Source organism: Python bivittatus, unplaced genomic scaffold, assembly GCF_059951505.1.
Source record: "Python bivittatus isolate LINGU-HERP-01145 unplaced genomic scaffold, Pbiv_v1 ctg000840_np1212, whole genome shotgun sequence".
Lineage (NCBI taxonomy): Eukaryota > Metazoa > Chordata > Lepidosauria > Squamata > Pythonidae > Python > Python bivittatus.
Window position 1 is genome coordinate 8,140,490 of NW_028277113.1, and position 72,089 is coordinate 8,212,578.

Here is a 72,089-nt window from a genome sequence, read left to right on the forward strand (position 1 = left end):
GCTTCAATTTGTCATACCCTGCCTCAGAAGACACATGGGCTAAGAGGCAGTATATAAATACCTTAATAAAGACAAATCAAATGCATGAACATTTGTAGGGAGGTCTATAAAAGGGGGAGTCTCAACAGTGTCAAAATGGCAGGCACAACTGGATAATTAAAGACCTGCCTCTTTTTACATGTATACAATGCATGTAAATGCACATTAAAAAGGGGTCTGGTCATGCCTGTCATTTTAACACTGTTAATCCCCCTCTGTGGATGCCCCGGCATTAAATCACTGAACTTCTCTCTTGATATCATTTAGAGTAACCACTAAAGCATTCCAACAAAAGGGAATATATGTAGCTCAGGGTTGAACTGGGGAATTCTTGGTGCTCTCTGAGCTTGGTTGTTTGCTTGCAGACATTTCATTACCCAGCTAGGTAACATCATCAGTGTGAGATGACTCAAATTGATGATGTTACTTATTTGAGGAATGAAATGTCTGCAAGCAAACAACCAAGCTCAGAGAGTACCAAGGACTCCACAGCTAAAACATTATTTCCATTATTTTGACAGCAGATAAGATGGGAGAAGAAGAGTAAGGGAAGGGAGGTTAGTGTTCATGTGTTTGAGAGAGAAAAGAAATTAGGATAAGAAATGATGGATAAATGAGGTCTATGTACATGTGTGTGTTAGTGGATGATGAAAAATTTATGAAATACAAAATAAATGAATCACTGATAGATGAATGGGTTGAATGTGTGTGAATGAACTGGAATATGTATTTGTGTGTATGACAGAATGAAGACAGCTGGTGAGCCAAATAGTATTGTGATCATCCACTGGCTGAAGAGAGAAGGAAGATGCTGCTTGAGAACAATGGGAGCCAGGAAAAGACATTGGAGTTGATGAAGCTGAGGATCAGAGCAGCATCTGAAGAGCCACTGGACTGCTGTTATAGCCTAGAGATACTGTTATTAGCTCTGGACATCAGGTGGACTGGTGAGTATTGGTCTCTGATTGCTTTGTGCTGAGAGGTATGGGACGTGGAGCATGAATTTCCCCCCACAACCCAGGCCTCTAAAGAGAGAAGGGCTTCTGAGGAGGAAGTAATTGCATGGGTTAAGTTTTAAGAAGGGGTAGATTGTCATGGAAAAAATCTATGTGGTCACTAAGAGTCAACAACAACTTGATGGCACATAATCAATTAATCAAAGATATGGTGGTGGATAGGGTTTGTGGTGCAAATGTGGCAGAGGGAGGAGGGAGGGAGGGAGGGAGGGAGAGAGCAGGGTGGAATTTGGCAAATTTTAGGAGTTTCCCCAAGCAGAATAATGTGGTGAGCATGGAGGCCTCAGGGAGCGTACTTCCACAATGACAAGTTTAAAAAGGTATGATGGGCCAGTCCAGAGTCAAGAGGACTTGCTGCCTCACTCCTTCAACCTGATGGCAGATTTGCTGGATAACACGGCTTCAAAACTATTGTTGGTGAATTCCAGATAACATCTACAATAAGATCACATTTCTTTGTTATATAAGTGTGCATATCTGTCATGAAAACCCAGTTGGGGGAAGACATAGATGTTGTCCTGTCCAACATCTGCCCACCAGATAGGGCTGTTGCTGCTATACTGCCATTGCCTGGCAACATCCCTTCCTGAATTTCAGGATCTCATAGCAGGATTGATATTGAAGTCCTCTAGACTGTTGCTTCTGGAGAACTTCAATCTTTTTAGAAGTTCATGGCCTCCATAATAGCCATGGGCCTTTCTCATAACATCTTCAGTTCCACTCCTATAGGCAGTCACATGGATTTGGCCTTTATCTTGGAGTAGATGTGATGTGATCTGAAGGTAAAAGACATTGTCATCACTCCTTTACTATGGACAAATCACTTCCTGGTTCATATGTACATTATTGACATCCTTGACCTCCATAGGGGTGGAGAAATGCTTAAAAGGACACTTGGGGAGATCATGCAGGCATTTCTGCCACTTGTTTTGCTGATCTCTAGAACGTAGACGTTGCAAGGGTATTGAATGAGATGGTTCCCAATCAAATGCCTTTGCAGATCCCACCTGACTCCTTGGTTTACTGAGGACACCAAGACTGAATGTAATTGATCACAGTTGTGTACCCATGTTCAGGAGTATGCCAGTATGACAATAAAAGCAATGAAGCATAAATATTTCTCTGCATTTGTTTCATCTGTAGATTTATGTCCAGCAGTTGTCTTCAATGTTACCAGCTCCATTTAGAGGAAAGTTAGGGGTGAAGATCCTTCCACATATGTTATATCTTAATAAGCTTCTTCACAGCCAAAATTGTTCACATTTGGTTGAAGTCTATATCACTTGGGCTGGATCTAGGGAGATAACTAAGATGATGTTTTGTGAAACCCCATGAGATTCTTTTGAACTTATGGAGACCAAATATGATACTCAGTTATACATTGCTACCTCAGGTTGGGCTAAATAATCTTGACCTGCTATGTGGAGGGCCTGGATGGGTCAAAGTAAGCTCAAATTAAATCTCTGCTATTTATGATGATCAAACTGGCTCTAGATAGGGTTACCCTCCCATGAAGAAGCAGGTCCATGATTAGGGCATCATCTTGGACTCACTTCCCCTGCTAGAGCAGCAGATGGAAGCTGTAGCTAGGGTGGTATTTTGTGATGGGATGCATCTACGAAGAGGAGGGTGATGTGGGGGATAGAAGCAGAGAGCAAGGCTATCAGGAAGGAGGGGGTGCATTCCAGGGAGACAACACCGTCTGCAGGAGGAGCGTGGGAAGCAAAAGAAGTTTGGGATAGTTACTCTCTAGAATCTCCCAGGCTATATCCACTAGCTGCAGTAGTATAGATTTAGTCTGGCAAGATTCTGTCTATATGGTGTAAGCAAATAAAGGAACTTAACTCAACTGGACTGTTTCACAGTTGTTCTTGGGCTGGGCTTGACACATTTGTAGCTTTGTCTGAGATGCCAGCTGTGATTCTTTTCTACAAAAGAAAAGGGCCCTGAAGACAGTGACTCAGGCTATTATTATCTTGCAATTAGACTATTGCAATCATGGGGCTGCATTTAAAGGTAACTCAGAAATTACAATTAATTCAAAATACCACATTCCATCTGCTAACTGAAGTTAGCAAATTTAGCAGTGTAAAACAATGTTCAGGTCACTGCACTGGCTGTCCTAGGTCAAATTCAAAGTGCTGATTATCAACTACAAATGGTTCACCTCCAAGATGCTAGCAGGACCATCTTTCCCAGGAAGTTTTGACTCATCCTGCGTGTCTTTTCAAGGAAGGGATATGGAGGGTTATCACACATACATACATTGTGGCACATTATTATAACCTACCTTTGGGTTATGTTTGATCCTCAGTCATGTGAAATTTAACCCAGGACATCATCTGTTACTCCTTCATAGAGCATACTTCGTGAACAGCATTCCTGCAAAGGGCTTTTTCCATCATAAAGAGCTCACCCACATTCTGCCATCCCAGCATTGGGGAGGAAGGAGAATTCATAGTGGGACAGGCTTCAATAACAGAGATAGGACCAACAAGTGCAAGTAGTCTGTGAGGAAGAATGTCTGAATACTTTCAATTTTCACATTCCAGTAGGTGAAAATAAATGTTTATTAAAAATAAAACCTCCCTCTTCTTGAAACGTGAATGGCATTCTTCATCTCTCTGTTCATTATTTTCTGTGTGAGGACACAAAGGCAGCAGAGAGATCTTTCACAATTTGGGCAGCTAAATAAAAACCGTTGACCTTCCAGTGCCTGCAGAATTGGTATAGAAGAATTTCCTTGCCTATATTATTAAAAGGTAAATTCTGATGCCCTGCCCAACACTCATCAGCAGAGATTGAGATATTTGTAAACAAAAATGAAAAATAAAGTCTGGTGGGTGTTGCAACCTGATTGAAATTGAGAGAGAGGAATAAAGTTACTTAAGCTACAAGAGGTTAAAGTTGCAGTTCAAGTTAATTTTTTTGTACTTTTCTTGGGAGGGAGGAATACAAATTTGTTGATTTTGATCGCTGAAAATGCAAATGGTCTGCAAACTCTCATAATGAAAATCAAAGAGCACAGTGAAAAAACAGGACTAAGATTAAGTATAAAGATGACCAAACTAATGATAACAGGCACAGCAACCAGACTTAGAATTGACAATGAAGATACTAAAGTAGTTCATACCCTCTGCCTTTTAGGATAGACTATCAACAGTAAAGACACCAGCAATCAAGAAAGATTGATTGGTAGATTAGCAATCAAGGCTGGAAAAGATATTCAGATGCCATATAGTGTCTATACCTACAAAAATCAGAATGATGCAAGCAATGGTTTTCCTTGTGACACTCTATGGAAGTTAACGCTGGACTTTGAAGAAGCAAGACAGAAAGAGTACTGACACTTTTGAACTTTGGCATTGGAGAAGACTCCTGAAAAGACCATGGATAGCAAAGAAAACAAACAAATGGATCATAGAACAAATCAGAGTTCTCACTCAAGGCATGAATGACCAAGTGCAAATTATTATATTTCCTAGCTCTCTTGAGAAGTCTATAATGCTGGAAACAGTAGAAGCAAAGAGAAAAAGAGGATGAGCAGCAGCAAGATGGATTGACTTAATTACAGCAGTGGAGAGTGCATCATTGCTTCCAATCCAAGGACCAGGTGGAGGAAAGATCATCCTGGAGAAGGTCTACATGGACACTAAGTGTCAGGTCTGACTTGATGGCACATGGTCACTTTCCATTATAATATATATACTCTCTTTCTCTTTCATCCTCACTAGATGTATCTCCTATATTAGGCACACTATCTTTTCCATGTGGGATAACCTTGTAATAAGCCACTGTTATTTTTGTACACGTTGTTCAATTGTGAAAATACAACCATAAAAACCACCCAAAGCCACAAGGGAAGACAAAGTATGTAAAATTATGCTTACTGTTCTTCTTTATTCTCCTCCCCCTCTCTTTAAGAGATTGACTAGTTTTGGACCTGACAACAACCTTTTAAGTATATTGCATCACCTGGGATATTATTTGCCTAAGGTCTCAGTTGCTCTAGAAGATGTTGCAATGTGACACCATAACATCTCCCTTTGGAATGCTAATGGCTTCCTTCCAACCGTTTCAGGAACATCTGCTACTTGCAACATATACAGAGTAGCACCAAGAGGACAGCCCTTCTTATTACCTTCTGCTTGAGGTTCAGTCTCCCTCCAGGGCAAAGATGGTTCATTTTCTGGGCCCTGGAGGAATTAAATGCCTATGTTTTAAGTAGCAGGAAAATGTACAGTATGCCTAAGAAACAGTGTGGTGACATATGCCACAGAGTAGATGATCTTTGCAGCAGTGAGGAAAAGGAAGATATAGTTTGATTTATGTAGATTAATACAATGAAGACAAATGGAATTATGCAGTATTATCATGCTGTAAAAGGCCAGATTAATAAAAATACAACTAATCCTAGCAGCTTTGTAAGAATCAAATTCAAGATCTATTCAAGCCAATGAGAAATTAAGGTTTTTCAGACTTTGGCCGCAACTCAAAAGAAATCAAGTGTCTACTGAATAGCAAAATAACTGTTGGAATCACATAATGAGATATGTACATAGGATACTACCTACAATTGTGGCAATCCAAATGAGACTTCCCAGTTTATAATTACAATAATTTAAACTGTTTCATTTTATGCCATGCGACCAAGGCAGTTTATGGTACAATAACCTTTCCTCAATCTTGTCACATCCCATTTGTTTGTTAAGCAGTTCTCCAGGGATTCCTTCCAGTCTTTGGACAATTTCAACACACAGACAAAAACACTGAAAGCAAATTGATAGTCAATCTTAATGTCCAATGTCTTTCAGAGCTAATCCATTCCAGCTGCTGTTTGCAAATGACCATCTTCCAATAGCATTTCCTAAAAACTGAGACAGCAAAGAAAACCAAAACTTATCAGCAACCATACGTCTAAACTTTGACATGGCAATACCTAGCTGATGGTAATGTTATGTTTGTTTAACTGCCTCTCCCAACATCAACCAGTGAAGCAGAGCAGAGGTGCAAAAAGTAAATATGTGATCTAATAAGGCATCCAGTTGCCTATATCCCTTCTTAAGGTGTGTAATTGGAATTTGGGTCAGCCAAATCTAATTTTGTGAAAAAGAATTCAGTTTATAAATGTATCTCAGTGTCCATGATATGTGGAGATTTGATGTTATCATTTTTATGACATTCTAATATTGCTATTTTAAAATGTACTTTAGTTTCATATATCTTCATTTTCTACTGCAACCATTCAATATTTAAGAAAGCTTTATCCACTTAGCTTTTGGGCATGTAATAAACAGCCAAAGAAAACAGTCCAAATGCTAAAAGCAACCGAGAATTAATATCAAAAATGTATTTCTTTGTAGAGATTAGTTATATAGGGAATTAGATGTTACAGATATCTTTTACAGGTGACTCCTCATTTACTTTTACAGCTTTTTATATATAACAGAAGGAAAAAAGGGTGCAAAATTAAATGATAATCTAAAAAGCTAAACAAAATAAACCAAAAATAAACAGAAAAGAAAAAAAAGGAAAAGCAAGATTCTTTGGCTAAGATCAAGTATAGAAAAATACAATGTTCAAGAACAAAAGTATATGCAACAGAACACAAATTAAGTGTTGGCCATGTGAAATTGTATTGATCAGACTTCTCACTATGTCAATAACAGATCAATTTGAATATAGAAAGTCTTCCATCCAGGGTATGAAAAGCTCTTTTCAGCTACTCCACAATGCCATAAATCCAATTGTTTTATGTCTGAATACATTCAAAATTTTCCAAATACAATTTAGCATCACATTCACATATTTGACTCTTATTTATTTTCCCAACACCCCATTTTTCTTTAAGGAAGCAACAATTTCTTTAATCCAAGTCCTTCTTAAAACTCTGCATAATTTCTATGTAACTAGGTTATGTATAGAAATTATAATTAAATTCAGATCTCAATCTGAAAGTTCTCCTTTGATCAGAAAACTATAGAATTGTTATATTTGTTCTTTTAAATGTTAGGAGCTCATCTTCATGTCCCACTAACTGCTGCACGAAGATGCCTTGCTTACTTTTTTTAAAGGACATAACCTCAGAATGTTGTCTTCATCTCACACCACCCACCTATTGTGGACATAGCCTAAATTTGTCTTTAGTTGTTTTGAAGTACTCTTTTCCTTCTTCTCTTGACTCAAGCTGTATCTATACATGTGATCTGCAAGGCCTTGCTGATGTGGGTGATGATGCAATCAGGGGCTGAGATCAGCCAGCTCCTCTTAGCCATTTTTCTTCAGGCATGTCCACTCCCAGCCAATCATTAGGTACTGTTCTCCATGCCCATTTTGTCTTGGGGTGCAAGAGAAACTGGACTTCTGCTTCCTGCAGTTACATCTGTCTGTATAATGCCTAACTAGGGTTCAATTCAAGGTGCTGGTGATTACCTAAAAAGGTCTCCATGGCATGGGCCCAGGTTATTTGCAGAACCATCTCTCCCCAGTCAAGTCCACCTGTCTCATCAGATCTAGGAGGGGCATTTTATGGGTCCCATCCATTAAAGAGTGCCACCTGGCAGGATGCAGAAAGAAAGCTTCATCCCCCCAGAGATCAGATTGGCCCAGACACTGCTGGCCTTTCTGATGGTCCTGAAGACATTGCTATGTTCCTGGGTTTGGGGAGGCAGAGTGTCTGCTGGAGCCTGTGAATTAGTTTTATTGAAATATTTGTATTTTATTGCTATTGATGCTTGATGTTTTGTTGTTGTTTTTATCCTGGCTGCTTGCTTGTTTTGCTGTTTTATTGTTCTTAGCTGCCCAGAGTCACTGGTTTGAGATTATGTTTGCTTTAGGATTTTCTCACAATTTTAAAATTTCCTTTTGTAGTTATTGTATTGTATACTGTTTTTTTACTGTGTTTGGTCTTGGACCGTGAATACATTTTGATTGATTGATTATGTGCTATCAAGACAGTGTTGATTCTTAGCAACCAGATAGATAGATTTTCTCCATGACAATCTGTCCCTAATCTGCTCTTTCAAGTCTTCCAACCATCCACCCATCACCACTGTAACTGAATCCATCCACCTTGCTGCTGGTTGTCCTCTTTTTCTTTTTCCTCCCACCTTTCCCAGCATTAGAGTCTTTTCCAGAGAGCTAGGTCTTTGCATAATATGTCCAATATATGATAATTTGAACCTGGTCATTTGTTCCTCAAGTGAACACTCTGGGTTGATTTGTTCAATGATCCATTTGTTTGTTTTCTTGGCTATCCATGATATTCTCAGGAGTCTTCTGCAATATCAAATTCAACTGTGTCAATACCCTTTCTCTCCTGCTTCATCAAAGTCCAACATTTGCCTCCATAGAGTGTCACAGAGAATACCAGAGCTTGCATTATTCTGATCTTTGTAGGTATAGACATGTCCTGGCATCTGAATATCTTCTCCAAGACCTTCATGGCTGCTCTACCAAGTGCTAATCTGCAGTGTATTTCTTGGTTGCTTGTTCATTTACTTTTGATCTTAAAAGGCAGAAGCTATCTACCACTTCAATATCTTTATGATCAGTTCTAAGACTGGCTGTTGTACCTGTTGTCATTAATTTGGTCTTTATATTTAATTTTAGTCTCATTTTTTTCACTAGGCTCCTTGACTTCTATTCTAGAACTTGCAGATCCTTTTGAGATGGGCAGCCATATACATACATTGAATAAACAAATAACAAACAAATATTATGTGGATGCTTATATACACAGAATTTGTGATTTTCTGTGCTAGACCTGTGTTTTAAACACGTTTAGCATCTTTTGTAAGGGTGCTAGACCTGTCTTTAAAAATGAAAAAGGATCAGTGTTCTGGTCAGCTTAGACTGAGGAAGAAAATTGGGTTTTGCCAGGCGTGTGTTTCTGGTTCTGTCACCAGTAGGTACATTACAGGTTTTCTGCTGCTTCTGCTAATAAGAGGCTTCATGAGGCCATATTCTTCACTGCTTTTATTATTTGGGAGGGTGCCATTTTACCTATTACAACACAATTTCACTTACTTCATCAGTTACTTCCTGGTGCTGCCAGCCATAGCACTCTCTGCCAGCACTTGCTCTTTCCTTCTTTGTGCATCAATCGGAGGTATATGGGAGCGGCAATGAAATCGACAAGAGTTCTGTCTACTTCCCTTTGTAGTCCAACCAAAGGTCCCAGGTAAAGTAGAGGTTGCAGGGTAAAGTGGAAGAAAGACTGGCCAATGTGCTGGGAGAGTTTCATTCTCTTTCACCCAGAACCCCCCTCCTTTGTTCTGCAGTCTGTCAGCCAGGTTAATTCTGGACACAGGTTTAATGGTCTTCCAGAAGATTATAGAACTCTGTTGAGAAATAGCCCAGATGACAGGTCACTAGCACAGACAACTGCCCCAATGACCTGTCACTCAGGCAACTTGAAAGTGACTAAGGTCTGTGTCCCAGGCACTCACCCATAGTTGCCCAAACTTGTCCCACCACACATTAAGGACGATTTATGCTTGTTTCCTCCTGTCAGCAGGTGATGCAGAACGGGAGAGGTAGAACTGCCCTTAGCTTGCCCCACATTAAAACTATAAAGACAGCCTTGTCACTGAGACGGAATGGAGCTGAGCTGTGGGGGCAGTGTAAATTATGCTGGCATACTTTTTGTCTGGGGTCAAAGGAGAAATACATCTTAAGGTAGTCATGAGGAATAGACCTAGGATTCCCAGTTGTTTGAGCTAACAATGCTTAACTGCCAATCTTCCTTTTGGTGGGTGGCTTTTAATCAAATATGCAGCCAAAAAAGCCAGGCAGTTGCCTCCTCCCAAAATCTCACAGCCTTTCACTGGCAAGCTAACCAGTAACCACACCTCAGGATTTCTTCAGAAATCTCTCTCACTGCTGCTGCCTGAGGTGATCTTACAAGGATCTATTTGATCTCAGCTATCCTTCCCCCTCAGTCCTCAAAATATGCAGCTGCCTTGTTTCTTCCTTGACAATCCCTATTCCTAAATAGGGTTCTAGCTGTATTACACACCCGTAGGGAGAACTCTTTGACCAGCGATGTGTTAATATATAGTTTGCTTTAACCCTTTAGCCTATATTTGAGCTAAGGAGAACAAATGTATTTGTTAACTAGTAGAGATTCTGTTCTCCACCATGTAAAAAGACAATCCAGCTGTTAATCTCTAACAGTTCATAGCTGCTTCTGTTAAAAAGTTTATAACTGTTACAACTTTCCTGGCCCAAGGTCTACATCAACCAAAAGTCTCTGATACAAAATTGCTATTTAGCCTCCATTAGCTACAACCTTTTCATCTCTCACACAATCATTTAGGATCACAATAGTGCTATATTACATGTCACACTGCTTCAGACCTTTAATGGATCCATGCTACTTTATTGTTGCTTTCTTAGAGTCTTTACATTCACCCGCCTCCATCCCAAAGGTTGTGATGGAAGTCAATCAATAGTGCTCTGATCACAAAGATTATTTTGAGCTGAGGACAGACATATTGATTGCGGAATCCAATACTTCACCCCTGTCCCTTCCCCATCAAGGCAATTTGCATAAGCAAATGGTGAAAGGAATTTCTAAAATACTTTTTTGGCACCATTTGCCAGTTGTGCCAAATGGCTTCTGGGTCATCATCATCATACATACTGGAGGGCCTGAGTTTTACAGATGTTTTAAAACTGGGACAATGTAGACCAAAGCTGCCTGCCCTGCCTTAGATGAGTACAAGCTTGTTCTGAAATGCTTTCATTCACCCCAGTTTCAGACTATGTCCCAAGTCCGATAATAGTCCCTCTATATAGCATTGATTCCACAGAAGTGCATGAGCTATGAGACACAGGAAAATCGTTGTAATTTATCTAACCCCTTCTCTGGTCATTTAAAAAGAGGGCATCAGATCAATGTTGTCTGCAAGTGACTCCAAAATTGGCAGATGTGTTAGAAATAGACCCCTAAGTTGTTTTGACTGAAATACCAGATCAGAAGCAGCTGCTTTCTAGGACTAAGCTTGGAAAGACACCCTAGACAAGACTGACTATAGCTATACAATTTTCTTGGCAGTCTTATGGGAATTGCTTGACATTACCTTCTTCTGGGATTTTTTTCAACTTTCTAGTCTAGCCTCAAATCCTGGAATTACCAGATGGTCTTCCATTGAAGTACTAAGGCCAACCCTGCTTAGCTTCTGAGATGGTGACCAGGTTTTGCTAACTGATGAAGCTTTACAGGAATTGGAAAAATCTGTTGGCTTTTTCTGTTGCTTGGTATTTATAGAACTGGTAATAAGGATAGCAGTTTCTGTAGAGGCACTGAACTGTAGCCAACATGGAGAAACTGCAGCAATCTCTGTCTGCAATGTACCAGAATTACAAAATGAGACAAAAGAGGAGTTCTTTTAAACAGGGGGATATTCTCTGCGTGTACTGATTTACTACTTCCATTGGATTGGATTGGATTGGATTGGATTGGATTGGATTGGATTGGATTGGATTGGATTGGATTGGATTGGGTTGGGTTGGGTTGGGTTGGGTTGGGTTGGGTTGGGTTGGGTTGAAGTGAATTATCTAGTTTGTGTATTTATTGAACTTCTGGATGGGAAGGAGGTCTCTGCACCATTTGCTGAATGTGTTACCTAGTAAACTTAATTGGTGAAATGCACTCCATGCAAGTAATGATAACTTAAAATAAGAATCTGTACAGTTCCATGGACAAGGGAAGTGGAGTGATTTAGCTTGAGAGGACCTTATAGGACAGTACACTCTTAGTTAACCGGGTCTGAAAAATTATAACCCATTGCTGAAATGCATCCTTTGAAAGAATAAGTTGTGTTTATGTATGCATGTGTGCATGTTTTACTTAAATGACTGGTAACTGTAGGTCTCAACCACTACTGATAGAACCAAATGAAATAATAATTTCACTCTAAAATGCTGTTCTGTATTACATCAGGTTTAATCTAATATAGATTTATTTCAACAGAATAGCAACTGGGGTCGAGCTGAGTGAGACATTCTGTTTTAATTAGAGTATAGGATTCTTTCAGTGTGTAGCTTTTCTAACACAATCGGTATGTACAGAATAATTTTCTACTTAATGTCCATAACTGCCAGGGTATCTTATGTAATTAGTGAATACCCCCCCTTTTTTTAATGGAGCATTGATATTTATGCTTACTTTACTAAGAACAAAAACAAAACGAATGAAAATGAAATATTTTAACCCATCATTATCCTTCCTAACTGCAAGTTAATGTGTATGCTTGCTTATTTATTTTAAAGTTGATATTCCACCTGAAAAAAAAATCAAATTAATTAAAAAGAATATGGCAGAAGACAGCATAATAAGAACAGCAAGATGCAGAAAATATAGCTAAAAAAATTGAACTATTCAACCAAGAAGCCATTAAAACAAATGACCCATTTGAAAGGAAAGGAAAAACAAACACTAGAAATCATGTGGCAATAAAAGGCAAGAATATTAGTATGAGAAAAACTTGCTTAGACAAGAGTTTCCAAAAGTGGGAGACATCACTAGAACGATTTTCTAGCAATACTATCTCCTTTCTGCATCTATGTCAGAGGTAGAAAATGTGATGTTTATGACCACTGGTGTGCTCCCAAATACCCTATTTGATGCCTACCAGGCTTCCTTTTTAAAGTATTTTAATAAAACAAATAGGAATTTGACAACTGCAAAGCCAAACACCAGTTTCTAGCACCATATTTACGTGCAGGAATGTCTTTGTTCCTCAGAAAGACCCCAATGAAATAGTGGAGATCATCCTGGAAAGCTAATTCACCTTCTGGTAAATGAGTGCTTTTGATTGGCCAGGCATCTGCACAGTCAACTTTCCCATGGTGCCATTTTTTGAGTGTGCTCACCACATGCTTTTAAAATTTCAAATAGGATTCAGCACAGAAAGACATTTATTCCTGGTTTAAGTTATGGATGCTAGCAAATGTTGTTCTCAGGAATTCTAGCATAAACAGCTACTCTATTCTGCCTCAACTGCGGTGCCATCAGAATAGAACGATCCATTGGAAGTTGTGCTTCATAGAACGTCACACAGTTCTGGTTTCCCAAAATCACTCAGACTGTTTATTAGTGATGCACCATCTGCAGATGCTACAACACACAAAATGTCCCAATGAGGTGTCCACTGACCTCCAAAATGAAAAGCAAAACAAAACAGAAACATAGCCAATATCTTGAGAATTAATTTTTTCAGTACCTGCAGATTCTCCCATGAGATCTTGCAAGATCTGAATCATTTTGTTTTAGTTTCGTATTATTTTGTGTTTATTTTCCAGTGACTGTGACATGATGTGAAATTGTACAGTGGTGCTCACCACCTGAAAAGATTGCTAAACCTTTTTGTAAAAACCACACCCAGAGAGATAAAAGCTGTGGGACAAAGTGAAAAGATCTGGACAAGTTCCCAACAGATACAATCTATAGGCAGCAGCCATGTAGTTACAGGAAGTATGGGGAATAAATAAGAACTCCAGTGTGGGTGATAAGTAAGTTGTTCACTTCAAACAATGTGAAAAGTTTCTCCAAGTGATTATGTCTTTCCAAGGTGACATCCATGCAAGCAAGAATCCATTGGTTTCCCATGATTATCAATCTATCAAATGCTTCCATAGATAAGCTTGGGCTTTGCCTGGGTGACAGTTCACCACCATTCTTTTCATGGTGGGTTGCTACCCTTGGCCATGTTCTGGCTTCCTACAAGACTTATTTTCAAGAACATGAGTTTTGCTTTATATTCAAATCCCATGTTCTAGGCCTCTGGTGTACAACCTGCAGCCCACGGCCACATGAGGCCCCCAAAGCTTTGTGTCCCCAGAGCACTTCCAAAAGTGGCTGCTAAATTGTAATTCTTTATTACAGCTACAGAAGCAGAACCATATTATACACATAGGTAATAATCCTTTAACTGATTGCAGTGTTTTCTACACTTAATTTAAACCAAATAAAAAGTTGACCTGACTCCAACCTTTTTTTGAGCTTAGGAAGGCTCAAAGCTTTGGGAGCCTCTCAGGGCCATAGGCTGTAGGCTGTGTACTCTAGGCCTAGGAAAGGAAATCGAAGTCCTGTCCTTGAGAATAAGACTTGCAGGGAGCCAGAAGAACAAAGCCAGATATAGCAGTCTGCCCAGCAAAGAATAGCGGTGGTGACTGCTGGTTTTGGTGTAGCAACAACATTATCACTTTGGGGTATGGCCATCAAGCCAAGCTTCTGATGTATGGACTCCTGTATCTGAGGTCACTTACATATTCAGGTTATTCAGTGATTGTCCCCAGTAAGGTTTTTAAAATGTCAACTCGTGCACTGACCCAGCAACACCAATCCTTGAGGTGCTCAATTACATCTTGATATTCAAAAGCTGGCTGGTTCGCCTTGTGCCTGTTCTCTTGTCTCCAGTAGTAGCCTGAACTAGACAATTTGCAGAAACTGCAAAAGAAGGCCATAGGGTGCCTTGTGGAGTCATCCATCTCCTGTCATCCCACTCTCAGCTTCTGGCAATTTGAAGAACACCTTGAAAATGAAGTGCCATGAGAAGCCAACGAGCTAAGTTGGGAAAGGGCACACAAATCAGAGAAGCAAAAATGAAATAGTAAATCTTCCAGACGGGAATCTGTTTCAGATAAGAAATGTGGGGCCAATGTACCAATGTGGGGAGAAGAATTGTCCCAGTAGATTTCTTACTCCTTACCTAGGTGTTATGAAGCTGGTCTAAAGTGGGCTAGATTAAAAACAAACAAACAAACAGGCAAGCAATATATCCTAGCAGTCTGCCATCAGTTTGCACAAGAAAAGCAGGAGCAACAACAATGCATGAATGCAGCGAGAATGGAATGGAAATCTTTTTCAGTTAAAATGTATCCCTTTTAGGGATTTTTTTCTGTCAAGGACTATAATTCGTTTAGTAGACCTATTATCGGTTAATCCTGAATAGATATACAACTGTGACATTATTGTATTAACACACCATTGAATGACATTGCTATGAGTTTGAAAAGGGAAAAACCTGTCTATGGAATATAATATTAATGATCATACAGGGTTTTTTGTGCCTGTTGTTCAACCTCCTTTTGCATATTTGACAGAAATATCTGCTACGTGGTCTGTTATGCAGCCCTAAAGGTTTGGGCACCTTTTCAGCTTAGCATTTGGCAAATTACGAAGCAGGCATTTGGGACCACTGCCAATATAAAGAAATGAATATATTTGACATTCCAATTTCTATAGTCAGTGTTGTGCGAAGAAAGCAGGATTGCATTAAAGTTTCAGCTAAGCCATACTATCCCATTCAGAAGATCATTAAATGAAAAGGTGAATCATGGCAAATATCTGTTCATTAATGCAAAGGGAAGGTGGGTATTGTAGTGTAAATGTACAAGGAAAGAATGCAGTTTTGAATGTAGACATTTTAGGGAAAAAGTGAGAGTTGCAGCAAATGTTACAGCATAGAGTGTTTCGGTCCAAGATTCAAAGTCCCATTCTATTAATTTTCTTCCTTGCTTTCTCCCTCCCTTCTCCTAAATTTAGTAAGTGTTCAATAGCCACTGAATGTGTTCAGTTCTCATTTGGCATTTTCCCCCAAGAGTGGTTCTATTTTTTTTCCCCCTTAACATTTAAATAAGCTTTACCATTCCCCCAAGTTGGGGGACATATCCCTCTTTGTGGTGCTGTCAGAGCTCCCTAACTAGTACTCACAGTCTGAACATTAGAAAGAACTCCATTTTCAGAAGTGTGCAGAAATGATTTATCTCACCATATATACTTTTTTCGTACTTATTGAGAAACATCTTGAGTGTGTGTCATTGCTGGAGCTCAACCTAATTCTGATGCTCTACACCAGTGTTTCCTAACCTTGGCCACTTTAAGATGAGTGGACTTCAACTCCCAGAATTCCCCAGCCAGCATGGCTGGCTGGGGAATTCTGGGAGTTGAAGTCCACACATCTTAAAGTGGCCAAGGTTAGGAAACACTGCCCTGCATCATCAATTTGAATGTTCCTGCACTACGACAGCAGGCATTCCTGCTTAACATCTTAGCACCTTTCATGTTCTTCCATATTATACTCATAGCCTATGATGTCATTATATATGATGCAACAATCCCATGGAGACTGAGAGACAAAACCATACAGCTGCGATCATCAATGAGACAGTCACTGGTTTAGGACTGTAACTTGATCACAGTTTTATCTAATTGATGGGTATAGCTGCATATAAATTCTTGACAAAGGGGAAGCAGCATCTTGTTCTGATAGTCACATTTGTTCTGGAATTAATTTCTTTCATTTAGTTTTACATTGGTAAACATTTTAAGGTGGCTTCAAAATAGTCCCCTAAGGCACTGGTGGGGGGGAGGGGGTCAAAAAGTCTATGTATCATCCCCATCTGTACAATTAAAGCTCCACCCCCTTTTTACATACACTGTAAAAGGTGGGGTTTTAACTGTATGGTCACTGCTCCCATCTTGACTTTTTTTTGATCCCCTCCCCACCTGTAGACACTATAGTTGCTAGGTGGACCATTGTCATCTCCTTAGCCATGGGCCTTGACTTTCTTTTATTTTTATTTGCTCAGGTATTCCTCTGTTCATCAACAGAAGTTGCTCAAGGCAATTATCTGAAAACAAAAAAGAGACAACAACGTAAGTTCAAAACAGTTAAAAGCATAATTGAAAATACATATTTAAATTTACAGAAATCTTCACTTCACTTAAATTTGATTATACATGAAATGCCTACCTAAAAAAATGTTTGACTAGTGAAAGATAAACAGCAGAGAATGTTTTTCATTAATTTGATTTATGGTGCAATGGAATTTATTTTGCTGGAATACACAAATTAATTCCCCTAGGAAACAATATCAGATCTCTTTATCTCCTTAATTCAGGTATGTCATGATAGATACATAACATTTCAAAGTATACTTTGTATTGATTCATAGCTAAGGATGGATAGCTCAGGTTAACTGGATATATTGTCAGTTTCATATGCACTCCTTATTCTTTTCTCATTATATTTGGTGATTTTTTAAAAGTAATTGTACACCAAACTTTGCATTTAAATATCTATTCAGCTATTTTCAAAAATATTTTCATGCAAAGATCCACATTCTTAAATAGATTTCATTTCAAAATAAACTTCTGTGAATGCAACTTGATACATTTTTTGAGCCAAGAATTTCATCACAACATTTGAAGACAGGCTAAATTTGCAGAATAAATGTACTCGTCTCTGCACATTAGGAGCAGATCAAGGATTTATCAGAATTCACAAAACTCAAATCTTTCAGGTATCCCTTCCTCCTTGTTAGGTGGTAATGCATATAATAATTCATGTGTTCTGTCAAACATGTACCTGTTTCTCCCTGCAATTTCAATCTGGATGTGCACTTTTCCCCTCCAGAATAATTCCATTAATGCTTGTCTCACACGTGTGTGCATGTTTGAGTGTTGTCTATTATTCACTTCATAGCTATCTGGTGATCTTACTTACATATTGTAATCCAGTTCTACAAAATTATTTACAGATCAAATCCAGGGATAATCTCTATGTTATTCTGTTAGCACTTTTCCCCCTAGCACAGCTCATTATGATTTGAAAACTACATTGGTTAAAACATGTTTCTCATAATTCATCATTAATATATGTCCAGGTGAAATGATGGACCAACACCAGATGTATATAAATTAGGGCAATGTGCTTAGCTGAATATTTTCTGGATAAAGTAAGATATCAAAGATGCTTTACACTCACTGGGGTTGCTACAGAGAACAGCTTTCTTTATGAGATGGTTGAGTTAGAACATTTGCTTGGAGAACTTCGTACACAGTAGAGGAAAATGACACAGGACAGATCTCAGAAGAAATGAAGACAAATGCCAGCATCACTCCAGAGGCAAAAACTCGAATCACATGGAGGTGTGCAACTGTTCTGAGTTTTTGTTAGCAGAACTGTGAACAAACACAGTAATAAATGCATGTCAGATTGATCAAGACTACCGGTATTCGGAGAATTCCACAAAGCTTATGAACATGATCACCCAAAGCTAAAATCTTTTCAGTCTGCATCAAATCCAACTTCATATATTTAAGGACTTGGCTATTGGAATCATTCAATTTAAAATGCCTATTGTTCCTTGTAGTTTAGGCTTTCATTCATCTCTGACGGGCTCCAGACAGCTTGGAATGGAAGGACTACATATTATTAAAGAATCATTTCTTCATCCAGAAAGAGAGAACATGACCTACCAGAGAACATTCACATGCAGAAGCCAGCTTCTGTACTTGTAGGTTGGCATGAACAGATTTTATTTCTCTACATGCATTTTTTTGTAACAGCTGAATATGTGTATTCCACTGTGTCCGCAGCTTCAGCTTGAACTTGATACATGTAACTGATTTCACATACTAATATTCAAACAAAATGTAGAGATATTTTGTCCTGGCTCTGTACAATCTGATACAAGTCTCTGAGTAGGTAAAGTGAATGACAGAAATGGTTTGGCTTATGCTCTGCATCACAAGCAATTGCCTAAAGGAACAGGCAAGTCCGTTAGCATTGAAAATGTGCTATATCAGAGGTTTTATAAGACTGAACTGCGAATTCAAGTTAAATCAACTCTCTAAATTAAATTGCAAATTCATGTAGGATCTTGCCTGATTCATGCCTCATTATAAATCAGTTTTTCCCAACCTAGTATCCATTAAATGAGTTTGACTACAGCTGCCACAGTTCCTGGCCAGATTGGTCATAGTGGGGGTGAATGATAGCTGAAGGTCACTGGGTTAGAAAGATTGATTACAATATTTTAAGCAACAAATAATAATTCAAAAGTGGTGATTGTTCATATCCAAGTGACAGAAACCTAACTTAATATCAATCAAACGTAGAGTCAGAAAGGATAAGAACAGATAACTGGAATGTTGAACCTTGGTTGATCAAGTAATTGATCTCAATATGGAATTATTTTGGAAACAGAGATGGATAGCAGTTTAAGGCACACAAAATCTGACCATTTTGCTACTCCTATTAATGCTGTAAAATCTATTTTTAATATTTCTCCTGTGTAAACTTGTCTTCAGTGACATTTTTTTTTCTTTTTCACTTTGTGCAAAATTTTGAAAGCAAGGATGATATTTAGGGAAGACAAGTGAGGTCACATTGAAGGCCCCATTATTTTTTTTTTTTCCAAATCCCTTGCATTTTTAGCGAACAGTGGTTCTCCAACTTAGCTAATCTTCTTCCCACAAGCCAAGACTGTATGCCTTCAAAAGTAGCACACCATAAGGCCACCTCCTTTCCTTTAAGCTGTACAGAGCTTAAGTTTAAAGATGCTTTAGCTGAGTGATGTTTTCAGTGAAGCAACCTATTAAAGCTGCATTATGGGGCAATATGCCCTTGAAATAAAATGCCAGCTTTGCTTCTGATAGCCTTTCTTGGCATATCCAATAGTCAGAGGATGCTTCTGTACATGTGCAATGCGCATAAGCCTCTCCTGGCTCTGGATGTGCTGAGAAAGCTGTTGGAAAGATGCAAAGCAGCTGGTTAAGACAATTAGTGCCACTGCTTTATCCCGTCAAGCCAAACAGCTCAACTCTCTGTTTATGATTTGTGCTAAGAGTCATATGATTGAAAAGGCTACAAAATAAGATGGCTGATCTTTGACAATGAAACTGCTATAATGATCATGAAACTTTTAAAAAGAACTAAACATTCTTTACAAGAAAAGAAAAAAAAACAGTGAGGTTATCATGATCTTGGAACCCTATTTCACAACCTTCCCTCCCCCCCCCCCCCAGTTTTAGTTGCTTGAATTCCACTCTTTTGAAATCTGAAACGATGCCCCTGTTGACTACAGACACAGCGGGGAATGTTATGGGATTGCTCTTCCTCCGATTTTCTCTGACCTCAGGTAGTGCTACCTGGCCAGGGAATGGCGGTATTAGGTCCCCGGCTCAACAACTTGCTTCGATGGTGGGTATTAGATGGCCAAGGTGGCTGAGCAGCTTTGCTTTCTAAAGCATGAAATGACATCTGTGAGCATAACAATTCCAAAGGGAAAATAAAAGTTACAGAGGAACTTAAAATGCTGTGTGTAGTCCAGCGGAAAGAAACACCTATGCAGCATTTTTTTTAATAACATTATTTTTTATTAGGCTGGGGCTGTGTGGTGTCTGTGATGCAGTTTTCTAGGCAGCTAGCAAAACAACAAGCAATAAGAAAAGTGTTTTTTTTTTTTTTTAAGTGAATACCCTCAGCTCAGCATAATTAAAGTTTTTGCTTATTAATAACTGTATGAAAATAAGACTATGGCTAATTCAGACTATGGCTACCAAAAGTGAGTGCTATTCCAAAAATCTTTCCTAGACTTTTTTCCTTATTCTCATTTGAACTGGTAGAAAATATACTGTTTTTGGGGGTGGGGGCGTTCTTTCCCTCCACAACGTTGGTGAAATACTCAACTTTATGGTGCGGGGTGGTGTACTTGTAATGATCATATTAATGAAATGATCAAGAGTTGGGTATGGGTGTCCTATTCATTGTACAATAATCTCTCTGGATGTCTGCAGATACTCTAGTTTTCTTCCAGTTCAATTCCAAAATATATCATGAAGGAATCTCTCCATGGTACTTGTTTCAAATCAGGAAGCATAGACAACCAGATAGATTGCAGAGTGATAGAGAGGTACACAAGAGAGAGAGAGAGAAAGAGAGAGAACACTAACGCAGTAAGTTCAAATGCACGATCAATAACAAACGAAATTCTAATGAAATTCTAAAGCATACCGAGAATGAGATAAGAGAAAGAATGAGAGAGAAAACAAGGTTTAACCTAGCTGACTTTGGCTGACCTCAAAAAAGTTAAGGTAGATCTAGTTAGTACAGTATTTGGATGGGAAACTGCCATGAAATTCCAAGAGCTTGCTTGCTTGCTCTCTCTCTCTCTCTCTCTTTCCCTTTCTTCCTTTCTATCTATCTATCTAACTATCTATCTATCTATCTATCTATCTATCTATCTATCTATCTATCTATCATCATCATCATCATCATCATCATCATCATCTTCTATCTCTATAATGGTAAATCACTCCCATACTGTTGCCAAGTGACAGAAGCCTCGCAATCAATTAACCTATCCTACCAAGAAAGCCACTTGAAATTGCCAGTTGAGCCTGACTGAAAGAGGATTTACCTTATAATAGGGAACGAAACTTTTCCAGAAATTGGAGAGCAGATTTCATTATCAGAATATCAGAAATAGAACTTCAGAACTTTATACTTACCTTCCATGTTTGCTACTTATTTCTTAGGCATCAGTATCACTTATGAAGACCTCTGCAGTTTGTGATCCATGAAAGCAAGCACAGCCCACTAGCCATGTATATCAGCCAGCTAAAGACTTCATAACTTCCTCTACTTTTCTTCCTGTCTGGCCTGCAAAGAAGACCCTGGTAAGCCACAGTTACATGGCTGGTTGGTTGTGTTCAGCTTGAGGGTCACAGATTGTGCCATAATCGTTCACCCACAACTCAGTGCATGATATGCATCATGTTAAGATGGTGATGCAATACACGCGATCAGGCACTTCCACAAACTGTATTTGACCAACACTTATCTATCCCAAGAACATGAGATGAGAAGACAATTTGCAAGCTAAAATGAGTTTCCCTATGTAAATGATAAAATGCAACATGAGGGATATTTATCTTTACATAAGTGCTACCTGAATCACTATGGTGCAAATGCTGGAACAGGAATTGTTCTAAGAAGTCATGTAAGGGCAATCTCAATTACTGTAAATCACACATAGATGCAACTAAGCATTGTTTCTTGGCAGTGAAAGTATCAGTTCTCACTCCGCTGCTTTGCATTTACAACTTATAACATACCTCTGTTATTAAGGATTCCACTTCCTGGGACTATCAGTGAAAAACTCAATGGGATATGTGGTAAAAAGTGGAGAAAGGAAGGATAAAAATGCATCCTCTCACATTCATTACAGTGTCAGTTTGTAAGGACAGATCCATGACTGCTGGTTGGGATTCTGCACGGTCAGAAGAGGTCTGACCTGGATATCCTTTTTCCTGCAGTTTGTTTAGGAAGATGCATCTAGCTATGCCTGTGAATTCAACATAGTGCAGAACTCAGTGGTAACTTGACTGAACACAGAAATGGCCAATAGGGAGTCTTGAATATAAGTATCAATCTTGTCATGAACTCCTTATAAATACTGTCACTGGGACTGGAGTACAGGCAATCAAATTCAATGGCGCACGCATTGCATGCATGCATGAATTTCAGCCAAGGTCTTGTCCTGTCCCTCTTCCTTTCTCTCCTCGAAGCACTCTGGAATATTGAAGGAAAGAAACAAGAGGCCCCGGTGCTGCTTCCTGATATGGGGTGAAGGGGGAAAAGAGAATGCATGATTCAGAGGTGGGGAGAAGAAGAGCCCAGTGAAGGAGGGACAGAGTGAGAATGATCTGAACCAGCTTTCAGGGTTGTCCCTTAATGAAAATCTTACCTTTGATATGTTAAAGAAGACATGGAAGAGGAGCAGGAAAAGAAAAAATAATGGCAATCCTGGCCAGGGGGAAGGGGTGCTACAGATGCCTACAGGAGCATATAGGATCGGACCCTCTTACAGAAGGTTGCAGTTTATCAAGACGGAAGCAAACAAGAATGTACAGATGCTTAGAGAATTTGATATATTGCTGCATGGATAAGAACATAATTATCCATCTGCTTTTACAGTATTCTAATGCAATGCTAAACTTTAAAAAATAGTCTTGGTTTTACATACTTGAACTCTGCTTCTGCTTTCTGTCACTATGTCCCTATTTGAATCCAGTTATGGCAAAAAAATATGCCCCGGCAGTCCTTTTTTCTCTCCTGCCATAATGTTACTTTCATCAGACCCACTAGGGAGAAAGGGAGAGTTTTGAAGAAGCAGGAGAAATTAGAGATATGCATGACTTGGACACAGGCATCCCCAGCAAACTGAGATTATGTCAAAATGACAACATATACACGGTACCATCATGATACTCCACCCTTACTTGTGTCCTGACCTATGGCAAAACTATATGAGTCATGGTTTATGACCTTAGAGTTAGGGAATGGAAATTCTTAGGGTGAAAGAAGATTGGCACTGAGAAACCAGCTTATATATAACAGATAAATAGAAAGACTAGAAATAAAAAAGAAAAAAGGAGATGAAAGCTAATAGATGGATTAGGAACAGGAGGGAAATATACCACTCCATTGCACAGTCCTGGTTCTTGAGGACTGGTGGCAGATAGAACTTCCAAAATGTGCAGAAGGAAGAGAAGGGGTCTTTGTCAATACCTGCTTACAAGTGCTTTTTGGCTGGATCAGCTCAGAGTGCTCTGTGGCTTCCTGAATCTACAGTCCTTCTGGAGGTGGAGACTCAGCCTAGATAGAGGGTGTATGTTGGTTTATTGGTCCCTTATCTGATCTGCACCCAGGTAATCAGGTAAAGCTGGCTGGTTCCTCCAGGCTGTGAAACCTGACAGAGAAGGGGCTGTTTTAAGAATCTGAGAAGACTGTGTTGCTGAGGTTTAAGGAGAAAACATACTAAAGAGGCTAAGTTCAATTCATGCAAAGCCCAGTTACCTCCAGTTCAGTGGAGGCTTCTGAAAATCCTCTGCCCTTTTTGTGGGATCCCAGCAGGTAGACTGAAGTCTTGTCTGCTAAGGAAATCTGGCCTTAGATGGCTCAAAGAGGTTCCCTGGAATAAAGAATGGCTTTTAAGGAAGGGTGAAACTCAGAGCTGACTGATTGATTGCTGCAGCTTCCCTTTGACTGATCATCTAGAGATAAAGAAAAGATGTCAAAATGAATTTTGGTAATCACCTACCTAGCAGGTTACCACCTCTCTAGAACAGCACAGAGAGATTGAGAACAAACATTTTTCACTTCTTTTCACTCAGGTTAAGCCTGGCAGGGCTTTAAGGGTATTGGAAATGCTGGTATGAAAATGCTTTAAACAGGCACATAGCATTACTCGGCTCCAAATGTATATTTAAATATTACTTAAGTAAAATGGAAGTGCAGATTTTTTTTTTATAATTGCGTATTCAGGAAGAAATGGGATGGAATGAATTTAAAAGTAAATAAAAGTGATGCAGACCAGAAATAAACCAGTTACCAATGCAAGCTGGGTTGGAATTAGAGATGGGCAAATTTATCTTTTCCATCTCCCTGTTGCACATATCAGCCTTTGCTTATGTTCTGTCCCATCTCACTGTTGCATTTTTTTTTCTCTTATGTATGAACTTCCATTTTAAAATGATATGCTCAACTTCAGCATTTATTAGCATCAGTGACCATAGCAGAGTCATAGAAGGCAAGATGGTGGTCATAGCAGCATGACCAAAATATACGTGGTGCACCCCTTTGGTATGTGCATTGATACAGTTCTTTATCTATGATAAATATATTACCAATGCTAAGTCTCTTTCTATGTCGGAAAACATAGCTCTTTTTAGCCATAACTACTTATCCCCACCCACCAGTGGAATTGCCCAGTGTCAGTGCCAAATCCAGCCGCCCCCCATGAACATGTTCCTTTATGAGGAATACAGCCCCACTCAGAAAAGGCATATCACTTCGGTTGTGACATTTCCCCAAATCAGTGTTTTAGAACTTAACCTCCAAATAGGAGGAATGTATTTGTTTTTCTAATCTCCACATTTAAAAGATTTTGAGTATAACTTTTGGGTCAAAAACTGTACCAGAAACCTCAGGAAGAGTCTCAGTTGGAGGATGATTACATTTACATCTGCATGTTCATCTGGGAATGGAAGATGGGTCAAAAGGGAAAGTTGCCTTTGATTAAAACTCAACTCCTGATGAGTTCATGGATACATCCATGTGGTTTTCCTGGCAGCAATGTGGAAGGAATTTGCCTTTGCTTTCTTCTGGGAAGCCTTTGCTTTTTCAGACTTCCTGGTCTCATGTCCTGATATTCCCTGAGTCTCCTATCCAAGTACTAACCAGACCCACCTCTGGTTAGCCCAGGAAAGTCAGCCTGGTGTCACAAATATTGAATTTCTCAGGCATCTAGAGATAAATCTCCCGAATTCAATGTAACTGTGAATTCAGAGTAAATGCATGTCAGAGTGCTGCCTTAGAGATTTTGAAAAATTGGTATATTTGTCCTTTTTTGTGGAATTATTCTACTATTTGTATATGAATCCACAGACAGCCTTATTTTTTTTTCCAAAACAACTTTTTCCCTGTTATCTAAAACTTTTAATAAGACAATAATAACTTAAGTATATGCTTGTCTATAAATGGCTATAGTACAGTAAATTATGAGCTTTAAAGCCTGCAATTTCCAACTTAAGAGGAAACTGCAATGCATGTGAGAAGGTATTTACATTTTATTGTAACTGTTTTTCTCCTCAATAAGATGTTTGTAAGGACAGTGATTAAAAGAAATGGAACCTCAAGTCTCTCTAACAGTTATATTATGCACCAATAAAAGAATGAAATTCCTAATAAAACATGGAACTACAGCTTACATTCCAGCACTGACAGGTAGCTTAATACAAATCCTGAAGGATGAAGCTTCTTCTCATTTTTTTCCAAAACTTGTAATAATATATATTACGAAGGTCATTCTAAAGGTTCAGGTTTCACTATGATGAAAAGCAGAAGAGAATTTTACATGAATGTTTGGGTCAACCTGCTTCTATATAACATTTTGTGTTAAAAACAATTTAAACCTGAGAATACACCCAGCTGATTTCCTACTGGGCTGGTATAACAAGTGAAGTATTAATTGTTGTTGTTCAGTCGTTAAGTCGTGTCCGACTCTTCGTGACCCCATGAACCATATTGCGCCAGGCCTTCCTGTCCTTCACTGCCTCCCTGAGTTTGCTCAGTTTCATGCTCATTGCTTCAGTGATGCTATCTAACCATCTCATCCTCTGCCGTCCCCTCCTCCTTTTGCCTTCAATCTTTCCCAGCATCAGGGTCTTTTCCAAAGAGTCCTCTCTTCGCATTAGGTGACCAAAGTATCTGAGCTTGAGCTTCATTATCAATCCTTCCAATGAGCAGTCAGGGTTGATTTCCTTTAAGATTGACTGGTTTGACCTCCTAGCAGTCCAGGGGACTCTTAAGAGTCTTCTCCAGCACCACAGTTCAAAGGCATCAATTCTTCGGCGCTCAGCCTTCTTTATGGTCCAGCTCTCACAGCCATACATTACTACTGGAGAAGTATTAATACGTATGAAGAAACATTTATATATAACAGCATATACCACTTATATAAATCTGTGCTCCCATTCACTACGGGAGAGTGAATGAAAATATGTATGTAACATTTGGGATTCATATTACATCAAACGATTGGCCTACCCTTATACCAGGTGATAACACTTGGCTGATTCCAAAAAAGCTAAGCAGAGTCAGATCTGTCATAATCATAACATCCAATGCTTGCATTGAAAGATAAATTAAAAAGAAAAACCATGAAAACAGCAAAGACAAACTGTTTCCATATGATTCCCAAGGAGACTACACAGACATGCAAATGAAGGCCCTGGACCCATGAAGCACTTACTAGTATTTTCAATTGATCGTACCAATAAATATTTACAAGAAATAGAACTGGTAGAATTCTTCCTGTGGGTTTCATAAATGATTATGACTCACTCAAAGCATCAGAGTTTATTTTCTTCATATATGGAATACCCAGCTACACAAAATACCATCCCTTTATAAAGGACATTTGATTAGTTAATAATTAAACTCCCAGCCAGCCTGGGCTGAATCATACCCACTAAGCCTATCCTACCTCATGAAGATGAACAGGATTAGAAAGTGGGATGGGAAGATGTACAACACACTGACTTTCTTGGAAGGTGGGTGAGTGAAAATGTCATGAACAAGCCAATTAATCAATTAATTAATCAAAGCAGAAATCATAATTGCTTTTTGCTAGGGAATGGATACAACAGACTCCAAGAACTGCAATGGCCACAACAGCATTTTAAACACTAGCAACTAACCTGGAATTTTAGCTCTCCTTGTTGACACAGGCTTGAAACAAACTTGACAGTGATTTTCATGAAAACACCGAGATTCTCTTCAAATGCATTGGTGTGAGAAATAAAGTACATGTAGACCCTGGGATTCCTGTTTCTCTTCACTGTCCATTAATTGGCTTTCATGAGGATTGTGAACCTACCAAAGAGGGGCAAAGTTATAGGATGATGGCTCCCTAAGCTGATTTGCTGCAGCGGAGCCTAACTAATAAAAAAGTTAGATTAAAAGTGGAGGAATGTTAGAATCACCTACTGTGGCTTTAGGGGATGTTAAAGAATAATGATGAGTGTTCACTTTCCTCCACATTAAGTAAAGCTATTTGGTAATGGCTTTTTAAAAAAACCATTTTTCAGCAGTGGCGCATTAAGACAAAATTCTGGATGTTATAACATAGCGAATAAGCTCAGGCCAGACCTATGGGGGAGAGTATTCTGCTGAAAACATTATAGAGATACATCGCCTTCCCCCCACCACCACAGACACACACAAACCATGGATGGGGGGATCAACTCTACAAAATGAGGATACATTTCAGTAATATAGGCAAGGGAGGAAAATGATGAACGGTCATTTGGGGACCATTAAATATTTTCCTTTGGCAACCTCTTTTTTTTCTTTTTGACCCATTCCTCCCTCCCTCTTTGTTTAATGTCCCTGTTTTTCCCTCTTGAGCAGCAGGCTGTCAGGAAAAGAACAGATGGCACTTATTGGAGATCTGAACGGATCCCTTGCAGAGTGTTTTTGAAATGAAGCTATAGGCCACATAAAATTAGGCCTAAGGCCGCCTATGACCATAGGATGCTCTTCCCTGTTCCAAAAAACAGCAACTGCCTTTCCTATTAATGTTCAACAATCCATGTGGAAAGCAAGAGTGACATATTGCACATAACCGTTTGATTTGAAGCTCCTTTGACTCCTTGATATTCCGTATCCCTCAGTGTGCTTGGTTAGTGATCTGGTAAGCCAGGAATCTGTTCTAAACCTTTCATGCTTTCAGCACATACCTCAGCTGCACAAATCTGCCTAAGATCAATAAATAACAGCATTCTTCCAAAAGGGTGGCAAGTTTCTATCTTTTGTCTTTGAGGTGGTTTGGACAAAGAAGTCAAGTCTGCCATCTCTTTACTGTCCTGCAAAAAATCTAAAACATTCATGTGTGTCCTTGATGGAATGTTTGTACTCCTATTTCATTTCATATTTTATGTTAGCCATAGTGATTGGCATTTTCAGACAACTGCATAGTGCCTTTTGAATTTTCATAATATAACACTGCATATATACATATATTCATATATGCCAGTTTGGTGTACTGCCTTGATTACTGAACTAGAATGGGGTTGTGCAAATTGTTTTGGGCCAAGAGCCATGTTTGTCCTTTGAGAGGAATGCTATGGCTGCACTCCAAAAAGCAGGACAAAACTAGGTGAGGACAAAACTAAATTTAATTTAATTTAAATTTAATTAAAAACAAGTTAATACCATTATTCCCTATGTATTTCATAGTTTAGTCTTTCCATCATGCTAAAATTATAATTTGACAGCAAGTTTGGGTGGTTTTTGTGTACTTTGGGAGGTTTGTGCATTGTGTACCCTTATACTAGAAAGAAAGAGGTATGGGTTCAAATTCTTACTCAGCACCTCAAATCACTGTATAGCATTGGGCCAGTCACTCTGTCTCAATCTACTCTACCTTGCCAGGTTATGAAGTTAACATGATTGTGGGGAGTACCATTTATGCTATAACTAACCCCCTGAGAAGAAAGTGGGATCTAACTACAGTAATCACAGAATTGTAGAGTTGGAAGGGATCATAAGGATCGTCCAATCTTCCATAGTGTGTAGGAAAACCAATCAAACTATCCAGGAGAAATGACTGTCCAGCCTCTTACAAATCTCCAGAGATGGAGAACCTGCAACTTCTACAGGTAGATTGTTCCACTGTGTACAGCTCTTACTGTCAAACATTTTTCCTTATAATCTAGACAGCTAAGCTTATTCCCATTATTTCTGGTCCTAGTGTCTGGGGGAATGGAAAATAGTTCCTAATCATCTTCCATGTGCCACCATTTTATATACCTGAATATGAATGTCATGTCTTCTCTTAGATTTCTTTTCTACAGATTGAACATCCCTTCAGCCTGTCCTTACAGGGCATGTCATTACATCCCTGTATCATCTTTGTGCCCCATCATCTTTGCAACCTTCCTCTGAGGCTCTTTTAATCTGTCAATATCTTTCTGAAAATGGGGTGCCCAGAATTGTGCCCCATATCCAGGTGCAGTCTCAACTGTGTAAAGAAGCTGGGGATATATACAGTATTTTTTGTGTCTTTAATACAGTGCTTCTTTTGATGCAGCCCAGAACTGTGTTGGCCCTTCTAGCAGCTGCCTCACACTGCTGCCTCATGTTTAGCTTGTTGTCTATGATCACAGCCAAGTCCTTTTCTGATGTAGAGCTTACAGACTTTGAATCACCCATCTTATATGTGTGCCCTGTATTTTCCTCCCTGAAGGTAACATCTTACATTTCTTCTTTTTTATCTATCTATCTATCTATCTATCTATCTATCTATCTATCTATCTATCTATCTATCTATCTATCATCTATTCAATTTATATAGCCACCTATCTCACATTTGTGATGCTGGGCAGCTTACAATTAAAACATAAACAATGCCAAAAAACGCAGAATAAAACAACCGTACAAACAATGTGAAACATTAAAACTGTTAAAAACATGCAATACAGTCATCAGGAGAGCACAATAATTCATGAACAGCACAACCATTTTATGGGCTCTACACCACTCTCTGATCCCCAGGCCAGATGGCAAAGCCAGGTCTTCAGGCCCTTCTGAAAGGCCATCAGGGTTGGGGTCAACCTGACCTTGGGGGGAAATGATGTTCCATAGGGTGGATGCAGCAGCAGAAAAGGCCTCCACCTGGGTCCTGCCAATGACACTCTCTAGTGGATGGAACCTGCAACAAGCCTCTTCTGCCGGACCTGTCTTTCATCCCAGTCTTCAAACCTGCCCAGATTAGACTGCAATCTTGTTCTGTTTCTGGGTTTTGGCCAGAAAACCCTCCCAGTTAGCTACAAATGTGATAAACAGCCCATCAATCCAAATATTCAGATCATTAATTAAAATGTCAGATAATACTAGCCCCAAGGTAGTTCTCTGCAGGACCTTCTGATTAATACTCTCTAATTCAATGTAAAACCATTAATATTAACTCTCTGAGAGCAGCTAGCCAGTCAGTTGTAGAATCTACCTTACTGTAGTACCATTCAAACCACATTTTAACAGCTTGTCAATGAGAATATCATGGGGAACCTTGTCAAATGCTTTCCTGAAATCAAGGTAGATTATATCCACAGCATTCCTTTTGTCTACTAGAATAATTGCCTTATCAAAAATGGAGGTATGACTTATCACACATACCTATCTTTAATAAAGCAGTGCTGATTCTTGGCAATCACAGTACTGTCTTCAAGATGTTTAGAAATAGCCTGCTTTATTATCTGTTCTAACATCTTTCCTGGTATTGAACTAAGGCTTACTGCTCAATAAGTAACCAACCCTTGCTCTCTGGAGCAGATCCTCCCAAGATACGTACAACTCCCACCCTTCAAATATTCTGGAACTTTGTTAAGAGTCTATTCCCAAGCTTGGGGTTTGAATATTTTGGGAAGCCCCCGGTGATTGTTTTCTAGATGTAATTTATGTGGTTTTGTTTGGGCAGTTATTTTCCTTTTAAAAAATTATCTATTCTTATAAAAATTGTAAGCTGCCCGGAGTCTTTTTGGAGTTGGGCAGCCTCAAAATCCAACAAATAAACAAATAATACTAGGAACCTCCTTCCCCCCCCCCATCTTTCCTGAAGATAGAGAGCACATATGCTCTTTTCAAGACTTTTGGCACTTCCCAGTTCACAGGGACTCCTCACAGATAATTGACAGAGGTCCTGACAACTCTTCAGCCAGTCCTTTCAGTATTCTAGGATATACTGTATTTCATCAGGGCTTGGTGACTTGAAGGAATTCCAGTTAGCTAGAAGATCCTTTACCACATCTGTAGTGACCTGCACTCTCCCATGTTGTGTTCATTCCCAGTGTACACTACTCAAAATACCATTTCCTTTGGTTATAAAAATAGAGACAAAATAGGAGTTGAGTTTTGGCTCTCTCTTGGTCATTTGTTAAGATTTCGCATTTTAGAGTAAGCAGTGAGCCCATCTTTGTCTTGATGCAGACATATTTTAAAGAACCCTTCTTGCTGAATTTTGTTTCTCTTGCCAGTCTTAACACATTTCCTGCCTTTGCCTTCCTGACCTCATTCCTGTATTCCTAAAGTGAATTATTTGGTCATCAGCCCTTCCTTCCATTTCCAATATGCATTCTCCTTTGCAAGCTGCCTATTCAAGCATATTGGCTCCTTTAGATGTCTCCTAGTTTTCTTTTTCATTGGTATAGTTTGAAACTGCACCATCCTTTATTCACTTTTCATGGAGATTCAGAGGCAACAACACTTCTGCCTTCAAGGTTTTCTTCCCTTGACATCTTATGTTTCTATTTCTCTTAGCTTATTGAAAACTGCTTTTCTAAAACTCATGGTTTCAGTTTGACTATTTTTACTAAGCTTTTTGTTAAAAACAAGAACTCTAACAATGCATGGCCACTTGCAGCCAGAATTCCCACCCCTCCTATAGCTTTAATCAACTCCTCCCTGTTAATACGGACCAAACTGAAGACACCTTTCCACCTCAAACCTTTGAAAGAAAAAAATATCAGCCATACAAGTCAAGAATTTATCTTATTCTGTACAAATAAGTCCATCCCTGATATCCTTGCCTGTTCCTCTGAAATAAGATGTACTCATCAGATCTAGTGTTCATTGGTAGAATTCATCCCAACATGTTTCTGTAATCCCTATTATATTGTCTTTGCTCTTGGGCCTCATACATCCAGCACACTGTGCTTGTGCATTAGTGTAGAGATATTTAAAATAATGGATTAGATTTCCTGCTTTCAGCCTCCTCTTTTCTCTATGCCTATATTTCCTTTGTTTCGTTGTTAAATTGGTAATTTCCAAGATGCTGTTGTATTAAATCTACTCTCTTGTATTCTAGTTTAAACCTGTCCTGACCAGGTAAGCCAGCCATCATCCAAAGATGTTCTTAACCTTCTTATACAGAAGAATTTTATCTCTGTAAAGCAGCCCCTCCTCCCTAAACTTTATATCATTGTTGAGATACCTGGCCCTCAATTGTTTGCATCAGTGCTGCAACCAGAAGTTCACTTGAAAAAAAAGTTCCTTTTTCCTGCTGGACCTTTGCCTTTAAGCAGGAAGGAGTGTTGAGAGTACCATCTGGGCCCTTCACCCTCCAATCCAAAACCATGAAGTTATTTTTGATATGCTGGAAATCATGTCTTGTAGTGTCTGTGTGGTGCTATGAACAGCAGGACTCAGCCTTGTTAGTCTTTCCATCACATCTTAGATTTGCACATCTGGGAAACAGCAGATGAAAGATCTGGACAACAAATGGGAGCTTCTATACCTCTCAATCACAACCTTCATTTTCTTCTTGGTGGTTGATGATGGATCACTCCCACATGGATTAACTGACAGGTTCAATGGTGAGTGAGCTCACACATGTTTATAGAAGCTTCCTCAGAGGTTAGAACTTAGAAGTGGTTGCCAAGATCTAGAGGAAAGGTCTTGCTGTGTGTTCATTTTGCTTCTGATGGTGATGTATTACTAGTTACCTTCATTCTTATCTTCTGGAAAAGTTTTAAGTTTTGTATTTCCTGCTTATGATGAACAATGATTAATATTCAAGAATTTTCATCATGACAGATGAAGTATAGGCATCATACTCTGGCCTTCACTAATCTTTGCAAGCTGACACTTTACTCAGATGAAGTCTGCTTCATCTTTTGGAAAAAAGGCAAACATGACACATGTGTTTCAGGTGACTGTCAGAATCAAACAATTGCCATGATGTCTCTTACACACTAAAGAGGAAGTAAGGAATAAGCAAGATTTGTTAAGCTTTATACACTTGAGGTGCATAATCTAATCATTTGACCTGGTCAGATGAAGTCCAACACCCAGTTGCTCTTGGTGTCTTCTACTTTCTTCCCTGAATACAGCAGGAATATGAAGAAATGCAAATCTGATTAGCCCCCCCCCCCCCACAACACTGAAGCAGAGTTCCCAGCAGCATTAGCTAGGGCTACTGTATCTGGACTGCAAAAATCCAGACAGCCACTAGGTAAAACAAAAAGATATGGATTACTCCAACTTTTTCCTTCCATTTTGCGGTGGTCTGCCTGTTTGCAGGCCATATTTGCCAGCCTACCTCAGCCGCCATGGCAAATTATGAAATATATTGGGAGTTGTAATTCAATGATATTGAGAAGACCACAGGCTCCCAGCCCTGCTTTTAATTGTTTATGGGAGAAAGCATAGTGCTCTACAGGGACCATAAGAGGATTGGTCTAGAGACAAGAATTTTTATTTTGTTGCAAACTGAAACAAAAACAATTTTCTAATGTTACATTTACTGTTGATTCTAATCCTGTAAATCTTTAAAAACAGCATTTTAAAGTTGACAATATCCTGGGCCTCAGGCAATGCAAGCTTGCATATTCTTTTTGCTTCATGTCCAGGAAGTCTCATCTTTGCTAAGATACCACATTCTCTCAATTTTTTCCCTGCCAAGTTCCACTAAGTCAGCCCATCAACAAAGCATTTTTCAGTATGTCTTTGATCTTCACTGAAAGATGAAAGAGGTAGATAAAATATAAGTGACCCAGTATGAAAAAAATGCCATGTGTTTTACTTATGAGAATGCCAGACTTTAAAACAAAAAGTTGCTTTAATACTTTAATACTCGCTGCTGACAAAAAAGTTGATTTAATACCTGGAACCATGTTCCAAATTGATGTTTTTAAAGAAAAGGCTACCATTTTCATAAATAAAGTTTAGCATTATTAAATTTGTTTTAAGTTGGCCTTAATAACTTTAGCCTCGATTTTCTCATGAAACTAATTGAGAATTCCTCAATGGGGTTGAGACCACAGTGCGCATCTTGGAAAATGCCTTGGTTTTGGGCCAGTCTTGAAGAATAAGTATCTTTAATTGCCTGAGAAGTTTGTCATATTTTTTTCCCATTATATGCCAAACCCCACAGTCAAGAAAATCTTTGATTGCATTATTATACTTTTCATATATTCCTTCGAATAGACAGATCAGCACAGATGAAGATGTTCAATTATATCTTCACAGAAATCTTGTGAAATGGCTTGAATGTTGAATTTCAAGATCTAAAGGTTGGACTTCACTGGTGCTTTAACTGAAGAATGACTTGTGTTGATCATACAAGTCTGGTATATATACTTGCCAATTGAGTCACTAACCCCAGGATATCTAAGCTGCAGGAAAAGCAACACTGAGATCCAGATTTGATGTAAAATCTACCTTAGCCCTACCAGGTTGCTAGCTAAGGATTTATTTCAAGTGGCCTGTGGCACAATTTCAATTCCTCAGCATAGATCAGATCAGACCTCTGATAATAGTTATTTGTCCCTTACCTACAAGGTGCTGCTTGATGGAGAATGAAAAAGGGAGTGCTGAAAGAAGGATAGATCAGGGGGAAAAACTGGTGTCCTTATCCACAAATGACTCTGGCAAACTGTCAACAGAAGAAGAATTATCAAATCCTGCTTGAAATACTACGTGCTAGGGTACAAGAATGGACAAGGGTGGTGGCTCGCTTTTTCTTTCTTTCTTTCTTTCTTTCTTTCTTTCTTTCTTTCTTTCTTTCTTTCTTTCTTTCTTTCTTTCTTTCTTTCTTTTATTGCATTATAACCCACATTTAATTTAAAAATAAATAAACAAACAATTTTTTCTCAAAGAAGCTGAAGTGGGGTACATAGAGGCCTCACCTCATCATGCCTTCACAACATCTCATCCTAACAAAATGGTATGGCTGAAGGAGAGAAAGAGAGTGCATAGCCCCAAATCTCCCAATTACCATTTGGTAAAATGGGGATTTAAACCTAGGCTCCATTGTCCAATGCATCAATCACCACATCACACTCCTACTCCAATTGCTATAATTCCTCTAAACTTCCTAGAGCATATCATCTGTCACTATGTGACAGGGAATGATGGTCAACCTTTGACCTGATCCAGCAGGGCTCTTCTTGTACTAGAGCATTAAAGGCATGTATACACAGAATCTGGCTGATCTCCCTTTTCAAAAAAAGGCATAGAAGCAGAGACATGATTAATTTTAGCCTCTGCTCTTAATAATCTTATCAGGGAGACTTTTATAATGACAACATATATGCCTTCCAAGTTATTGTAAGCTGGCCCTGCTGCATTTGGGATTGCTTTGTTTCATTCTGCAAAAAAGCTTCTGATCCATAGTTCTGCTCCAACAGCACCACTGTTGAAGTGGTTGCCCTGAGGTTTCTTAGCTGTCACTTCTATTTTTTAAATGACCTACTGCATGCCTAAATATAGCTGTGCAACCTTAGCTTTTGATTTCATACCTGAGTATATGAGTACATGGGGAGTTTTGCATGTTTAATTATAAGCCAAGCAACACCATCTCTTTTTGCAATTTCTACGTGGTGCTTCAAGCATTTTCTAAATAAAACAATGATAGTGTTGATGTGGCCTCCAGATTCCTACCTGGCTTTCCTTATTTACAAAAATTGTATCTTTGGTTGCAGCAATCATTCAGCACTTTTTCCAGGGAACTATTTCGGCATGTAGACAATGCCTTGTGACTATTTTCCCATCTTGCCCAGAAGTGCTGGCACACTGCTCCCTGAATCATTAAAAATAATTTGATTAGGTCATAAGAACTGAAGATGTAGCACTTGATCTACAGAAATGACATCTCTTAAACATACATGGAAAGCTTGAACCTGTCAGCTCTTTTCCACATCATTATGCATCATGTCATATAAAAATAGATATAGGTTTCAGTGCGCTAATACTCTCTCACGTTTAAGGCGTGAAGACTGATTAATGCTAAGAGATGCCTGTGCTATTGTGCTCCATGGAACAGAGTACTTTGTCCCACAGCAGTACGATTGTTTGCTAGAAATATTTCTTCAGGATCAAAAAATAGTAAATCCTCAATGTAACAACAGACCTTGGTTTAGGGGACCAGATTTTATGGACAGGAAGTCAAGTCACAGCCAAGGAGCAAGAGGCAGCCTGAGTGGCAATTATTCAAGCATCAGCACTGAGATCGAAGGAGACTCTGGCAACAACTGTGGCACGTCAGCATGTGGAAGGCAAGCTGCTGCTGAGAGGCCATGTGGAGGCTGAGGATCAGAGCCCACAAGCATTGGCATCAGCCCATCTATGGTTGCTGGAATCCTGTTTATCCAATCAGTGAAATTATTAGCAATGCTTGAATGTGTTTGCCTCTACTTTCATTTGATGTCTCAATGCTACTGAGCACAACAAATAGGCTATGGCTGAGGAAGAACCCATCCATGAATTATCAGCTCGATATTAACTGTTTTTGAATAAGTAAATGAACTGCCACCCTTAATTCTGACATACTGTGAGAGTCTGAAGAGGCTGGCAAAGTAACAGGAGAAACATTAGGCATAAACAATCAACAGTTAGGGGAGAAGTTTGTTAGTAGCTTATCTGATAAATGGCAGCTCGGCCTAGAATGCAAAAAATCCAGGGAGACTCAGAACATTCAAAGACACTCTGCTTTACGAAACTCACTAGGGCTTGAGATTCATACCAGTTACCCAAATTCTGAATCTTAATTACCCTAATTCTTCCATAAAAGCTCCATATTGGAGAGGGTTTATTTCTTTTTTGATCATGCTACAGGGTATGGGTCTTGACACATATATCACTTTTCCTAGCAAGTTAGTTAGTTTCCTGAACATGAGTGATATCAGGATGTTTACAGGCAAAATGGTACAAGCTAGTTCACCCAGGAACGTGAATTTTTTCATTGCAATATTTGTATGAGAGAATAACCCAAAGTAGTTCATTGGCATATATCCTTTTTCAATGAAGTCTGTTCCATATTTTTGTTGGTCACACAGTCAGCCAGATGTTTAGACTGGATTTGTCATTTTTATCCACCTATCAAGTCCTTCCCAAGGACCTGGGATAGGCAGATGTTGTTGTTTGATGGTGTTAAAAGTATCGTTGCAGGATGTAAGCTGTTCCAAGTAAAGCTGCCTTTTGCAGTTGACTGATGCTGATTTTGTCAATGCTGATGGTCTTCAAGTAGTGCTCCAGATGTTTTGGGATTGCACCCAAGGCGCCTATTGGTATTATGTTTCTTTCTTTTGCCACAGTCATTCTATTTCTATTTACAGGTCATTGTATTTTGTTATTTTCTCCAGTCCTTTCTCTTCTATTCTGTTGTCTCCAGGTATTACAATGTCCACTATCCAGATTTCTTCCTCTTCTTCCTCTTCCTCTTCTTCCTCTTCCTCTTCTTCTTCTTCTTCTTCTGCTGCTGCTGCTTCATTTTTATCCACCTTTTTCATATATAGGCAGTAAATATACCTAATACTCCTATGAATAACTGAATGTATATTAATGAAGCAAAGAAAAATTAAATGATGCCAGCCACATATGAGTACCTCCACTCAAAACTTTGTTTCCAGCCCCCACAACAATGGCATTTTCCTACATCTATAATTTGAAGAGTAAAGTTATCATGACTAAATGTCTGCAAGTATACTTTTATGATATAATGAGGAATTCCTAGTTTGAAGCTCTATAAAATCAGTAAAATTTTTCTTCATTTTTGATAGTTCCTTGATTAAAAAGACAACCCTGGTATTGTAAATTTATTTAGAAAATCTTCCAATCAACAGATTGTCTTCTTTCCACAACAGAAATGATCTCGTCCATTAGAGAAATACTAGTTACACATAATGACACTTTCTGTTTGCCCCCTGCATTTCAGAGAAATGTCACCATTTTTGTGATGGAATGGAATTATGAAGGCCAGGATCAGGGAGATAAGCGTGTTCTTAGTTCACCAGAGGAGCGTGGGAAGATCAAGAGGATGAGGCTGGCACCTCCCTGAGGAATTCACGGTGTTGTGGCTGGCTGGCTTGGGAGCTGGGGTTTCAGTCTGGGGAGATTTCTGTCTAGAGGTTGTAGCTAATAAACACAGTAGAACTGGATTTGTATTGTCTCTTGGAGTTCTTCGGGCTAAACCTGACAATTTTGGTGAAAAAGAGATTGCTTTCATGCATGAAATGACACTTTTTCTGGGAGGGAAGAAAAGAAGAAAGGAAAAGAAATTCCACATCCTAGCTTGTCTTTCATTATTACTTACAAACACACACACGTACACACACACACACACACACTAGATGATAGATAGATAGATAGATAGATAGATATAGATACAGATAGATAATAGATGTGAAATGCTTCTGTTGTTTCCTCAATTGTTTTGTCTGAGCATAAAATGAAGAAGAAATAATTGGAAGCACTCCTTTTGCTATCTATATAATATAGATGTAGGTATAGGTATAGGTATAGGTATAGGTATAGGTATAGGTATAGGTATAGGTATAGGTATAGGTATAGGTATAGGTATAGGCATAGGCATAGGCATAGGTATAACTACCCCAGTGATCAGGAGCCACCCTTGACCACTTTAGAATTGCTAGAATTGCTAAAGAAATTGGAAATGTGCCTACTGAGTTATGAGCTACTGGCCAAAGCACAGATCCTTTGTTTTGCTTCGTCAGATGTAGAGTAGGCCAATCTAACTGAATTGGACTTAATCCTGGCTAATTTAAATCCCACTACTTACAGTGGCCTCTTCTTAGTATGATGGGGGGACATGGTGGCGCAGCGGCTTAATGACGCTGAAAGTTGCCGGCCAGAAATGGTCGACGCTTCAGCGGTTCGAGTCCAGCCTTCGCGTTAGCAGGGTGAGCTCCTGTTTCCTCCCTAGTTCCTGTAAACCCAACAGTTCGAAAACACACGTGAGTAGATAAATGGGTACTCTCACTCTGGTGGGAGGAAAAATGCTGGCGGCGCCTTGCAAAAAAAGGAGTCGGGAGCAGTTGCCGGTAAGCACGAAAAACCGTGCGCGCCCGAAAAGGGCGCAAAGCAACGGAAACCCCGCCTCCTGCGCTCGCCAGCTGGGCTCTGCTCTAGGAAGGAGGCTCTGGCAAACCACTTCCGAAACAATTGCCTTGAAAACTGCAAGGACTTGTCCAAGCAGTCACTGCAGAGTTGGTAACGACTGAGCGCAGATTAAAAAAAAAAAAACTTACAGTGGCCTCTTCTTAGTATAACTCTGGATTCAGTGATAATATATCCCCTAGTCCATCACCGATTCCTTGGGCTCTCTAGATACCACTGCCATGTTCACTGCCATGCTGGAAGGCATTTCCAGTTGGCATAGGTCAGTGGAATTTCTTCCCCAGTACACGGCATTCTTCCTGCAGTTGCAGTAAGGGCCTGTCTACATATTACATTCTATGCATATCTAGAGAATATGTATATCTTTTTTCTTGAGAAGAATTACATAAGCTAATTCCACTGTGAAAGAGCTGAGCTAAAATTCTTAGGAAACTTACTACAATTTCTGAAGGTTTAAACAGGGAGAAGAAACTACATATGTTAACCAACTCATCTGGGTGAGAATGTCTGTGTTACACTTAAGTTCTGCTTTGCTGAATATCATTATCTGTAGGTAATTCTTTCTCTTGCCTCTTCTTTCCTTCTCTCCCCCACAACAGCTACGTGCATATCACACACATATTTTCAGGATTATACTTCATGGATCTGTGCAGTGAATAGATCCATGAAGTTTAACCAATTATAAATCTGTTAGTCTTTAAAGTTCCACAGGACTCTTTTTTCTTTTCGTTTGCTTGAAACCAACACAACATCAAGGGTAAGAACATAAAGTACAAAGCAGTAAAAGGGAAGTAGCAAAACCAAACTAGAGACTTGCAAGTATAAATGCTTGAATTCATATGTAATGTTAAGGAGAAATACCACAAATTTTAACATCTGTATTCAAACATATATATGATTTCATATAGATGAAAATAAGCTATTAAGAATTAGGTTGCATGCCATAACTAAAAACCAAAACAATGTTCAATTAAATGTTTCTTCAAAAGGCTTTGTTGTTGTCCTGCTTTTTTGGCCAATGCAATTTTCCACATTTTAAAAAATTACTGTTTACACAAGCATTCACAGCAAACTGAGATTATGTCAAAAGGATGGCATGGACACTGCTGGTACATTCTTGCAGGTGAATATCAGATACAAGTATGTAAGTTGTGGTATTGGCATTGCACCATGATGCATGTTCATCATTTCCCCTCACCCACCAATGCCTATGATTGTTCTAAAGAAAGTTTACTTTAATTCCAATGTTTTGCAATAATGTTTGACATGTTATTCTTGCCACAAGACTCCTTGTTCTGATAGATAGATGATAGATAGATGATAGGTAGATATAGCTAAACACAATTGAATATTTAATTTATTTTAAGTGTATATACAAGTTCCTGATCTGGATTTGGATCATTGCTAGCCAGTGGGAGAAGTTTCAATCTTCTCCCTCAACCCTTTCATTTAAGGCTTATCTTCTTCTCCCACTAACAGTGGCATGAACATGCCTTACTAACTGTCTTTAAAGGACATATCTTCATGAGGTCAGTTTTGTCTCTCCCTCAGGCTGCCACAGATGCAGCCTAAATTTGTTCTTAGCTGTTCCAGTGTTAAAGTAATGCTTTCCCCAAGTAATGCTTTCCCCCTTCTCCTGACATAAGTAGTAGTGTATGAGTGATCTGCAACATTTTGTTGATGGTTGGTTATGATGCTGTCGGGGTGAGAGCTGCTCAGCTTCTATTGGCCCCTGGAGGTTGTTGCAACAACAGCCCTATCTCTCTGGTAGCTAGTCCCTTCTCTCCATAGCCATTTTGGTTTGGGTTGTAGGAGACACTAGATACCAGGCTTCTAGAGTGGCATTTGTCCATGTAATGCTTGTCCAGGATTTTAGAAAGCCCTTTTCGGGGAGCTTCCTGGGAAGAAATGGTGGACTGAAGATAGGTCTGTGAAAAGCGGAGCTGACAACTGCAGCAGAATGAAGAACCAGTGAGTAGAATGGCAATTCAATAATTCCTCTCCAGACAAGGAGAGGACTTGAAATCACCCACAAGTGCTCCAGACAGCTGCTCCTCATGGGGAGACCACAAGGCAGCAGTGTCCAGTGGGTTTAGAGCTCTGGGAGATGAGGGAATAACCAACTTGCTCAAACCATGGTTGGCATCTTTGAAAAGACACTAAGTTCACATACGTCCTTTTCTAATCATTTTCAGAAATTGGTTAACTCTTTTCAGCTATTAGGAACCTTTGGATCAACAAGTCTGACAGTACTGGGTGAGTTTCTTTCAATCCTTAGTGAAAGAAGCTTTAACTACAAATGTAAGAACTTTAAAAAATTGGGGGGGGGGGGATAAACAGCAAAAGGCTGATTAAAACTTTGATTTTAGAAAGTAACAAGTGGACTAATGGTTCAGATAAATTTGAAATAAGATTTTGGAATTAATTATAAAGAATTATTTCCATGGGAAAATAGTTTTCTTTTGATTTTTTTTAGGAAAAAAAACATAATAATATAAGACTTTAAAAATTGGACACCAGAGGGAACAGGAGGGAACTAAAGATTAGAATTAAAGGAGAAGAACACTCAAACTCAACTTACAATTTCAGAATGAAGTAAAATATTTTAACATTGGACATATTGAAGGATATTTTTGAACAATGGGCCCAGAAGTTAATTTTAAGAGTGCCTGCCTCTATAGATAGACTGTGTGTAAAAGATGTTATGGAAGAGGAGTAAGTTCTACCTGACAAGATCAAGACTGATTCAAAAGTGGACTTAAAAATGACAGGCTACAAGAATGACATGGAAAAAGATGTTACACTGAGCATACAGAAGAAACCAGCTGATGTCTTAATAATTAAAAGGGATATGCAAATAACTGTGGGGGATAGAAGCAGAGAGAAAGGCTATCAGGAAGAAGGGGGTGCATTCTAGGGAGGGAAAGGAGGCAAGAGACAACACAGTCCAGAAGAGGCACATGGGAAATGTAAGAAGTTCAAGGTAGTCACTCCCTAGAATCTTCCAGGGTATATCCACTTGTTGTAGTAGTATAGATTTAGTCTGGCAAGATTCTGTCTATAAGGTGTGAGCAAGTAAAGGAACTTAACTCAACTGGACTGTTTCACCATTGTTCTTGGGCTGGGCCTGACAATAACAAACCAAGAGAGAGACCTGGATAATTTTCCTATACTGGATTTAGAAAAGAGACTGCTTAAAGTTTTGAAGAACTTTATGAGAAGGGATAAAGAAAATTTAAAAGAAATCAAGGTCTACAACATTATTCGAAGGGATTAAGATCAAAATTGTTAGAAGTAATAGGAAGGAATATAATGTTGGTTTATTTGATCAAGGTTAAAATAGATGTGTTATCTCTGATAACCATTAATGGACTTTTTCTGACATCAGGACTGAAATGAAGAGGCTTTATGGATTTGTTTACAGATAAGAGATGGAAAGAAGAGATCATCTGGTGTAAATTAAGAGAAGGTGATAAGTTACTAAATGTCAGGCCCAGCCCCAGAACAATGGTAAAACAGTCCAGTCAAGTAAAGTTCCTTTATTTGCTTATACCTTATAGACAGAATCTTGCCAAACTAAATCTATCCTACAGCAACTAGTGGATATACCCTGGGAAATTCTAGGAAGTGGCTATCCTGAACCTCTTACTCTTCCCACCTCCTCTTGCGGGCTGTATTGCCTTTTGTCTCCTTTCCCCTCCTGCCATGCACCCCCTCCCTGCTGATAGCCTTGATCTCTCACATCACTCTCCTCCTCGTAGATACATTCCGTCACACTAAAGTTGCTTATACTTGTGATGAAGAGGGAAGTAACTTCTTTATATAGTTCTTTTCTTTTTCTTTACTATATTATTTTTTCTTTCTTTTCTATTTCTCTTTCTATTTTTTCTTTCTTTTCTGTACCTTCTATTTTTCTTTTTACTCTTTTATTTTTTTAGTTTGTATTAGTTTTTACCGTTGTAATTGTGATCTTTAATAAAATTACTATTAAAAAAAAGAAGAAAGCACTTTTCGGGCATTATACAGGCCCCCTGTATACATGGATTTAGCATTCTTCTGGAAGTGCTAGTCCTGTTTTTAAAGACTGTGTTCAGCAATCTTTGAAGGAGCAGAAGGGTGGCCCATAGAAAAAAGTCTGGCACTCCAGTTGATTTAAACTAGAAAGAAAGCCAGGTTCCACTAGCTGGATGTTGCTAGTTCTGTCAACAATGACTACATTACAGGTTTTTTATTTGCAGGTTCTGTTGACAAGAGTTTTGGATGGCTATATTTTTCATTTTTATGATTTTGAGGGTAATTATCATTTTACATACTCCAATGCAATGTTGTGTCCTCTCTGGGATACTTCTGACCGTGGCCTCTTTCTGGCCATTCCCTTGCAGCACCTATTGTTATTGGATACATGGGAGCTGGGATGAGATTGACAAGAGTTCTATCTGTTCCCCCTTTTTTCCCAGGTGACAGGCCACAGGACCAGTGAAGAAGCAGGGGGTGAAGTGGGAGGGAAATTGCACAATGGTCTTTGCAACCCCTGCCCTGCACCCATGACTTATTACTTGGTTTATTTCTGAACATGGATCTAGCATTCTTCTGGCAGAGTGCTAATCCCATGTCAAAAAAAATAAAAGATGACAAGGTGGTGGAGCAAAAGAGGGGCATGGGATAAAACAAGAGGGGCATTATCCAAAAAGACTCTTCTCTTCTCTTCTCTTCTCTTCTCTTCTCTTCTCTTCTCTTCTCTTCTCTTCTCTTCTCTTCTCTTCTCTTCTCTTCTCTTCTCTTCTCTTCTCTTCTCTTCTCTCTTCTCTTCTCTTCTCTTCTCTTCCCTTCCCTTCCCTTCCCTTCCCTTCCCTTCCCATCCCATCCCTCCCCTTCCCTTCCCTTCCCTTCCCTTCCCTTAATTTTCCTGCAGACTTCCTCCATTCCATCCGCCTATTGGCTGGGCTATATATGGACAGGCATAGACTAACTAATAAGTCAGTGGCACAGAGAAGTTCAAAGCCAATACAAACAGACTGAAAGTTAAGGAAGAATCAGAGTATAAAGTATCAATTTGGGAGAAAGAAGATCACAAAAGATAGAGCAAACTAGGTACCAAAAAAAAAAGAGCAGAATAAAGCTGAGTCTCTTTTTTTCTCCTGCCTTCCATGCAAATCCGCCTAAACAAATTCTAACAGAAAAGACAAAACTTTCCAATGTTATTTTATATCAAAGCTTTGCAGATGATAAAGAATGTTGATTAAAAAATATCATAGAGCCCATAACACCATTCAGGCCCACCTTGTCCAAATATGAAAGGAAAATTGTCTTTGAGACTGAAAAATTAAAAAGCCTATCCACTCTTCAAAAGACCTTCAAACCTCTTCAAAGCAATTTATAGGTTTAGTACAATGTTCATACACAGGCCTGCTGCACGGGGATAAAACAATAAAATATAATTATAAGTAGTGGACTTTATACTGCCTTTTTATAATAAGTACCCCAGTGTCTGGTACCCAGGGCAGTTTGCCTCATATTACCAACAGTAGGGCTGGTTCTGCTTTTGAGGTTTTGGTTTTTGGGAAAGGCTTATGGCTGGATTCGTTGTCTATTCATATGTGTCTTGAGTTTTGAAATGTAAGTCACATTGTCTTCTGCCAACTTCTCTTCTGATATTTCAGAATCATTTCTGAACATAAATTCTCACAAGAAATGTACTAGACCCTTAGAGATTAAACAGACAGCATAGTATATTAGTTTAATTCCTACTTTGCATAGTTCTCCAAAGCCTTAGTTTTGACTTGGCAAATCAGCTTTTCTTGAAAGATACTAAGAAACAAAGTTCAGATGTCGATTCCAGGAAGATGATCTATAGATTAGTTTTCTTTTAAGAAAATAGCGAAGACAGTTGTCTTAACTATTTACTTCATGGAATAATTTTCTACAAGGTGCCCTTTTCCCCCTAGATACACATTTTGGAGTATTAGAATGGTAATGCACATGTTCTGATCATAGGTGAGAATATGTTGAACTCTTATGAAAAAAGACTGAAGGTATTTTTTCCTCTTGAGATTCTTTGATGTTTCATCTGAGAAGGAATCCCTAATTCAGTCTAAATTTTACACTGGGCAAATTATGCCAAGTGGCAGATGGAAGAATCCATCAATTTTGGCTTTAATTAGATTCTCACTTTCTCAATGCTAAATTTGTTTTCTGCATTGGTTTATCAATTTGGTTTTAAACAAGTTAGCCTAAACATGCATGCACGTATTCTCCTAATGCATGCATTTGATACCCAGCTCTTCTAGTCTGCTTATGTTTTGGTTTGCATTCTTGCCATTGATTCATAATCACCCATCAGGTCCAACTTTGGCTCTAATCTTGGAACATCTTACAAGTTGGTGCTCCTCCACCCACCTCCCACCCACATCTCTGTTGTCCCTGCCTGGTGTTCTCCATTTGTCTTGTTGAAATTCATGGTCATGTCATCACCCTAGCAGAAAATCTGAGGTATTAATGCTGATCAGATTGCCTCATAATAATGCTGTGCCTAACTTGAAAACCTTTTAATTTTCCTGGGAAAATTGAAGGGAACTCAGGCTGCATAAGAATATGGTGTTTACATGATGCTCAGAAGATTGAGGAGATGAGAGAGATTTCGAAGAACAAAGCAATTATTTCCTATCTCTCTCTTGCTATGTAACATTGTATGATAAAACATTGCAAAGGTGTTGAGATAAGATGTTTTATATAAAAAAATGCTAATAGGTAAGCAGCTTGTCACCTCTTGCCATATGTGGCAACTGGACTGAGAACCAAGATAGATGATATCAAAAAAGAAACAAGCATCATTTTACCATCAGTTTATTAAAAAACAAAACAAAACTCTTTTTTTCCTCTCCCCCTTTCTCTCTCTCTCTTATTTAAAGTGTATTGAACATTTGAGTTTCAGTTAAAGGTCAAAGGTTATTAGAACATGTTATATCTATTTTTTAATGACATAACCTTTCAGAATGTCAGAGCAATAAGGCAGATAAAAAGTTAACCATGGGTATTTTCAAACACAAATTTGAAGTGTGCTGCTGTCACACTGGATTTCAACGATCTGCTACAATCTGCTATAAAATCAAACTGCTATGAAGACATTAAACATCCCTTCTTCCATTTACAAAGTCATTTTCCTTGACATAGAAAGTGTTCCTTGATCAAATACCTGCTGTTGAAATCTAATATGGATAGAAAGGTGGCCATGTCTCCTACTTTATGGAGAGTCCTTTGTTTGAAAGGCTGCCAGGTGACAAGCCTTTGAAAGGATTCTCCATTTGAATAGCTATTCATTCCATGTCTATTTTGTAGATGAAAAACTGTTAAGAAGGAAGACCTTCACAGTGTACATTAGCAACTCTCTATTAGTATCTAGTGGGCCACCTGACCAGTTTTCCCACAAGAGATGCGGAGTAATTCTATTCAAATTATATCATTTCCAAATTTGCATCTGAATAAATTAATTAGCATGCCTCATCTATGCAAATGGTGTTCTTTTTTTAATGATTCTTCTTTGGGTGATTCAAAAGTGGCCATTCTTTATCCACAAGGAAATCTACAGCATAGACACTGCTTTAATAAGTGTTTAGGTGGTGTGGACTTGATGCCCTCATCACTGGAATCAGACAGGACTACTAGGTACAGATTTTCATGTGAATGTTAGAACTCTTGCATCCATAAAAACAAATGTCCATCAGGAAGGTGAAAGAATTTGAGCTATCTTGCATTATTGGAGTTCTTGGAGCTTAATTTTTGGATGTTTCATTTCTCTACTAGGTAACTTCCTTAGTGCAGGAGTTTTGGAGAAGTTAAGTTCATTGCTGTCAGTGTTTATATATTCTTCTCTCTCTCTTTTGCTTTGTACATGCTTGGATGGAATGGTCTTCAAGACACTGGAAGAGATCCTTAACTTCAGAGATACTTAAAGCTCTTAGATATTTGTGAATACACTAAAGGTATTTACCTAAGTAAATGCTACCGAAGTGAATTGTACAAGTTAGATATCCCCCATATGCTGAATACAAAAGACATTACAGTATATAGTTTACTTCTGATACATTAAAAAATAGAATATTTGCTATTTTAGAACATGCAAACACATCTGCTTTTTCATTCATTCTCTGCATGTGTGTGCAGCTGGACTCTGCCTTTATAACTGTTGTCTACATAATGCATGTTCCAGAGATCTATTAAATTAATTGCAAAAACAGGGTAATAAATAAACAGGGAGGAAGGGAAATGAATTGCTCCTCAGATTTCAGTTAACCAATCCTCAATTTGTTTTTGAAGTTCCTATGTCATAATTAAAATCTCTGGGTATAACCCAAGTGGTTTAAGGGTTTCTTTTGAACCTCCTATCAAAACATTTCTAAAACTTCCCTTGATGCAGACTGAAATATTTTGGAAGGACTCATTCTACTTTTCCCCTTCATGGATCACTGCCTTGTCATGGCAAAGAGGCTTGCATAACTCAGTGAAGCCATGAGCTTGCAGGGCCACCCAAGACAGACAGGTCATGATGGAGAGTTCTGACAAAATGTGGTCCACTGGAGAAGGAAATGGCAACCACTCCAGTATCCTTGCCAAGAAAACCCCATGGACAATGTCAAAAGGCTAAAAGATATGACGCCAGAAGATGAGCCCCTCAAGTCAGAAGGTGTCCAATATGCTACTGGGGAAGAGTGGAGGGCAATTCCAAGTAGCTCCAGAAAGAGTGAAGCGGCTGGGCCAAAGCCGAAAGGAAGTTCAGCTGTGGATGTACCTAGAAGCGAAAAGAAGGTCTGATGCTGTAAAGAACACTATTGTATAGGTACCTGGAATGTAAGATCTATGAACCAAGGAAAGCTGGATGTGGTAAAACATGAGATGACAAGATTGAACATGGACATCTTCGGAATCAGCGAATTAAAATGGATGGGAATGGGTGAATTTAATTCAGGTGACCATTATATTTACTACTGTGGGCAAGAAACCCTTAGAAGAAATGGTGTAGCACTCATAGTCAATAAGAGAGTGGGAAAGGCAGTAATGGGGTACAACCTCAAAAATGACAGAATGATCTCAGTGTGAATCCAAACCATTCAACGTTACAGTAATCCAAGTCTATGCCCCAACCACTGATGCCGAAGAAGCTGAAGTTGACCACTTCTATGAAGACCTACAACACCTTCTAGAACTAGCACCAAAAGAAGATGTCCTTTTCATCATAGAGGATTGGAATGCTAAAGTAGGAAGTCAAGGAATAATCGGAATAACAGGCAAGTTTGGCCTTGGAATACAAAATGAAGCAGGGCAAAGGCTAATAGAGTTCTGTCAAGAGAACAAGTTGGTCACAGCAAACACTCTTTTCCAACAACACAAGAGATGACTCTACACATGGACATCACCAGATGCTCAATACCAAAACCAGATTGATTATATACTTTGCAGCCAAAGATGGAGAAGCTCTATACAGACAGCAAAAACAAGACCAGGAGCTGACTGTGGCTCAGATCATGCGCTTCTTACTGCAAAATTTAGGCTTAAATTGAAGAAAGTAGGGAAAACCACTAGACCATTCAGGTATGACTTAAATCATATTCCTTGTGAGTACACAGTGAAGGTGATGAATAGATTTAGGGGATTAGATTTGGTAGACAGAGTGCCTGAAGAACTGTGGACGGAGGTTCGTAACATTGTACAGGAGGCAGCAACTAAAACCATCCCAAAGAAAAAGAAATGCAAGAAAGCAAAATAACTGTCTGATGAGGCTTTACAAATAGCTGTGGAAAGAAGGAATGCGAAAAGCAAGGGTGAAAGGGAAAGATATAAGCAACTGAATGCAGATTTCCAGAGAATAGCAAGGAGAGATAAGAAGGTCTTCTTAAATGAACAATGCAAAGAAATCGAGGAAAACAGTAGAATGGGAAGACTAGAGATCTCTTCAAGAAAATTGGAGATATCAAAGGAATGTTTAGTGCAAAGATGGGCATCACAAAGGACAAAAAAGGCAGGGATCTAAGAGAGGCAGAAGAGATTAAGAAGAGGTGGCAAGAATACATAGAAGAACTATACAAGAAAAACCTTAATGTCCATGATGTCCATGCTGGTGTAATCACTGACCTTGAGCCAGACATCCTAGAAAGCGAAGTCAAGTGGGCATTAGGAAGCATTACTAACAACAAAGCTAGCAGAGATGACTATTCCAGCTGAGTTATTTAAAATACTAAAAGATGATGCTGTTAAAGTGCTGCACTCAATATGCCAGCAAGTTTGGAAAACGCAACAGTGGCCACGGGATTGGAAAAGGTCAGTTTACATTCCAATTCCAAAGAAGGGCAATGCCAAAGAATGCTCAAACTATTGCACAATTGCACTCATTTCACATGCTAGCAAGGTTATGCTCAAAATCCTACAAGCTAGGCTTCAGCAGTATGTGAACCGAGAACTACAGGATGTACAAGCTGGGTTTTGAAGAGGCAGAGGAACTAGAGATCAAATTGCCAACATTTGCTGGATCATGGAGAAAGCACAAGAGTTCCAGAAAAACATCTACTTCTGCTTTATTGACTATGCAAAAGCCTTTATTGTGTGGATCACAACAAACTGTGGCAAATTCTTAAAGAGATGGAGGTACCAGACACCTTACCTGTCTCCTGAGAAAACTGTATGCAGGCCAAGAAGCAACAGTTAGAACCGGTCATGGAACAACTGATTGGTTCAAAATAGGGAAAGGAGTATGACAAGGCTGTATACTGTCACCCTGCTTATTTAACTTATATGCAGAGTACATTATGGGAAATGCCAGGCTGGAAGAATCACAAGCTGGAATTAAGATTGCAGGGAGAAACATCAACAACCTCAGATATGCAGATGATACCACCCTAATGGTAGAAAGTGAAGAACTAAAGAGCCTCTTGATGAGGGTGAAAGAGGAGAGTGCGAAAGCTGGCTTGAAACTCAACATTAAAAAAACTAAGATCATGGCATCTGGACCCATTAATTCCTGGCAAATAGAAGGGGTAGAAATGGAAGCAGTTACAGACTTCATTTATTTGGGCTCCAAGATCACTGCAGATGGAGACTACAGCCATGAAATTAAAAGACACTTGCTCCTTGGGAGGAAAGCAGAGACTTCACCTTGCCGACAAAGATCCGCATAATCAAAGCTATGGTTTTTCCAGTAGTAATGTATGGCTGTGAGAGCTGGACCATAAAGAAGGCTGAGCGCCAAAGAATTGATGCCTTTGAACTGTGGTGCTGGAGAAGACTCTTAAGAGTCCCCTGGACTGCTAGGAGGTCAAACCAGTCAATCTTAAAGGAAATCAACCCTGACTGCTCATTGGAAGGATTGATAATGAAGCTCAAGCTCAGATACTTTGGTCACCTAATGCGAAGAGAGGACTCTTTGGAAAAGACCCTGATGCTGGGAAAGATTGAAGGCAAAAGGAGAAGAGGACGGCAGAGGATGAGATGGTTAGATAGCATCACTGAAGCAATGAGCGTGAAACTGAGCAAACTCAGGGAGGCAGTGAAGGACAGGAAGGCCTGGCGCGATATGATTCATGGGGTCACGAAGAGTCAGACACAACTTAACGACTGAACAACAACAATTCTACTTTCCTGACCTATGATGTACCACTTCAGTAAACAAATTATAAGAAAATACCATAGAAGTCAGGATATCAGGTTTGAAAATCTGTACTTGATAGAGAAGAGTGTAAAACCTGGAACCCCAAGACCATAAGATTCCCCAAGGCTTCAGCTTATCCTTGTAGTCTGTCTAAAATTTGTACTGACTTACAATGTTGGGGTGACAGAAGGAAGAAATTATTAAATACAGGAAGAATAACAATATTGACTGCATTTAATTGATTATATGCTTCATACTGCTCACACACGGGCCTTGACATAATCTAAATTGGATCCTTTGGATTACTTTGGGAAAGAAAAAAATGCAAGCATTGCACTTAAAATGTATTGAAAGTAATCCTTAGGTTAGTGGTGGAGAACTTATTGCCCAACAGCTATTGTTGCATTAGAACACCTGACAGCACCACCTAGCATAGCCAATAGAGAAGGATGTTGGGAATTAATATTGAGCAACATCTGGACAGCCACATAGTTTCAAGATCTGAAATATATTAATTTATTATATATACGATTTTTGCAATAGGCATTCAAGATAACTAAAAATATTAAATAAATACAGCATAAAAGTGCAAAATGTGCTTTGTGGAAAATTGCCTATCATTCTCATGTTGTACATGGAAAATACACTGTAGACGGAATAAGTCCCTGTTGGAAATGAAGGATACTTTAATTTAGCTATGAATATATATGCAACATACACTTTTTGTCATTTCTAAAAAAAAAAAAAAGTTTCTTAACTCTTAATCTGGTCTAGTCTTCACATTCATTTTAGGTGAGACTCTTTAAGGCAGGGATCCCTAGACCTTCAAGTTTAAGGTGCCCATTTGGGACCCAGAGGAGTTCTCAGAAGCAAAGACTGGTAGAAGCCTGCACATTTGAAAATGCTGTTGTAGACAGAACAAATAGAAAAAGATCCTGAGTAACAAAGCAAAGGTTGTGTAAGAAAGGAATAAGTGTGAGATTTACCCATCCAAGGACAGAAACCTATTCAAATTTCTTCATAAACTGAACGGAAAGCATTTGAGATTTTCAGAGAATGCGGATGTGAGAACTGAGAGACTATCCCTATTTCCAGGCAAATGAACACATTCCTAGGACTCACTCAATTTTTAGAAATTTAACATGGAAAACTGGTTTTTGAGACTCCAGACATTGGTTAGAGCAATAGTCAGAATCTTATCTTCATTTCCTAGTAATGCCTACATTTTCAATTAGCTAAAACAAGGATTTTCAAGCTATAAGTTACTGGTTCCATGTTGGACTCCGGCATGCCTCTATCCATGAAGTGGAAGTAGGAAAAAAGAAGAAAAGAGGAGGATCATTTGTAGGTGTTAAGTCTACCTTGAGAAGTTTAATTTCAGTTTCATTAACTTTGCCATCTGTTTTATCTCAGAAGCACAGGACAGTAGCAGCTGGAGATCTTACCATTTTAGGCCATGCTGTTAAAGGTACAGCTATTTAATAAAGTTAACACCATTTAATTAAGAGCAGGCCTTTGACTTTGTGGATTTGATTTGGAATCTGGTGACCTTCCCCAACTCCACATTTTTGTACACAATATAACAGGATCAGGAAGGTGATACAATTTTTACCTGTTTCTGTGTCTTGAGGGGGAAGGAGAAGCTGCTGTGAGTCGAAGCTTGGTGTTTCCTCTTTCAGTCCATCTGACTCCTTGAAAAACAACCTGTCGATGAGAATTTCCCTTTTCATTATTCGATGGTGCCCTCCAAGGAAGGAATAGAATTATACTGATCAATTGGTGAGAAGTCCTGAGAAGCAGCTGCAATGGAATCACATTTACCTTGACCTAATTGCATGGAGCACATGAATTACTTACTTAATAAGTTTGTTTTGAAGATGAGTGGAATGCAGAGTTGTATGAAAAAAAAAATCAAAATGCATTTAGAATTACTGGACTGCATCCTAAATAAGCTTCTTTGAGAGAAAACCTGATGACATTCAACAGAACTTGCTTTTCATTCAACTTGCAGAGGACTGAATTGTATCTATAGATTATGTCAATGCTGAAATACCAAATGGTATTGCTTTATCATGATACCATGTTTTGTTAAAAGTACATTCTACTATGAATTCTATATTCCACTATGAGTATACTGAAAAGTATATTCTGCTATGTTCCATAGAATTTCTAAGAGAAAGTGAGCAGTTTTAGTTTTATTTTTGTTTATTTTTCTTCCTGCAGATCAAATGGCCTCTTGCTTTGTCAACATAATTTAATGTTATTTTATACAGTGTTCCAACAGTGACCATTCAGATGTCCATAGAGAAGTCTACAAGTAGGCCATGGATGCAATTCTCTTACTCATGATTCTAGAGTAAATATACTATTGAGGCAAATAGCCATTGTTAGTCTTGCTCTCCATGAGTTAGTCTAATCCTCTTTCAGAGATATCCACATTGATGACCATCATTATACCTTATGGCACCCATTGCATAATTATTCATTTTCTTATTCTGAACTTTACACAGATTTTTAGTTCAGCCTTGATACTTTCCTAATGTCCAGAATGAGGTCTAGAAAGTTTTTCTTTTCCATTCTATCTTTAAAAATATCCATCTTAGAAAAATCCAGTGTTAACTAGAAAAGCTAAAAAGCTCAAGAGTTTCATTCTGCACATTTTTGTAGTTATCATGGAGATTTACCATGATAACTTAAAGACATTCTATTAATTTGAGAGCTCCTTACTGATTGCTTCAGGTGACCCTTTTCATTTTCTGAATGTAGTGAACTGTGTATGAACATCGCTCATGGAGTGAAAAATCAGAGAGAACATTTTTATCTTCCTTTATTTTGACCCAGTGTATGTTGGGCTGCTGCTGTTTTGAAAATCTGAGAAATTCCAAGTGAAGCAGATTAAAGGTAACTCACACCAGTACTACTGCCACCCCCCAATCTCATAAAAGGAATTTGAAGATGATCTGTGATTTTCTTTAAACCTGCCGACCTTGCAAATCATTGTCCCAGGCTGAGCTGCCTCTGCCTTTGCAATAACATCCACTCCCATCATCCTTCATTACATGCAACATGAATACCCTGCCTTCCACATTAATAATCCTAATAATTCCTATAATCCTAGTATTTCCTATATGGGCAAACTGAGGAGGCATCAAACTATTTTTTCCCCTTGATAGACCTAAAGCCTAAGAGCCTGGAAGCATGGTGGGGTAGGAGTTTCTGCAAATGAGAAAACAGAATATCCACAAATTCCATAGGATTACTGGGAAGGAAGGAAGGGAAGGAAGGAAGGTTGCTTACTTTGCTTTAAAATATACAGCAGCTGAGTCAGATTAGAACTGTCAAACACAATCAATGTTGTGGAATCACTGTAGTCTGGACCTGCTTTTGAAATAGTATAGAGTCCTCATGTATTTATTTATTACATTTATTCCTCATCATAATCACCTTGATTCTCAACAGCTAACATAGTAGAAAACAAATTTTAAACATCTATTGTAAGACTAAAATACCCTCAGGACCACCAAACAGATTAAAATGCTCTCCAGAACATCTTCAGTATCTTCCTGAATGCACTTAGGAATGGTGCCTGTCTTATTTCTACAGGGAGGCTGTTCCAGAGAATTAGTGCCAGCAAAAGGCAATGTTTCCTTGCTTTATCTCCCTTTATTTCCCAATGGTGGGGCACTAAGGCAGCCCATGTAAAATGCATTGCAGTAATCTAAACAGGTGTTATGGAGGCATGAATTTCTGTTGTAAGGTCCTCTTGCATCAGGTAGGGTTGAAGCTACTATACCAGCCAAAGCTGGCCAAAGGTTCTCCTAGTCATGGCTTCTACCTCAGGTACCAGCAGGGGCCAAGAGTCCAGAAGGACTCCCACATCATGAATCTTTGCCTTTGGAGTAGTCCCTTGCTATCCAGAAATAACAGTGGCATCAGTGGAGAATTTCAATGGATAAGTAGTACTTCTGTCTTGTTAGGGTTCAGCTTCAGACTGTCCTGGCCCATCCAGACTCTAACAGACTCCAGGCACCAGGATAAGACTTCAGTAACATCTCCCTTACAGCCTGGAATGGTGATGTAAAGTTGGGTATCATCAACATACTAATGATACAACACTGCAAACTATTGAACAAGTTCATCCAGTGACTTCATACAGTTCTCATATGTAAGTAATATTTTCAATGGCTGGTGTGGGTCTTCCAGGCTATGTGGCCGTGTTCTGGAAGTTTTGTTTCCTAACGTTTCGCCAGCACCTGTGACCGGCATCTTCAGAGTGCAGGAGCACAAACAGGAGCAGTTCTCTCTGTGCCCAGGGTGATGTGACCCTTTTTGTGGGTATTTATAGAGATCTGGGGGGGGGGAAGGGGAGATTGGGGGGGTGGAGGGGTTGAGTTACTGAGTGGCTGCTTGTTTTGGTGTCAGTATCTGTCTGTATCTTCCTGGGGATTAGGCAGGGTTTTTTCTTCTATTGAATTGTTAACAAGGGGCTGCTGGGGGTGATTAGCAAGTTCATTGTGTGAACTGTTCACACGTCCTGGTGGTTGAGCTGAGTTCATTGACCTTTTGCAGGCTGTATTTTTCAGGATTGGTAGCCAGGTTTTGTTGATTTTTAGACTCTCCTCTTTTTTATTGAAACTGTGCTGGTGTTCGTGAATCTCAATGGCTTCCCGGTATAGCCTGGTATAGTGGCTGTTGGTGTTGTCCAGTATCTCTGTGTTTTCAAATAGGATTTTGTGTCCAGTGTGCTTGAGAGCATGTTCAGCTACTGCAGATTTTTCTGGTTGCTGTAATCTGCAGTGTCTTTTGTGGATAAAAGAACACGAAAGACACTGCAGACTACAGCAACCAGAAAAATCTGCAGTAGCTGAACATGCTCTCAAGCACACTGGACACAAAATCCTATTTGAAAACACAGAGATACTGGACAACACCAACAGCCACTATACCAGGCTATACCGGGAAGCCATTGAGATTCACGAACACCAGCACAGTTTCAATAAAAAAGAGGAGAGTCTAAAAATCAACAAAACCTGGCTACCAATCCTGAAAAATACAGCCTGCAAAAGGTCAATGAACTCAGCTCAACCACCAGGATGTGTGAACAGTTCACACAATGAACTTGCTAATCACCCCAGCAGCCCCTTGTTAACAATTCAATAGAAGAAAAAACCCTGCCTAATCCCCAGGAAGATACAGACAGATACTGACACCAAAACAAGCAGCCACTCAGTAACCCAACCCCCCCCCAATCTCCCCCCCCCCAGATCTCTATAAATACCCACAAAAAGGGTCACATCACCCTGGGCACAGAGAGAACTGCTCCTGTTTGTGCTCCTGCACTCTGAAGATGCCGGTCACAGGTGCTGGCGAAATGTTAGGAAACAAAACTTCCAGAACATGGCCACATAGCCCAGAAGACCCACACCAGCCATCATATGCCGGCCGTGAAAGCCTTCGACAATACAATATTTTCAATACTTTTCAGGCTGTGGAACCTTTCTCTACAGGGAGAAGTTTGTGATATTCTCATCTAACTAGAAGTTGTCCGAAAATTATTCAGTGTAGCTTATTTTTGTCATTTAACTCACAAATGCTGTTATTTATACACATAAAAGAATGCATTAAAGAGTTCATTGATGTATCTTGGAATGATGTGAGAGATAGCTTGTAAAAAAAAAAAAAAATCAAATTCCAAGTTGGGAATCAGCATTTCTACAAATCTATCAAACAACTATATTTGGGATGTTATGTACAATTCTGTTAATATACTTCAAATAAGGATATTGTAGAAGTATAGAAGGTACAGAAAAGAGCCAATAAAATTACCATGGAGTTAGAGTTACTTCCTGCAAGGAGATATTAGAGCAGTTGGATATTTTCAACTTAAAAAAAATAAATCAACTTAGGGAAATAGGAGAGGTCTATAAAATTAGGTGCAATGTAGAGAAAGTAGATAAAGAGAAAAATACCTCTTTATGTCATAAATCTGAGGCTGCTCTGGAGTTAAAGAACAGATGATTCAGAATCAATGAAAAAAAATGTCTTTGCACAGTGCTTAGTTAAATAATGGATTCAACTTCCATACCAATGGACACAGAGTTGAATGACTTTACAACAGAATGAAACACATTCATTGATGATAAATCTAGTGATGGCTACTAGTCATGTTGGCTAGAGGTTAGTTTCAGTGTAAAAGGTGGTGCCAGATGTTTGCAAGATAAGCAAAAGGTTGCTAATGTGTCTTACTTTTGGACTCCCCACAGATATCCAGTTGGCCACTGTGAGAAAAGATTGTGGACTAGATAGATCCTTAGTCTGATGTAGCATAACTCTTTACATTTGTTGCTACAAGATTCCTAGGATAATTTAGATTTTTACCTAAAGGCCCATGAAATTACCTGCCTGAAATTATAACAACAACAGCAAAGTTGCAGAGAGAAGGGAGATTAACTGGAAGATGATTGTGGAAATGTCCTCTTGCATTAAGGAACAGTGGAATGGAGTACTGCAAATACAGAAGATATCACTACTGCAATATAAGTAAAAGTTATGCTATATAAATAGTTTTCCATAATTTTGCTCTCCTGGAACTGGATGTGCACTGCTGGCAAGTGTGTATTCTTGTCTGCATTAACCATAGGAGTGATTTCTCTGAGGTGTATATATGCTGTCCACTGGGAACAGTCAACAGATATATTATAGCCATCTTATATGAATATTGATCACTCAGATATTATACTAGCACATTCTGATTATATTTCATTCATTCATCAAACTCAACTGTTCATAAACTGAGTAATTCTGATTTAAATCTGACATGTTCCAAAACTGTATTTCTATTCAGAAACTAAAATCTTTTGAATGTACATTGCAGCCTCCTGAGAAAAACTGAGTTGTCCACATCTGTGCATTCCTGTCATGAGGATTGAAGCTTATTATTTACAGCATGTAAAAGAATAATTGGAGACCAAATCAGGAGCTTCCTGTTTCAGATCCTGCCTCTGCCATGAAACTGCTAAGTGGCTCTAGAGCAGTGTTGTCCAAACTTGGCCACTTTAAGATGAGTGGACCAACTCCCAGAATTCCCCAGCCAGCATGGAGTTGAAGTCCACTCATCTTAAAGTGGCCAAGTTTGGACAACACTGCTCTAGACAAACTATTCTCTCAGCCTGAGTGCCACTTCTCCAGCTGCTACATAATATGGGGAGTGGGAGACATTGATACCAGCCTTATTTACTCCACAGGGTTGTTGTGCGGATTATAATTAGGCACTGATAGAGCAGGTCAAATTATTTATCAGTTTAGCCCAATATTATTTACTCTGAATAGAAGCTTGACAACAAATCTCCAGGTTCTCAGGCAGAGGTCTTTGGAAACATCTGCTACTGAAACCCTTTTAGCTGGAGACTGAGCCTGAACACTTTCCCATGAAAGTCAGGTGCTCTGCTACTGAACAATAACCCTTCATGTAGAAAATCATATCTATTTGTCTTTATTCATAATATCATTTTCTCTTCTATCCTGTCCCATGGCACAAGAAACAGCTATTGGGTGGACTATGCCAGATGGCAGGACTTTTACTGAACCAGAAATCGTTGAGGTGGCATCAGGACCTTGGTGTCTTTTACTTCAGTCCTCCACTGTCATGAAGGCTCTTGAGATGCAGCAATCTCTGGCACAACCATGGCCCATAATTTGGGTAATGATACCAGTGGTGCCACCCACTTAGTAACTGCAGCCCACCACATGCTAGAGTAACAGCTCCTTTCTGTTGCTGATAAGAGTTCTGGGTCCCTATCCATCAGAACTCAGAAGCCAACATTGTGCTAAGCTTCTAATAAAGTGCCAATTCACATACAGTGGGATACAAAATATATCTGGTTTCCCATTAGTTGATTCATAGAGTTTCTGTTAGGACTTGGCTCCCAGGATTTATTTATATCGCTGAATATAGCAGGCAAATGCTGATTGCTCTTTGGTAAATACTTATAAGAATCCTGTAGGCAGGCCCAGCTTCTTTCATTCTCTGTGGCTTGGTAGAAAGCAGAGTTTCGTAACCTGGAGTCCAGAGTCTCCCCAAATGTTGGGTATGACACCAGGGCCCCTTCAAAAGTTGTCCCCATAGTTTTATCTTTAATGAGACAGGAGAAAAGTACCAATTATGCTGAGAGCTATTACATTTTTAAAATACAAGCTTAAATAAATTTACATTTAAATTCAATTTACACTGGATTAAATTCAAATTTCTCATCTTATCCCATCCACTTTTTAAAGTGGGATTGGGTATTTGTGGCCTTTAGTTAAAACCAGTGTGCTCCCCAATGTAAAAACACTTTCAGTTTCCCTTTCTTCCTAGGTATATTAGGCAATAGAATGTAGAGGGTACACAAATGCCAACGACTTGATGGTGAGGTCCATTCCTCCTCATTGGTGCAACTGGAAACTGCCCTCCTCCAAGGGTGGTGCTGAGCTGAACACAGACCAATCAACATCAGGCTGAGGCAACAAGTCAGTTGGTTAATTCCTGTCACAACCAATGGATCAACAGCCATATACAATATCATGGCAGGACACTGAAATGGCGTTCATTGATCTGAAAAGTAGGCCCTGCACCTGTGGGAAAATGCTACGAAGGAGAAGGAGAAGGAGAAGGAGAAGGAGAAGGAGAAGGAGAAGGAGAAGGAGAAGGAGAAGGAGAAGGAGAAGAGAAAGAAGAGGGGGAGGGGAGGGGAAGGGATGTCAAGGACTTCCCAACATTAAAATAAGTCATATATTTTCTTAATTTCAAACAGCCTTCATTTTTGGTTGAAGACATATCAGGTCAGATGTTCAGCCTACAAATGCTAGGACTGTGCAGTGTTGTATCTGTTTGAAACATCTTTGCAAACAATTACAGTGCCCCTCTTTTACCTGCTGATTCTTCATAATGCTCATTCCCATCCCCACCATATTAACTCACCTGCTAGGTCATCCTAGCAGCCATTTTCTAGGTCCTCCTGGTCATCAAAAAGGAAGCTGGGAGGCTGCTTTTTCTCTTTTTAATTTTTTTCCCCCAGTTAGAGAGGGGAAAAAAATCTGCAGTAGTATAATTGGGATCAATGTCATTGTGGGCAGGGTTGGGAGAGATTTACTCTCCCCTTTTCTGAACCTGTGTGATCTCAAGAGATGAAAACTGAAACACAGCAGAGATGGAGTGCACCTCATTTGCACAAGGCCTCTCTAGGATATCATCTATATCATGGGTGTCAGAAGGAACAGTCTGTACAGGGCTAAATCTAGCTCCCTCTGGGTTAATTGGGTTATTTAACTAGATTTTTCTGTATGCAAGTCATGTGAATCAAGCTATATGAACAGGGCCACCGATTGAAAATGTGTCTAAGTGAATCAAAAGTATTAAAGTATTTTCTTTGTAAAACCTAGCAAAAATACAACACATTCTACTATTTGGCAGTTGAATCCATATTGCTAAATAAACTGTAATCAAATGGTAATTAAATGAAGTGCAAAAAATTTAAAAAACAAAAACAAAAGCAACAATAAAAAGCGAAATGCACACGGTTCGCTTCAGAGAAAATGAAATGAAACTGCCTCTTATAAAGATCCCATTGGACCAGTATGAAAAGTAGCTGCAGAGCAGAGGTGGCCTGAGTCCAGGCCACAAAATAATTGAAAGGATTTAAAATAAAATTATCATGGTTTTCCAATGTTTTTGGATACCTTTTCCTGTTCTTTATTGGCTAGGTTCTTGCTGCTACAATATCCTTTAATATAATTTTCTATGCACTTAGACAATTCTTCTTCACTAGGCACTTAGAAAATTCTCAATGTTCTATCATAACAGTTCCATTTACTCCTCTAAGTGAGAGATAGAGGGCTTTTCTGTGCTGCAGTCTTCAACTAGAAGACTCTCATGTATAAACAGGCTGAAAAATGCAGCCTCTCCAGATCTCAACCCTTTCCTCCTCTTTGGCCATGATGATGGCCCAATCCCCCCCCCCAAAAAAAATTACAATGGCCTTGATTGATGGATTCCTCTGCTTCTTTGCCTGTCCTGAATCAGATAAAAAAAGAAAAAGAAAACATCACAGTTTTACCATTCTTTCTGTCACTTGGGTTAGAAGAGAAAAGCCGCAGAATTCTTATCAATTTCACCTGATTTAAAAAAAACACACACCAAAGAACAAAAACAGGTCCAGGTCTTCAGGATTACACTGTTTTATTGATAAACTGAGAGAGGCAGAGGCAGAGGCAGAGGCAGAGGCAGAGGCAGAGGCAGAGGCAGAGGCAGGGGCAGGCAGGCAGGCAGGCAGGCAGGCAGGCAGGCAGGCAGGCAGGCAGGCAGGAAGGAAGGAAGGAAGGAAGGAAGGAAGGAAGGAAGGAAGGAAGGAAGGAAGGAAGGAAGGAAGGGCCACAGTTTAGTTGTTTCATCAGGGAACAAGTTTTAAGAGCCCACCTTTATTACAGTTCCACAGTTCCACTAGTGAATTTCTAAAAAACAATTGGCTGTGAAAGGCAAGGAGCAATCACTGGAGGGGAGGCAATATTTCTGTCCCACCATATACTGACCAAATATAGAAGAAATATTTGCCTATAACAAAGAGAGCCAGTTTGGTGTAGTGATTAAGGTACCAAGCTAGAAACCAGGTGACCATGAGTTCTAGTTCTGCCTTAGGCATGAAAGTTGGCTGGGTGACTTTGAGCCAGTCACTTTCTTTCAGCCCCCAGCATCAGGCTCGGGTGACAAGCCAGTCAGTAAATTCCTGTCACAACCAATGGATCGACATTTGGTTGATCCCCCCCCCCCCAAAAAAAAAGTCGATCCTGCACCAGTGGGAAAATGCTAGGAAGAAAAAAAAATGCCTCCAATAAAGTGAAGTGCAGAAGGTAAACCAGATAGTACCACTTGAGTCAGCATAAGCCAGAAGACACACTACTTTTGGTGTGCATCAGAAAAAGACAAGCAGAGATTGCTGCCTTCCTGATAAGCTGGGGCAGGTTGAGGATAACCTCCTGTGTTCCTGCTTTTGAGAACTGGCCTGTAGCTTTTACTCTTACTGGTAATGAAGATCAGTCTGCAAACATAGGGCCCTTTGGAGCAGGGGAAAGCTATAGCCATATTCAGGAAAAATAAGGAAATGTCTTATCTTGTTAGGACCACCAAGGGTTCTACAAAAGCAGCACTTCAGAGCTTCTTCCTCTCGACTTACCAATTCTCTGGGTTCCTTTGGGCTCTGGGACATTCAATTCTGCTTGGGTAGGAATGTGGGGTAAATGCCAAAGGGTTGGTCTTCAGAGAGTGCAGATACAGAATTAACGAAAAGAAACAAGCCTAGGAAAAATTCAAATTGCTCTCATCCCACCAATATATAAAAAGCACCCTGGAATGGGGGTGGGGGGGAGTGTGTGTGTGTAGGGGGACGGATGGCCTTGGCCCAATTAACCTATTAGTTGGTAAACACAGTCTTAAATAGTTCAGATTTATTCTTTTCCCCCCAGAATTATTTGCAATATGTTGAGATCTTAGAACTGTCATTGCAAAATATTCAACCAGGAATTGGCCAAATGAGGAAACAAATGTTGTTGGTTTTGAAACTATTGTCATAGTAGCCTAGTTCCAGCCACAAGACAAAGTGATGTTTGTATGTATGTTATATAATATATGTATGCATGTGTGCATACTTGTAAGCATTTTTTTCCCTTAATGCCTGCTTTTTAAATGCAATTGTCTTCCTTATGCATATGGGACCCCTTTCTTTGAGAGAGAACTGCCTCACAAATCCAGGAAAGTGTGAAAATTGATAATCGCTGCCTTCTCCTTTATGAATATGACTGACTTGAAGACCAAATTTGGAGGTCCTTCCCTTTACCCTGTCCTATTCAATGCCCTCATCAGAAAGCTTGCCAATTGTTTCAGCTCTTAATGAAGAGCTCTTAAAAGGTACTATGCTGAAATTTCCACCTGCATTTTTAAATCAATCTTACTCCTTTACTTACTAATTGCTTTTATTTTTTTTAAAAAATAATATTTTTTATTGGTTACTCTATTGTTTGTTAGCCACCCAGAGCTGTATGTTGAGTAAGCTGCCATATCAATTTTCTAAACAAAGAAATAAGATTACTCTCAATAATTTGTAATGATTTTCCTGCTATCAGATCACAGCACTTCCTATCATCATTTGCAAAACTATACACCTTTAGATGGAAAGAATTTAGTTTCTGCTTAAATCTTTCACAGAGTAACAACACATTATGCCACTTACTGCAAACGTCTTGTAAATCACATGCTTTTGTTTTAAGAGGATCAATGTGGTTGGGAAATCAAATAAGCATCCGATATATGGAGGAGTATCTCACAGTGTTGTAAAGAGATACTGACAAAGAACGTGACTAGACTTTTGGGTGGGGGAGGCTCTTAAAACTTAATTAGAATATTAACCCAATGGCCTAGTAATGGAGTTAAACTCCCTTTAATAAGTTCTTTTCAAGCACATTGAACAAATGATTTGCTGCTTAGAGCACAACTAGCATATAAGTTGTATTAAGGTATTTATCACTTATAGATGATCACTTATTACATTTGTATATACTGAATGTCACCCAAGCATCCTAAATGAGTGGGTTTTGCATGGGTCATACTTGTTTTCTTTGAAGAGAGGGGCAGAATTCACGGTGGTTTTGTATTGTATATTTCTAATAACATTTATTTACTGTATATGTAATAGTGCCCTGAACATTAGCTACAACACTTTCTCTAAATTCTACACCTCCTAAATAAGTTGTGGGGGTGGGTGGGGGCAGGCTAGAAATTGGGAGACCCTGAGTGTCACCCTTAGGCACAAAACCAGCTGGGTGACCTTGTCTGTCTCAGCTCCAGGAAGCAGGCAAGGGCAAAACACTTCTGCAATCTTGCCAAGAAAACTACATGGACTTGTCCAGGCAGTTGCCAGGAGTCCACTGACTCAAAGGCATGCACGCGCACACGCGCCACACAAACACACACACAAAGTGTGTGTGTGTGTGTTTTTTAACTAGAATCTAGAGATCCACCAACTGAAGACAAGGACACTATTAAAGAATTCTAAACCCAGGAACTGGATTAAGTGACAAAAGAACTGAGGGATGTTCACCATTCCTCCTCACAAAGCTTCAGAACTCCATTCCCGGTTAGTCTCAGATTTCTTAATTTCAGCAATATCAGGGAACTTGTTTTGTTACTGCTGTTTTAAACATTGAAAATTAGATGGCCTTCTACTGCAAATCGCCTAGAGTAGAGAACAATGGAAATTACCTTGGAGAAACTATGCAGAGACAATGGTTTTAAAATAAAAGCATGTTTAAGCCTGAGAAACAGAGAAAGTATGAGAAAAAAGCTGAGAAGTTCCCTTTAGTCTCCAAAACAAAACAGTGGACATAAGAGCATAACTTGAATCACACTAGACTAGACTTAGCATGTAACTATTTCTCTATCCCATAGGTGGTGGAGATGCATAACTGGGTATCATCTGTATCCAGTATGGCTAGCTAGGCATATACTGGAAACCATAAACATGGCATCAGTACATTAATTCCTTTCCATTCAAGTTTTATAACGCTTGAAGATAGCCAGCATATAATATCCATTGTTGATACCCACATTCTCTATTCACAGCCACATTCTTTATAAAAGTTGGCATGGAAAGCAATGTTTTTGCCTAGGTCTTATTTCCTAGGGCAGTGAAATAATATGACTCCACAGCTATGACCTTCAATCCTCCAATATGCTGCTTATTTACAAATAGCACCTTTTGCATTATTGCCCAGAAACATGTCTGATCTTGAAAAAAATAATAGCTTTTACTAATAACTGATCCTACTTGTGAGCAGAACTTTTTAAAGCCTAGATATAAATTGAAATAATTAGAATTTTAGGCTGGTGCCACATAAGGAGACATTATAATTCAGGGATAGGTTTGGGATGAGAATTATGAGAATTAGGGTTAGTCCACTCTTTCTCTTAATGGAGGTAGAGGGAATAGTCATTTTGGAATGAGCATGCAAACTTGAACAATTAGAAATTGAAGACAGAGAGAGATCAACAAAATCAGGAAGAGTAGCATATGAGATAGAGATGTATAACTGGACATCATTTTCATGTTGGTGATTTCACCCCATGCTGACTGATGACCTCACCCATTTGTTTCATGTAGCTATTAAACAATAGGGAGGAAAGGTCTGACCTCCATAGTGATGCAATGGAAGTCCTCAGCCAGTGCCTGGAGGCTCTGAGGGCTTGCTTTGGGGAAAAACAAGCTGAATCCTAGCAAAATTCAATGGCTGAATATTTGAAGCCCTACTGAATCTGGAAATATCCCATCTATAATTCTGGGCAGGGTCATGCTTCCTTGTGTGTAGTTGGCTCTCGTTCTGGGACTCACAGCAGGCTGAGGCTATGGCTAAGGGAACTTTTACACAATTACACTTAGTCACCAATTATGGTCATTTCTGGATCAGGAAGCTTTTTGTGTGGTCACAAGCTGATACCCTCATAACCTCATGGCTGGACTAGTGCCACTTGTGCGACATGAAGCTGCTTTGTAGTCTATTCAGCTGGTACAGCATACAACTGCCAATGTAATTAACGCCAGACTGAAATTTCCCCATGTAACACTGTTACTTTGGGAACTGCGCTGACTGCCAATTAACTTCTGGATTCAATTCAAGGTGCTGCTTGTTACCCTTTGTGACTTGGGATACTGAGGAGACTTCCTTTTTTGGACTAAATCTGCCATTCAGTGAGATCAGGAAGAGAGGGCTTGCTGAGGGTCCTTTCTTTGAGGAAATGCCACCAACAGGGACCCTGGGGTGAGCCTTCTCAGTGATGATCCCCCTTCTTTGGAACTGCCTACCCCTGGATCTGCAGTCCTCTAAAGACTTCTGAAGGCTACAAAGACTTGGGTCTTCACGACTGCGTTTGGGGATGTGGAGGTTTAGCCTACCACCAGGGGTGAATCCTTCATTGTACATTGATTGATTGGCATCCATGCACTAATTGTTTTTATCTTTATTTTTTGGCATTCTGTAAGCTGATTAGGGAGGAAATTTATCAACATAAAATCCTTAGTAACCAAGCAAGGGAACAGATAGAGAGACAGATAAATAACAAGGATACTATTACACTGGACCTCCTTGTTGTAATAATTTTCCCATTCAACAATTACAACAGTTTAATCAAATGTCAGGCTGGACCACAAGCAGCAGTCTGAATTGAATCAGGAGTCTGGACTTGTGCAAGAAAACATCTAAACCAGAAGTTAGACATGAAGAAGCTCCAATGCTTATCAGAGCCAGGAGAATCATTATTGTTCAGGTGCAGGTCCAACCAACCAAAACATGTCTTTTATATGTTTCTTATATATAGCACTCCCTCTTTAAATAATGCAATAACCAAATGATACAGTCACAACCAAGCTGGATGTACAGTCTAGAACACTGTTTCTCAACCTTGGTGATGTCCAGGTGTGTGGACTTCAAAACCCAGAATTCCACAACCAGCATGACTATAAATAAGAATTCTGGGAGTTAAAGTCCACACACCTGGAAGTTGCCAAGGTTGGGAAACACTGATCTAGAACTACAATCACACACCATTCTAACAAGGAAAAAGAAGGAGCAGCTTAGAAAGCTCTTTTAAATACACAGGGAGCTTTCAACTCAGGTAAGAATTAAAAAATACATATATAGGAAGTGGAGGATGAGTATATTCCCCAAAGTAAATAGCAAATAGCTAATATCTGCTGAAAGTTAGCAAAAGGAAGTTCATTTGCAAGGGAAGCTAAAAGATATAGATATACATATAGAACTCAGGTTATGTCAGTATTAAGAGGAAAAGAAAGAGATAGATCCACTGCTCTAATAGTAACTAACACATGACAGGGACAGGGATAGAGTAGGGCTCTTCTACCTTGGTTTGGTTTTCTTCCTCAAGGGAACTGTGCTCATGTGGACATAAACAAAAGAACTGGCAAGAGAAGAGAATGGCAAACCAAGATAAATAAAGAGATTGTTAAAGAGTATCTGGCTACCGTGAATGAGTTTACATTTCTGGACAGAGACAGTTACATTCAAGAGTCTTGAAGGACCTCATGGGTGCCACATGAGAGTCCCCTTCCATGAGATATAATAGTGCTGGAGTATTGGAGAAGGACAAATTTTATTCATATTTTCAGAAAGGAGGAAAAGAAGGCCTGTGTAATTATAGATGGGTCAGCCTATTTACTTATTTATTTTATTTGATGTCAGATGTTTCCAAATGACTCTGGGTAGCACACAATACACCAAATAATATAAAAACAACGTATCGAAAACTGATAGACAAGAAAACCAGACTCAGGCATGAAAAAGAAAGAAGAGTAAGATGGTAAATCTGACAAATTCCAAAACATCCACCAACGACTAACATCCAGCAAAGGAGGGATTAACTAACCTAGCCCAAGGCCTTAGAGGACATCAGTATCAATATCAGCTTGATATCAATATCAGCTAGAACAGATTATTAAGTAGTTAGTTTATGAGCCATGGATTTCTAAGAATAAATCATTCCAAAACAACATTTTTTGAAAGAGTAGCTAGATTAGTTGACCATGAGAATGGAGTGGATATGATATTCCTTGACTTCAGCAAAGTATTCAGCAAACTCTCCCTTGAGATTTTAGTATAAAGAAGTCAAAATTTGGGCTGGACTATGCTACCATTAGATGGATAACAGCTGGTTAAACAAACAAATTTAATGAATATAGGTCAATAGTTCTGCATCAAGCTGGAAAGAGTTTGGCATATCACAGGGCTGTATTATGGGTCCAGAACTATTCAACATCACTTGGATGAGGTCTTAGAAAATATGATTGTCATATTTGCAGATGACACAAAAATAATGGGGAGAAGAAACTTTACAGGACAGCATTAAGATTCATGAAGTTTTTTTTGACTAGCTAGGTCAACTAGCTAGATTAACTAGCAGACATCAGTAAAATGAATTTCAGTTGGGACAAATACAAAGTCCTACTCTGGGGGTTAAAACAGATGTATAAGATAAAATCAAAGGCATAGGATGGAAGCCATATGGGGCAGTAGTACATGTTAAAAGGATTTGAATATCTTCATAGATCACAAGCTGTCCATGAGCCATCAGTCTGATGCAGCTACAAGAAAAAGGTAAATCCATTCCTAGGCTGGAGCAACAGAAATTAAGATAAAGAGAAGTCATTGCTTCTGTCTATTCTGTATTGGAAAGGCCGTGCTAGAATATTGTGTCCAATTCTGGGCCCCACACTTTAAGAAGGACATTGACAAATGGGAGAGTGTCCAGAGGAAAGCAACAATGATGATAAAGGGTCTGTAAGGAAAAAATGATGAGAAACTGTTGGAGGCATTGGATATGTTTAGCTTGGAGAAAAGACTGCAGGGAGACATGATAGCTGTCAGGATCTTAAGAGCCAAGTATATCCAGAAACAAAATCCTCATAAAGGTTTCTCTATCCAGATTTATTAAAAGGAAAAAAGGATTAGGTTACAGAAAATAAATACTTTCATTCTGAGGGGCCAATTTATCTCTGAGTTTACTAGGGAGGACCTTTCCTCATTTTCTTGGTGACAGCTCTTTGATGAATTGGTGAGCTAGCGATCCATTTTGCAGATAATAGAAGAATGTGCACTTGTAATGTTTTCCCAACCACCCTCCTCTTTCCCAGGTACTGGGAAGATTGCAACAATAGCTGTCTTCAAGTATATGAAGGGCTGCCATGTAGAAGATGGGCAGAATTGTTAAGACAGAACAAGGCCCCAACGGGTTTAACTTGCAAAGAAGTAGATTTTTAGTTTGACATCAGGAAACATTTCCTAACTGTGAGATTTTAAGCAGTGGAACAGATTATCTTGGGAGGTGATGGACTCTTTGCTAGAGACTGAATGGACCTCTGCCAGGGATGCTATAGTAGTGGGCTCTTGCATTGGGCAAGGAGTTGGTTTACATTATTTCCAAGTTGCCTTCTGACTCTTACCTTCTACGATTCTATGACTGAGCATGATTCGCTGCCCTGAAAGATGGTGCAGTAACCAGTTGGAGCAATTTACCACACAGTGTAGTTGCATAGAAAAAAAGCTCTGAACTTTATTCTTAACAGCCTCTGACAGTAATATAAGGTGCCACTTCATATTAAAGTTAAGCCTGATGCCATAGGCAATATAAAGATGTAACATGAAGTGAAAAAAGGAGTGCTGGCCTAGGAGCAGAGAGATCCAGGTATGCTTGTTTGTTTATATTGATTTATATGGCCACCTATCTCACAAAGGTGACCTGGGCAGCTGACAAAAAATTTAAAATACAATATAAGTACAATATTTTTTTATAAGTACAATATTTCATGGCCAACTAAAACACAAATTGGCTGCCAAATAAACCATTCACCAACAATGTGGGCTCAATTACTCTCCTAATCCCTTGCCTGGGAAAACAGCCAACTCTTCAAAGCTTTCTGAAAGGTGAGCAGAGTCGGGGCCAACCTAATCTCAGGCAGTATGGTGTTCCAGAAAGCTGTCCTCCCTTAGGCACAGAAGCTAACTGGGTGACCTTGGGCCAGTCACTCCTTCTCAGCCCTAAGCAGCCCCAGGGTATATAACAAGCCAGCTGAAGAACAGCAACAAAAATCTCTCACTGCATCATGCATTGATAAATTTTGCTGTAAGAACTAGGCAGCTACAGTGCAAACTATATATCCCGCAACTAGGCAGAACAAATGGTAAAAAAAACAAAACAAACAAAAATTATAAATGCCTACAATGCAACTTCTTGGCCTAATCTCATAAAGTATATTACTAGGTGTTGCAGTCTTTCCTTCTCCCTTTTAGGAGGTAGACCAATCTCAAAAGAGGCAAACAAAATCAAACTTTAAAAGAAAAAAATAGGATATATGAAACCTTTACTTTATTTATATTTATTTATTAAACATAGTATTTCTGTGCCTCATTGATCAAAAAGGCTTGGTAGATTACATAGAAAAAGTACATGTTAAAACATTCACAGTAAAAATTAAATTAACCATTAAAACAATACAGGGGGCATTGTATTAATAGACAGTAGAGGGTCCTGTGAGTATCCATGTACCAATCCATAAAAGTTTTATAAGTCAACACCTTAAATTAGACACAGAAACTAATCAGCAACCAATGCAGAGTCGACAAAACTGGCATAATATGCTCCCAATGTCAAAAGCCTGAAAAAATACAAGCTGCTGCATTATGGATCAAGCATAGTTTCTAAACATTCTTTAAGGGCACCCCAAATAGAGTGCATTATAGTAGTCTAACTGGATGGTGATAAGGGCATAAGTTACTGTAGCCAGATCTTTCTGCCCTACGTAAGGTCACAGCTAGGCATATGCCCCTCCTGATCCAGCAGGAGCTATGAGTAAAGAAACCCCCCCAAGTTATAAACCTGCTCTGAGATGGGTAGTCCCTACCATTCAAGGTGTAACTTTAGCAGTGACAGATGACCCTGATGTAGCAACAGCAACTCTGACTTGCCAGGGTTCAACTTCAACCTGTTCTCTCCCATCCAGATGCTGACAACCTCCAGGCACCATGAAAGAGTGTTGACATATTCTTGCCCATAGCCAGGGTAAAGATGCATAATTGTGTGCTATCAGCATTTTTAAGATATCAAACCCCACATTGTCAAATGACTCCTCCCAGTGGCTTTATATAGATATTAAAAAGCAAGGAAGACAGGACTGACCCTACAAGTCAGGGGCCATCAGGCCAACCTCTCCTCCCCCACCAACACAGATTAGAGCTGTCCACTAAGGAAGGAGTGAAACTACTGCAAAACAACACCTCCTAGTCCCAACTTTCACAGGTGGTCAAAAAGAATACCATTGTTGATTATATCAAAAGCCACTGAAAACAATTTATTATAATACGTGCAATGATCCATGCAGACCACCAGATGGTGCTGGCCTGCTACAAGTAATGTACTCGGATGCGTGATTGCCTGTAGATTATACAGGTAGTCCTCATTTAGCGACCACAATTGAGACCAGCAACTCAGTTGTTAAGTGAAGCAGTCACTAAATTAAACTGCAACTGTGCTTATGATCTTACTTCAGCTTTCCTTTGCTTTACAGACCTGCAAATGTTGTAAATGTGAGGATTGGTTGCAAAGTTGTTTTTTCATCACCATTGTAACCGCAAATGGTTGCTAAAGAGGCAGTTGCTAAACAAGGACTACCAGTATTTCAACTTTAAAAAGTTTAGAAAGAGAACTTTATTTATATTTCAAATTTAGTCACCGCCCATCTCACTCAAGAGCGACTTTGCATCCTTTAAATGTTCAATAGCCCTACAAGTTACTTTATATTTATTTACTCTCTTTGCAAAGTTGTCCTATAATCCACATTCTTGGGGTGGCTCAAACACACAAAATCACCCCAGATCATTAAAACTATTTGAATTTATGAAAACTAAATCATAATTGAAGCATGTGTTGTAGCTGAGAGGTGTTTAAAGTGCCTGGGTTAATTTTTGTTTTCTTAAAAAATGAAAAAGATAAAATAAAATAAAAACTGGCCTCTTAAGAGGCTGTAGTTGTCTGGTGGGATGATCTGGCCAACTCCCAGGCAGCAGAGATTGCCTTTTTTTCCTACCACTTCTCAAGCAATTTGATGAAAGAAAAAATGCTTTAGAAATTCTTTCAAAGGAGAAGTACAGTAGTTTCAGAGAATCTTCCATACTGGAATGTGGTGTTCCTGATGGTCAAAGAAAGGCATGTGTGTGGATGTTCTGTCTTCCATTGTACAATCATATCTCCAGTGATCTGTAATTTTCTTGGCATTCCAAGCTTCCAAGAAATCTTTTTTTTTAATGAATAATTTTTATTAAAAGAAGATTTTACAAAGATTTTAAAAACTACAGAAACATAGCAGAAGAAATAGAAGAAGAAAAAGATTATGAAAGGGTAAAAGAAAACATGAATCAAGGAAAAAAAACAAAAAAGCAAGAAAACAAAAAAGCAAGAAAAAGAAAGATATTTAAAGAAGTGAGTTCTGATCTTTGCAGCAATTACAAACAACAATTACCATCTCCACTCTCCCA

The 72,089-nt window shown here is 39.1% G+C and overlaps 1 long non-coding RNA gene across 1 annotated transcript; it reads left to right on the forward strand.

Moving 5' to 3' along the window:
- The first annotated feature begins 875 nt into the window (after nucleotides 1–875).
- On the forward strand, nucleotides 876–38,434 carry LOC148213693 (uncharacterized). Its single transcript, XR_015793991.1, has 3 exons — nucleotides 876–986; nucleotides 16,656–16,722; nucleotides 38,130–38,434. It is a non-coding gene; the product is annotated as an uncharacterized LOC148213693 (long non-coding RNA).
- The last annotated feature ends 33,655 nt before the right edge of the window (nucleotides 38,435–72,089 follow it).